This window comes from Kogia breviceps, chromosome 1 (genome assembly GCF_026419965.1).
Source record: "Kogia breviceps isolate mKogBre1 chromosome 1, mKogBre1 haplotype 1, whole genome shotgun sequence".
Classification (NCBI taxonomy): Eukaryota; Metazoa; Chordata; class Mammalia; order Artiodactyla; family Physeteridae; genus Kogia; species Kogia breviceps.
Window position 1 is genome coordinate 157,181,654 of NC_081310.1, and position 72,089 is coordinate 157,253,742.

The 72,089-nt window shown below is 38.6% G+C and overlaps 1 protein-coding gene across 2 annotated transcripts; it reads left to right on the top strand.

The window, feature by feature from the left end:
- The first annotated feature begins 206 nt into the window (after positions 1–206).
- NDC1 (NDC1 transmembrane nucleoporin) lies at positions 207–46,262 on the top strand. Of its 2 annotated transcripts, none has more exons than XM_059063022.2 (18): positions 207–537; positions 2,030–2,150; positions 5,210–5,311; positions 7,772–7,946; positions 9,083–9,221; positions 12,393–12,501; positions 14,441–14,492; positions 16,487–16,622; positions 17,446–17,538; positions 19,071–19,152; positions 21,799–21,957; positions 24,140–24,385; positions 24,477–24,592; positions 27,260–27,310; positions 29,088–29,151; positions 29,921–30,021; positions 40,248–40,408; positions 43,763–46,262. In XM_059063022.2, the coding sequence occupies exons 1-18, from the start codon at positions 388–390 to the stop codon at positions 43,824–43,826; spliced, it is 2,121 nt and encodes a 706-aa protein (XP_058919005.1). In that variant the 5' UTR covers positions 207–387; the 3' UTR covers positions 43,827–46,262. The 2 variants fall into 2 exon arrangements, with proteins under 2 accessions (XP_058919005.1, XP_058919032.1); XM_059063049.2 differs by lacking the exon at positions 207–537 and adding an exon at positions 881–1,148.
- The last annotated feature ends 25,827 nt before the right edge of the window (positions 46,263–72,089 follow it).

The window sequence follows — 72,089 nt, forward strand, 5'->3', positions numbered from 1 at the left end:
TTCTGATAATCAGCACTGACTAGAAGCTGCTTTATAAAAGACTACGATTCCCAGCATGGCACAAGGGACCGCTGGGAAGACTTCGACTCCCAGCATGCTGTACTTCGGAACTCCCAGTCCCAGAACGCAACGCTCCTCCTTACTCAGAGGGCCGTAGAGACTACAGTTCCCAGCATGCAGCGCCGCCCCCAGTTTCTGGCGCCCCGTGGGACCCTGCTTCGGAGAGACGTTTTGGACTCCAGAGGGCGGGCCCTGGAGTCCCAGTCCCCTTTGGCGGACGTGTCTGCCGAGCGGTTCTGGCCCGTTGGGCCCGTCCAGACGGAACCTCGAAGGGACGGGTTGGGGCCTGGGCCGGGCTTCGCCCAGGCAGCGTCTGAGACAGCCCCAATGGGGCCCTCGGGGGGCCTTCCTCCCTTTGAACTGCGGTGGCGGGTGGGCTCACTGTATCCTGCACCTTTCAGAATAGGGGCCGCCATCACCATGGCCACTGCTGCGAGTCGCTTGTGCGCCGGCGGGCCGCGGGACATCTTGTGGCGCGTGAGTGCTGCGCGCACTGTGGCAGGCGCTCGGCAGCTGCGGGGGTCGGGCTGGGCATGCGGGCGCTGGTCGCGCGTGCGCGCTGGGCGGGGGCGGGGCTGGCTCGAGTGTAGTGTGGGGAGCGCGTGGGGAGGGGGCGGCTCGAGCGACTTATTTCAGGGTTGTGGGGGGCGTCCTGAGTGGAAGCTGGTTACAGAGGGGACGGGCGTGCTAGGGAAAGTTGATTACAAGTTGTGTGTGTGCGGGGCGTCCTGAGTGCAAACTCGCTACGGCGTGAGAGAGGGGTCCTGAGTGGAAGCTGGTCATAGTGGGAAGGATGTCTTGCGTGGGAGTTGGCAGAGAATGGGGAAGAGTTGTATGCAACTCTGCTAGGTGCATAATTAATAACTTGTTGATTACTTGGGATAAGAAGCGGGAAGGAATATCCGGAATCGGAAAGAATGTGGTATGACCTTAGCAGAGGCTGGTCTTGGGGACTAGGTGAGCAGGACAGGTATTTTGTCAAATTAGAGGAATGTGTGAACTGTGGGCCCGAGAAGAGGAGGTACTTCCTTGTTGAAGTCCAATCAACAGTTCTGCCTCCATTCTGTGGAGGGCACAGAGATATAGGAGTAAGATCCCTTTTAGGACAGTGCTTCTACCCCAGCGGCACTGCCATCTACTTGGTATCCCAAGTTACTGAGTCTTACCTGTTCTTTACCACCTGTGTTGCCAGTCATCAATGTTCTGTAGATTGTATGTCAGAAACGTGGCTGCAGTTTTGTTTTTTTTTTAACTTTCTCTCTCCCACTGCCTTCCTTCAGACACTGACTATAATCTTTGGCTTGGGCAATTGGGCTGGACTGCCTCCTGTTTGTCTCCTGTCTGTGTCTTGTTCCCTCTGATCCATCTTCATTATAGCCACCTTACAGACACAAGGGTGTTTTACCTTCCAAAATATAAATCTGATCGTCACTTGTGTGCATAAAATGCCTCAGTATCTCTTCTTATATTCAAGTATTCAGCAGTAAATCTTGTGCCTCATATGGTAGGCACTGGTGAGTCAGACATGAATACAATGCAGTAGTTGCCCAGTAAGGAGCTCATGTCTAATAAACGCAATTACAATATACAGTTGGTTCCTGGAAAATGAATACACTTTCAGATATTGACATATCTATCAAACCTAGAGAGACAAGTATAAGTTGCTGTAAAGTACAGTTGTAAACTAATTGAGACCTCCCTCACCCCCCAAAGTGTGATATTTAATGTGACATCTGACTCTGGACTAAAACAAGCATCAGTTCACTGTTATTACAAGTTTCTGGAGTGGTGTGTAGTGTTACTAATAGTAGTAACCATTAGAGTGTATCTATAGCTGCATGGACTGTGATCTGGGTGTAAATATTAGTGATTAACATCCTGTATGAAAAGATAGGATTTGCATAACTGAAATAACTGAAATAGCTTAACTGACTTCATGATTGAGGGATATTTGTTTGTTTAATTATAGGTTTTGGGCTGGAGGATAGTTACAAGTATTGTCTGGTCAGTGCTGCTTCTGCCCATCTGTACCACAGTATTTGTCATCTTCAGCAGCATTGATTTATTTCATCCTATACGGTGGCTGTGTGGTAAGTGATACTCAGTTTGGGGAAAACACATTTACAGGACCCACTTCTCAACATAAAAATTGCCTTATGTTTTAAATAATTTATTTTAATTGCTGTATTGACAATGACAAAACATTCACTTTGAGGTATTCTTAAGGCATTCCCTTCCTAACACTATATAATAAGATTAGTAGAGACATCAGAGACTGTGTAGTATTATCACATGAACAGAAAGATCATTAAAAGACCACATAAATAAAAACCTAATTTTGTTTATTTGTCTCTTCTATTTGACAGCTTTATTGAGGTTGTCTTTTTAAGGAAGTGAACTATTCGTTTTATATATTTAAAAATTGTAGGTAGAAAATATGACATACCTTTTTAAAAAGTCTGTCTAAAATTAAGAATACTTTGGGACTTCCCTGGTGGTGCAGTGGTTAAGAATCTTCCTGCCAGTGCAGGGAACACAGGTTCGATCCCTGGTGCAGGAAGACCCCACATGCCACAGGGCAACTACCCGTGTGCCACAACTACTGAGCTGTGTGCCTAGAGCCCGTGGTCCGCAACAAAGAGAAGCCACCGCAATGAGAAGCCCGCACACCGCTACGAAAGAGTAGCCCCTGCACACTGCAACTAGAGAAAGCCCGTGGGCAGCAGTGAAGACCCAGTGCAGCCAAAAATAAATTAAATTAATTAATTAATTTAAAAAAAAGAATGATATCCTGGAATCTGATGCATGAAATATATTTTAAAATTTCTATATTGTGGCTGATAAGAAAGATGAGAAGAGAGAAAAGGAGGAAAGAATAAGGAACATATAGTTAAACTGAAAGATTGATGAGGAAAAGATTGGAGCAGGCTAATGTTTCTCCAAATCCTTGGAGATAAAATTAATAAATTCATTAAACTAAACTATTTTATGTTAATAATAGCTACTAATTATTGCTGCCTACTGTGCACCAGGCACCATGCTAAGTACCTTAAATATAATACTTCTTATGCTTCCTACGACCTTGTATAATAATGATGTAGTATCCCTACTGAAATGAGGGAACTGAGACTCAGGTTATAAGTCTGTGCAGAGACACAACTAGTGAATAACTGAACTAGGATTTGAATATTGGTCTCTGACTTCAAACCTATGTTTTTCCACTCTGCCACACTAGAATTAAAAAAATAAAAAGAGAGAAATGTTCCCAGAGTAGGTTTTGAAGTCTTTAAAGTCTTGCCTGAGGCCTAGAAGCACAAATACTCTTGAAATTCTTTTTTTCCCTCCCTCTCAGAAACAGTAACAATAAATTTCTTTTTTTTTTTTTGCGGTACGCGGGCCTCTCACTGTTGTGGCCTCTCCCGTTGCGGAGCACAGGCTCCGGACGTGCAGGCTCAGCGGCCATGGCTCACGGGCCCAGCCGCTCTGCGGCATGTGTGATCTTCCCAGACCGGGGCACGAACCCGCGTCCCCTGCCTCAGCAGGCAGACTCTCAACCACTGCGCCACCAGGGAAGCCCAGAATAAATTTCTTTTGCTTTGGAAAGTGGGAAGTATGTTGTTAATTTAATTTTTCTGAAGAAATGCCAATTTTCAAAGAGTTAAAAGCTTTACCTTGTGACTTTTGGAGAGATATTGCTGCTAAAGAATTAAAGTCATTTTAAGTTTTTTGTTGAAACATATCAATCACTTCTTGGGTGAGTCTCACAGGTCAAATGAAATTAAGCCATAAGCCAGCACAAGAATGGCAAGTATTTCTGTAACCACCTTGCTGCGTCTGCATCACTCATGAGCTGGGCTGTCTAGTTGCAACCTCAGAATATTTCAATATTGTAATCTAGAGCCATTACCAGTTGTTCAGTATTGGCACTTGAGATAAGCACTTTCTGCCATTTCATGGCCCAAGGGTATCCTAGTATCACTTTCTCTTCAGATTGGATTTGATTTATGCCATTTTTCTCATCAAATATTACTTATATTCTTCAACTTTTGCTTCACAAAGTCTTTACAGAGAAACTGTAGTCCTTCCTTCCTTATTTCCAGTCACATGAATCAGTTCTTTCACTCTTTTAGCTCAGTATAATGCTTGAGGAGTTTAATTGTAGATATTGAATAAATATTTTTCAATAATTTTGGTCACTGAATTAAAATTTTAAAAATAATTGGTTTCATTATTAAGTCTTAGTTTATTTAACAAACATATATCGTTATATTTATATCTCTTGTTCATGTTTTTAGGCATAATATATACATATTTTATGGGCTTCCCTGGTGGCGCAGTGGTTGAGAATCCGCCTGCCGATGCAGGGGACACGGGTTTGTGCCCCGGTCTGGGAAGATCCCACATGCCGTGGAGCGGCTGGGCCCGTGAGCCATGGCCGCTGAGCCTGCTCGTCTGGAGCCTGTGCTCCGCAATGGGAGAAGCCACAACAGTGAGAGGCCCGCCTAGCACCAAAAAAAAAAAAAAAAAAAAAAAAAAAAAAAAATATATATATATATATATATATATATATATATATATACACGTATTTTAAACTTTACTACATTTTTAAATGGAATATTGATTGTTGAACTACTCTAAAATGTGAATGTATTAGTATTTCACAGGGACATCATGATTTTTTTATAATTTGGCTCATTTGGATGATTTATGGATTATGCTATTTCTAGAAATGTTACTTTTTTCTAGCTGTAGGGACTAATTGCATTTATTAAGAAGAGATCTGAAAAATATTATTTACATTTTTAAAAGAAACTTTGTTGGTATATTACTAAATGTACTTCTCTGTTTCACGTGATAAAATGTTTGCATATGGTATTATTTTGTCTCATGTTAACATCTGGGTCATCTAAAAGAAATTCTAGTGTAATTTTTAAGGACCTGGAACTTGGTCCAAATAACTCGCGCTGTGTGTAGTTCTTGTGTTGATGTCCTATAGGACCCATCAGCAGTATATGAGTAAATTTTTAAATAAAAGATAACTTTTAAAATTCAAATTATTGTTGTGGTTCAAGGCCCTTTTCTATTGCAGTATACTAAACATGACTATATGACTGAATGAAGTTACTAATTCATCTCTCTTGTGTTTTAGATTCTTTCAGTGATCTGTATAGTTCCTATATAATCTTTTACCTTCTGCTGCTGTCAGTGGTAATAGTAATAATAAGTATTTTCAATGTGGAGTTCTACACAGGTGAGTTTTCAAATATTAACCATCTTCAAAAATATCTGAATTTATTTTACTAAGGGCAGACTCAATGCATTTTATATGTGGATGTGTACATCAGAGGCTGTGTTTTATGTCAAAGTTTAAAAAATGTATACAGAATTATTATATATGCTTTGAATGTCTTACCATAAAATTTATTTGACCAATACATTCTCTGTTTTAAAAAAAGTAATTAGAACTCCTAGGACAAATATTGGATGATTCCACTTATATATATGAGGTATCTAGAGTAGTCAAATTCATAGAGACACAAACTAGAATGTTGGTTGCCAGTGGGTGGAGGGAGGAGGGAATAGGCAGTTGTTTAATGGGTATAGAGTTAATGGGTACAGGGGAGGATGGAAAAGTCTGGAGATGGATGGTGGTGATAGTTGCACAACAATGTGAGTGTACTTATGCCAGAAAACTATACACTTAAAAATGGTTAAGGGACTTCCCTGGTGGCCGAGCTTCCAATGCAGGGGGCTTGGGTTCAATTCCTGGTCAAGGAACTAAGATCCCACATGCCACACAGCGTGGCAAAAAGGTTAAAATGGTACTTTTTTAAAATGTGTACTTTATGACACAAAAATTTAGACCTTTTAATAATTCACAGCTGGTGTTAAAGTTGTAATTCAGCAGATAGATTATAAAAATAACTCCTTTATAGAGTGAGAGATCAAGACCAGATGATTTCTAAGGTCCTTTTCACATATTGAAGTCTATAATTCTGTGGTTTTCCAACAAAATTTAAAATATCATATGTTTTGCCTTGGGAGAATCACCTGTTAGATTTCAGAGCTTTTTACCTTTGCTCAGTTTCTCTTCTTGCTCTTCCTGCCCTTTCAGATTCCTTAAATCTATCTTGAGGTAAAATCAGAAGCTTTTTCTGATACTTCTTTTTTTCACTATAACATCATTCTTCTTTTTAGCTCTTTAGTACTTCCTTGTTAGATATGGTATAAAATTTCACATTGTTCTCTGGATTTTATAGTATACCCTTTTCCTTTGCTTTTCTGATCCCTCACTACTGGCTGATGGATCTCTTTTTTCTATTCAAGCCGTCTATAGAACCCCTTGGTTTACAGCATGTGTTCTTTCACACTGTCCCATGTACCTGGGTCATCTAGATTTAGATGCCAGACAAGGACTCTCCAGCTAGTCATTTTTTTTTTTTTTTGGCCTCGCCACGCGGCATGCAGGATCTTAGTTCCCCGACCAGAGATTGAACCCGTGCCCCCTGCATTGGAAGCAAGGAATCTTAACCACTGGATCACCAGGGAAGTCCCCGTCTAGTCATTCTTCAAGCTGACTAGTCACTTTGGCTCATTCCTTCAACATTCCTTATGTATTACTTTATGCCATGCATTGTGTGGGGATAAGAGATGTATGGTCCCAGTTTTCCCCAGGGGATCACAATTAATGCTGAGAAAGACAGTAATACATGGATAGTATGGACGTATATAGAAGCCCCATTTACCCAGCATGGGGAGCTTCCTGGAGGAGGTGATGCTTGAACCAAACCTTAAAGAATGAGCTGTATTAAGTAGACACAGAAGAAAAATGGTGTTTTAGGGAAAAGGTGTATCATATAAAAAGGCTTAATGACGTGAGAAGGTTTGGTATGTTCAGAGTATGAGTCAGAATATGTCAGTTACACAGTCAGTAGGCCTTGTGGGCACTTCTGATGGGAAGGGGAAGGTGATAGCAGCCTCTTCTCCAAATTGTAAAGCACCTAAGTCCTCTCCCTTTATACTTAATTTTGCACCTCCCCACAATCTCTTTACTTGGTATATATCAAAAGAAGAATGTGTACAAAGATAGGCCAGGGAACCCTGTGCCAACTGTTTTCAAAAGTCAGCACTCCTCCCACCTCCCACCCACACTTGCTTCCCCCAGCTCACTTCTGAAAACCTTTTAGGATTATCAGAATGGTATTAGAAATTCCCATGCAAGCATTTATTTTAGTATTCAGTGTTATCATTATTTACCTGGTTTGTGGTTTATTTTTCACAGATGGATTATATATTGACAATTTAAAATGCTGAAATAAGGATAACTTGCTGGAGGGCAAGCACTGTCTTAAAATTATTATTGTTTATTCCTTTATGGCAGTGAGGGGAGTGCCAGGGTAGGCACTCTTTGAGCTATTAGGAATCTTAATTAAAAAGAATTGAAAAATGTTAATCATACTGTACTTAGGTTTCACCTCTCTAGATCCTTTGGTTTTTCTTTTTCTTTGTGCATCTGTTTGTATTCACTCTTTTTCAAATGATTTTAACTAAGAATTTTTAAGTTGGTATTTTTCTGTACTATATTTTACATTGACTCTGGGTTTCTTCCTGCCCTTTTGCGTATTTGTGCAAAGATGAGAGGGAATAGCTTAAGTCCTCTAATTTCGCATGCTGCAGATTATAAAGCCAGAGTCACGTGTTTTGTTTGCAGTTGTGCCTTCCATTCCCTGCTCGAGACTGGCACTGATAGGGAAGATCATTCATCCTCAGCAGCTCATGCACTCCTTTATTCATGCTGCAATGGGAATGATGATGGCTTGGTGTGCTGCGGTGATAACCAAGGGTCAATACAGTTTTCTTGTGGTTCCCTGCACTGCTTCTGAGAGGTAATATTACATATATTTTTTCTAAGGGTGCTTGTTTAGTTACTAAGCCCAAAGTGACCTATATACATTAATAGTTTATGGATGTTCTTTACTTTCCGTACTTCAGTAAAAAGTGCTTTTTTACATACATCGAATGTTTTTGATGTTTTATGTTTGTTGAATTCAAGTTTTTTAAAACCATTTATTTTGTACAAGGTGCTATGCTGAATGCTGTTGGATTTGTTAGAATGACTCATACATGGACTGTAAGCTCCTTGAGAGTTGAGAACAGTAGGGGATTTAAGACCTGCCCGCAAATGGATATAGTAGGAGAGAAATAGGAATGTATGAGAAATAGGATTTAGTAGGAAGAAAGTGAAATATGCAGATAAAACCTCTGGGGGTTCAGAAGGCAGGGAGGGATCCACACATGGCTTCTTGGAGGAGGTGGTATTTCAGTTGGGGTTTGAAGAAAGGACAGTATGAGAAGAATGAAGAAAAAAATTTTTAATAATTAAAAATTCCTTCAATAGAGTACTTTTATAATTTTGAAACTTATACAGTTCTTGAACAGATGGCATTGATGTAAATTTCAAGTTTATATTCTGACTTTAAAAGTCAAAAAAGTAATCTTAAGTTCTCTGTTATCCAGACTTTAAGACGGTATTCATGACTGCTACTGAATACTTGATTTCCTTTTGTCCCCCAGTTACATTATATAAGGCAAGTTTTTTCCTAATGCAATAAATTTTCTTTAGTGAAAAGGGTCCCCGTGAGGGATTGCCTAAGTTATAAGAGCAACAAAGAGAGAAGCCCAAAGTTACAGCATCTCTCTCAGGTTATAGCCTTTATTTAGAATTCTTCAGTCCAGATGCAATTTACCAACTCGTAAGCACCATCGCTTACTGTCACAGGGGACTTTCTTACCCTTACCAGATTTCTGGAGGAGCAGAGCTAGAGCATTAACTAAAGGTCAAGTTCTCATGCATCAGGGAAAAGGGTTTTGTTAATCTTTTGCCCACACTTAACCCCTTTGTTAGAATTTGGGGCATTTCTTAAGTAATTAAGTCAAAGCTTTGCCTTCAGTAAATAATGAGCCTAAAATAGTAATATGCGTCCCTGACTGTTGAATTAATAACCTAACTTTTCCCCTTCAGCTTAGATAGCCCTGCTGCACAAACCTGCTTAAATGAGTATCACCTTTTTTATCTGCTGGCTGGAGCATTTATGGGCTATAGCTATAGCCTCCTGTATTTTATTAACAACATGAACTATCTTCCATTTCCCATCATACAGGTAAGCTATGATTTGAGCATTACGTTATGTCAGAATTTGGCAGAGTTAAAATTGCCTTGGTGTTTGTATATATAACTGGCATCATCTGATTAATTCAAGATTTGATCAGCAAAACTTAGGACTGAGATCCTCAAAATGCCGTTTGGAGAGTAGATCTTTGTCTTCATGAGACTTCAGTGTCTGTTTGAGAGCTGCAGTTGCCCTTCCTGCTGCCACTCTCAGAATACCTCTTTGCTCCACTCTTTCCCTCCCTGCTAGGTAGTGGCAGTTGCTGTGACCTAGCAGGGCTGTGGGAGGATGATGATGACATTCATGCCAAGTACCTCTGTGCAGCTGCCAGCTTCTTTTTGAACCTAAGAAGCTCATAAGCTTGAGAATGTACAACTAAGTATAGAATATGTCAGTTACTGTCTCAGATACTTTTCAGAACAAGGCTTGATGTGCATAAATAAAACAGTTTTGACTGGTTTGAGTGGGATAGGTTTTTAAAATTCTACTAGTTTGGTAGGAGCTGTCTCTTCCTCTGGCAGGAGAGAGAAAGATGGGTTGAGATTTTTCCGGTGCCATCAAGGCTTTCCCCAGCCTGTTGCTGCTATTCTTGACTGTGCTATTATTTGCTTCATTCCTGCTCTAGGGCATGCTGAGTACTGGGCTTTGGAGCAAAACTGTTAGAACCAGCCCCTTCCCACTAGGACCCAGTCCGGTAGGGAGGGAGGGATATGTAAATAAATGATGTTCCACAAGAGTGTAAGTGTGAGAGTGTGACAGATTAGGATTCTCCTGGTTTAACTAAAAATTTCACATGCCCGTTGCATCCCTGAGAACAATCTGATGAAAATACACCTACTGCAAGGAGATAGTGCTCACAGGATCTGGCCCTTATCTCCCTGCAGTCTGTGAGTGTATGAACAGAGAGTCCTATTTACAAATTCTTCACATCTTGTGAAGGTGAATTAAAGCAGAGTGTCAGCTTTGCCACCTCAGAATTTCAAAAGGAAAAAACCCCCCAAAATCCTGTATAGAAATGTCCATGGTGAATCAGCTTTGATCCAAACACAGTTAAGAATATAGGAAATGAAGGGGAAAAAAAAATTAGAGAAAAATGAGATTACCCCCAAATATCTTGCTCCTCCATGGACTTGTGTTGAAAGTAACCACCTATTTAACATCACAGATGTGTAACAGTAAACAAGGGGAGTCCAGGATTGACAGTACTGATAAATTATTGTTTGTACCATGTACTGTCACATTTGTAAAATTTGACTACTAAATTTTTTGTAATAGCTTTTGATAAAATCTTAGATTCATTCTTGTGTATTCTTCCAGACCCTTTACTGTACATTTATGTATATAGTAACTATAATACTACATATTTTCTGGGGTGGGGTTTTCATAAATAGTTTTATATTGTACATATTATTCAGTAACTACTTTTTTCATGTAACAGTATGAAAAATTAGATGTTTTTAAAAATCTAATAATTTTAACCATTTACCATTAGTCCATTAGGTTTTTTTTCTATAAACTTGCCTATGCTACAAAAACCAGTTCTATTGCCCTTATTAAATTCTTAATGACAGACTGATAGGGAAAAGCAGAACATTGGCATGGAGTAGGAGACAAAGAAATGGATTAATGCCAAGACAGGCTTGGCAAGTTATACGCCAATAAGACTATTTGAAAGTATTAAATGAGATAAGATTTATAGAGCCTGGCACATAGTAAATATTTGAATAGGTACAGGGCAGCTCATAGCCAAATCACAGAAGAACCCAACAGGGAATTGAAAAACACTTCAGCTTGGGAGCAAGAAGAGGGTTTATTACCTATTCTCTGCATATCTACTGAAATGTCTACCTGCTTCCTTAGCCTCTCTGGACCCTTGTGGGTGATGATGGAGGTGAGAGCTGCAGTAGGAATAGTTTAGGGACTATGCCCTTTTTATTAAGGGGTTGAGGTGAGATGGTGGTAGCACCCAGTAACTGCATCGAGTAGTGCAATTCATGTCTTGGACTTTGAAAATATCTGAATAAATCAGGATACTTCAAGCTGTATGGTTAGTGATCAAGCATTCATTTCACCTGGGCTGCTTTTTGTAAGATGCTATGGGAATCTGCAGACGTGGTATGAAGACATAACCTCTACCTAAGGACTATAATTCTTTGCTGTCCTTTAGCTTCTGAAATCCTTAGAGAAGGATCAGCCTTAATATAAACACAAAAGAAGACCGGAATTTGGGAAGTCTATCTTTGGTTCTTTGGGTTTCCTTAAATTCTTTCCAATAATTTAAAAAATATTTTTTCCATTGGCATTTTTAGGGCCGACAACCCTTGTTTCACAAGAAGTGTAATTTTTTCAAGAAAAACATTTCATATTTTTTCATATTTGATTCTTTTCTCTTAGATTGTTAGCATTGGAAGGTACCCACTAAGGAACTGTTGAGCTAGTTCAGCCTTCTTATCTCACAGATAATTAGATAGGAGACGAGGCTGACTTAGTGTTATACAGAAAGAGGAAGCACGAGAACTCGGGACTCCCAATTCTTAGTCTCGTGTCTTCTTCACTACCTCCTATTTTTCTGCAAACAGCATGTGAAAAATTTTAGTGTAGAGGCAGCATACATTATCTTTAAGGTCGCAGGCTCTGAAGCTAGCCTGCCTGCATTAAAATTGCAGATTTTTCTTTTGCTAGCTGGTAACACTAGTTAAGTTATTTACCCTCTCTGTGCCTTGGTTTTCTCATCTGTAAGATGGGGATAATAATAGAACCTCCTTCATGGGGTTGTTGTGAGGTTTAAATGGATTAATGCGTTTAAAGTGCTTGGAACACTACCTGGTATGTGGTAAGCATCCAAAGAATGTTAGCTGCTATTGCTGTAATTATTATTATGTTTTTTGTACTTACTCCATCTCTGTTGTCCTTACTATAAGTATAGATTGATATTCTTAATTTTCTCATTTCTGGTCTCATATCAATGAGATGTTGTATAATGTAAATATTAAATACTTTAACATCTGAAATGGATGATTTTTTTACCTCTGCAATAAACTTTGTCTTTTTATGCAGTGATTATGTTTTATGTGTGGACTGTTATAGTTATGTGCTTGCTTTGGAATAAAAAAGAACCTTTGTTTGAATGTCATTTGATTCTGGTTTTCTTTTCTTCCACAGCAATACAAGTTCTTGCGCTTCAGGAGGTCTCTGCTTTTGCTAGTTAAGCATAGCTGTGTGGAATCGCTGTTCCTGCTTAGAAATTTCTGCATTGTGTATTATTTTCTTGGTAAGAATTTCTGCTTTTTGATACAGTATATGTATTAGCTCACAGCTCAGAAAATATCATTCTTGATTGTATTTATGTATTTCCTACAATTGTAGGTATGTGATTAGCCCAGCTGATTGCTTGTTTCGATTAAATGTTTAGATTTAGATTCAAACGTTCAAAGACTAGTTAAGAGAGAATATTGTTACAGAAAATGTGGTATATACATACAATGGAATAATAGTCAACCTTAAAAAGGAAGGAAAGCCTGTCACATGCTACAATATGGATGAACCTTAAGGACATTATACTAAATGAAATAAGCCAGGAGCAAAATGACAAATACTACATGATTCCACTTATACGAGGTATCTAAAATAGTCAAGGGACTTCCCTGGTGGTCCAGTGGGTAAGACTCCAGACTCCCAATGTAGGGGGCCCAGGTTCGATCATAGTTGGGGAACTAGATCCCACATGCATGCCACAACTAGGAGTCTGCATGCCGCAACAGTGAGTCTGCGTGCCGCAACGAAGATCCTGTGTGCCACAACTAAGACCTGGCGCAGCCAAAATAAATAAATAAATATTTAAAAATATATAAATAAATAAAGTAGTCAAACTCTTAGAAAGTAGAATAGTGGTTGCCAGGGGCTAGAAGGAGGGGAGAAGGGGGAGTTGTTCAGTGGACATGGAGTTTCAGTTTTGCAAGGTGAAGGAGTTCTGGAGATCTGTTGTATGACAAGGTGCCATATAGTGTATATACACTTAAAAGTGGTCAAGATGGTAAATTTTATAATGTATTTTTTACCACATAAAAAAATGTATCCTTTAAAAAAAGAGAGAAAGTATTGTATATCATTTAGTCATTACTCTATAAATAACAGATTCCTTTTTATAACTTTTTGTAACTTGCTAACTAATACAACAGAAATACCCTGTTGCTAAGGGGACATTGTAGAATTTATTAACATGAATTTTAAGCACAAAGATGCAGCTTATTTACTATAATGAACAGTACAAGTTGAATGGAAAACCTTAATCTCAACAGCAACACATATTAATATAAACAAAATCCAGCATTCTAAAATACTGTTTTCAGACTATAACATTTTCTGGTCCTACTTTTTTTTCTGTGGAATAATTTTACAAAGTTGTTCTATTTGTGCATAGGCCATTCTGTTGTCTACTTAAAAAAAATTTTAGTTTATATAATTCATTTTTCTACATAGCTTTTATAATTGTCATTTTAATGTCAACACTTTGTTGTTTTTTATTAACCTACTGCAATCAGCCTGGATGTTCCCCTGTTGTTGTATCAATACATTTGGGCTGACGTAGCAGCTGTGTCAACATATCCATGTCAACTATTTCTTCCATAATTCCAGTTAGATTTCATTCAGATTTCATTTCCAGTGTTACCACTTTTCATTTCTTTGTTGCACTTTGGTCTTTTTGGCCAGTTTCCTCTTTCAGTTTTTCATTTTGGTAAAATGTCATGGAGATTTGTCACGGCAGATAAGGAGGCAACACAACTACATGCTTTGCTGTCTGTGCCAGAACTGAATAACAGACGTGAGTGACTAATCACTAACAGACTTTGAAAGAAAGGATGTCCATCTGTTATCTATATACTGATTTGTGTACTACTGAAAAGCTAGAATTGCTATATTCAGTTATGCACAGCTAAGGTCATAGTAACTGAAATTTAAATTGTGTGGTTGCAGGCTGGTGTTATTAAACCACAGTAACTGAAATATGTACATGTTGGACCTGTGCAAAGCAAGGACTGCCTGTATTTAGAAATTACTCTCTTTTCCTGCCCATTCCTAATCAAAGTTTAGCATTTTGACTGAGGTCTTGGTGTCTACTTGGTCATCTCATCCACCTCATGTTCCAAAGCATGATTAAGATTTGTTTCATTAACTTTTTATGATTATAGCATGGTATTTTTTCATTTCAGGCCACATTCCCAAAGCTTGGATTAGCACTGCTATGGACCTTCAGTTAGATGAGTAAGTGATCCTGAAAAGTCCAATTTTAATGCTTTTAATTGTCTCCATCCTTTTAGATGTTTGTACTTTCCAGATGTTTTATTTAGATTTAGCCTTTAAATTTTTTAAAAAATTGCATTCATTTTTGAATACACATAGTTCACATAATTTAAAATTCCAATGGTATATAAAAGGGTATACAGTGAATCTGTTGGCCCCTGTGTCTAGTCACCCAGTTGCTTTCCCCAAAAATAAGCAATGATAATTCCTTTTTTGTTAGATACAGCTTTTATATAAGTGGATTTCTTGAGTTGCATGGACATACCTCTCTTTTGTTTTTCTGCTTAATAATCATTCTTTGCTATGTTGTGGTAGATGAGCACTGTACTGTGGTTTTACTCTAATTTTACCTGTGAGGAAACCAGATTTGAGTCAGGTCACGTGACCAGTTGAAGGTCATAAGTAACAATGGAGTGACAGCACTGGGGTTTATTGTTCTAGTTATTCCCTATGCACTTTGCACATAGGCAAAGCTTTAATCTTTATTTAGCAAATAAATGTAAACTTCTCTATTAGTATTTGTTCTTTTAATTATTGCTTATTCCACTGTGATATCTGTATCATCTTAACTATTACCACTTTTGAGGAGTGGAAATATCGACATTTATGGATGTTTGAGGTATTATGGTTTCTCCAGTGTAGATTTCAAAAAATTCCTAACTTTTAAAAGTTGCTAGGTAAAAATTAGTTTTGTCTTCTGCTTAATCACTATATATGAAACCAAATGTGTGGGTCATTTATTATGTTAGCCCAGGTTTTATACTTGGTCAAATGGAAAGAGAAAAATAATAATGGTATTGATAGAAATTTAATATAATACTTTTTTCCTCCTTTCACTTAAAAAATGTTTTGTTTGTATGACAGTGCCTGATATTCTGGACTTAATGTATGCCAGGCCCTCAGTGATGCTTATTTAAAAGCAGAAAGGGCTTCCCTGGTGGCACAGTGGTTGAGAATCTGCCTGCCAATGCAGGGGACACGGGTTCGTGCCCCGGTCCGGGAAGATCCCACATGCCGCGGAGCAGCTGGGACTGTGAGCCATGGCCACTGAGCCTGTGTGTCCGGAGCCTGTGCTCCGCAACGGGAGAGGCCACAGCAGTGAGAGGACTGCGTACCGCAAAAAAAAAAAAAGAAAAGAAAAGCAGGAAAAAAAAGCAGAAAAAAACCAAAAAACTTTATCATGCCCACTGCCACCCCAACCCCAAGGAATGTCAAGTACTACTCTGGGCACTCCTAACATAAACGTTTTAAATCTCATAAAAGCCCTAAGAGGTAGAATGAAGAGATTATGCCACCATATGGATGAGGAAACTGAGGGTAGGTTAGGTCAAGTGATTAACAAAATCACAACATTTAGAAATAGCAGAGTCAGAGGTTCTAGTCCTGTTTTCACAATTGCTAAGTGTGTGATTGTAGGATTATGATGACTTGGCAAATTGAGCTATTCAAGGTTTTGGTAACATTGCCTGCATTCCCTTTATTTAGCATTCTAACAGTTTCTTCAATGATTTTAAAAGTAAAGTTTGTTATTTTTAGATAGTACTTTGTGTTCTTAACTACTATGAAACTGTTTATACATATACAGATAGAGCTGAAATCTGGTCCAGGAGAGGTGCTAGTCATGCTGAATGGTTTTTAAGTATCAAGCTACAAAGCAACAATAATAAAATTTTACCCAGTCTCTAGGGGAGACTTCTTCCATCATAGAAAGTGACAGTGAAGATTTGGAATGCAAGAAACTGAGAGCTAGTTTAGGTCTACTCTTCCCTTAAAGCTCCCTTGTGTACTTTATAAGAAGGTATTAGTGAAAGAACTGTACAGGGTACAAAAGGAATCTATCATCATTATTATTTAGAAATAGGATTTGTTTGTTTCTCAGTGTGGGGCCTCAGGTCTCTTAAATGCTTAGATTGTATTTTTCCTACAGGATTAAATAGTAATTTCTGCTTTCACAGGCAGTTTCATAGGCCTCTTGACACTGTGAGTGGCCTCTTGAATCTCTCATTACTCTACCATGTCTGGCTCTGTGGTGTCTTTGTCCTGATGACTTGGTACATCTCGTGGATCCTCTTCAAAATCTATGCCACAGAGGTTAGTATTGAGTTGTTTGTCAGTACTTTTCTGTTTTGGAGTGCAGAGGTTTATTTTTAGTAGAGCACTGATCAGCGTTATTGTGCCCAAGGCCATTTTGAGAAGTTGGGTTTTGGTTTTTCTTCTGAGATTTCATAAGGCATATATCTTTTATAACCATCATTTATTTGTATTTTTTTCTGAGGAACAGTGTTAGTGTTCTTAATGTTTGAAAACTAAACTGAATGAACTGTTAGTGGTACTTACTATGTTTTATCTATAGTGTAATTCTCTTCTGAAAGTTTCCATTTCTCTATTGAGCATATATACTAGATCGGCCTGAATTTTTAGTTAATGTTACATGCTATTGATATAGATACTATTGATCAGTATTAAAATATTTAAATATAAGGAAGGCAATAAAATACTTGTGCTTTGAAGGAACTTTTTAAAATTTATATTGAAGAAATGATTTTAAATGAGTAGGAATTGCATTGTCTTCATCATCCAAATGTTTGTCTTAGAAAACGAGTGTTTCTGTTTTATTTTACCGTCTCTGTAGGTTTGTACCCTTCAGTGACTTGAGAGAATTTTTGTTTCTTAAATTTGTTTCTATTATTGGAAGCCAGAGATCTAGTAAAATTGGGAAAGTAACATGTTAGGAGGTAGTGTATTTGGGTATATGTAATTTTAATGCAATCTATTTTTGCAAGGGACACTAAAGATGTTAGTTTGGTTGTATTGTCTCCTTTATAATAAATTTCAAATAGTGCTAATTTACTGAATGTAATTAAGTCATGAAAATAATCATTCCATAGTCTTTTTATTTGATTATATTTGATAGGCTCATCTGTTCCCTGTTCAGCCACCATTTTCAGAAGAGTCAGATGAATGCCTCCCGAAAGTTTTAAACAGCAATCCTCCCCTCATCATAAAGGTAGCGGAACTATGCATTTTGTGTCTTTACACAGTCATCTCTAACTTATCTTATGGAATAGACTTAATATTCGCATAATTAAGTATTTCGATATATTTTTTGAGGGCCTAGAATATTCTAATACTGTAAAAAGTATTGTAAAAATCACCTACATGCTACATTAAATGCTGTTTACTTTTTCAGTTTTCATTCCAAGTGACTAAGATGCAAGTATATATTGCAACGTATGTGTATAAGCTAGACTAATTCTATATTTAGGAGAGATATAAAAATATTTCAAGCATGAAATATAATGATATACAACCATATACATTAGCTTTTCACAAATTCCTCATGGTAGCAGAACAAAACACTGATTTTTTTTTTTTAATCATTGGTTTAAGATATATTTTCACTCATATAGAATTGTTGGCTGTTATGATCAAAGGAAGTACTTGATAGTGTGTACATATTCAATGAACTCTCTTAAAATTTGAATAATGATAATAATCCTAAAACAAATTTTAATCAAAAGAGTCTAAAGAAGTTGCAGTAAGTTTATAAATCAACCTAAGTGAGAATAAACTTTTGATTTAAATTTCATTTTGAAATTTTAAAAGTAGAACTACAATATATGTGATCTTGTTAAGAGGTCATAGTACTTAAAGAAGAAAATAGAACCTAGAGTTTGGATTACTCTAGAAAAGTTGTAAACTAATAAGAAAATGACCCACTAAGGTTCTGATTACCTTTAAATATCAATTATGACTAATTTATTAAATAAACAAAAATATCAGTTACTCATTTGGTTATTTAAAAGATCTTCATTTACTGGGCAGATGTTAGTCACTGCTAGTTGTTTAGGGTATAATGATGAATAAGACAAAGCACAGCCTAATGGAAAAGGCAGATACACAAAATAATGAAAATTTACTGTGGTAAGTGCAGTGGGAACCACTTACTCTGCTTGGGACCAAAGCAAGAAACCTTCGCAGAAGGGATGGTGTCTTGAATGATGAGTGAAGTGGTTTGCCAGGGAACAAAATGAAGATTTTGAGTGAAAAAGTACAGCGTATGTTGTGTATATACTGTGTGCTGGGCACTGCTTTTGGATGTGGCAGTGAGCAAGACGTTGTCCCTGCCTCACAGTTTAGCGGGTGGAACCACGTGAGACAAGTAAGCAGGCAGTTACAATAAATTATGGTAAGTACCACGGTTGAGAGCTGTGTGAGTATATGTTTTTGCCGGGGAGGCCAGGGAAGTTCCAGGAGGAAGTGGTGTTTTAAGTTTCCCACTATAAAGTGGGAAGGAACACAGAGCGTTCCGTAGTTCCTAGGTAGCTGGAGCCCACAGTGTCCAGGGTAGCCTACAGAGGGTAGAGGCAAGAAAGTTCTGGAAGTCTAGAAAGGAAGGTTATGGTTCTGAAAAGTACTTCCTTCATGAAAAATTTCAGCTGATTTCCCCTTAGATATGTAGTATTGATCCCCATTCATAAATAAGATTTTATAGAGAGGTTAAAAAAATTAAATAGTGTGTATTTTTTTCCCTTTCAGTATTTGGCCTTACAGGACCTGATGTTGCTTTCTCAATATTCTCCTTCACGAAGACAAGAAGTTTTTAGCCTTAGCCAGCCAGGTATTGCTAAAAATAATAGACCTAATAGGAACTGAGTATGTGTGTACAGAAAGTGTTCCACTTGAAGTTTTTGGTGAGCTAGATGTATTTATTAAAATATCACACATCATTAAATATCATACATATTTAATAATACTTCCATTAAATGAAGTGTTGATTTAAACATTATACAACTGTTTGCATTGCTGTGGTTAGAAATTATATTTCCAGGAAAAGTATTTTTAAATTTTTATATTATTTCCTTCCGCCCCCTCATTCCCTTCACCTGAAGAAATTATGAGGTAGGTTGACAGTTTTAGAGCAGAAAAGTACAGTTTAAGAATCCCAGAAGTTTTAATGCTATAAGGGGTCTTAAAAATCAGATGGTTTAATCCTTATGGAGGACCTAAGTCTCAGAGAGATTAAAGTGGCTTAATAAAGTTAATGTCAGAGTTGGAATAAGAAATTCTGTCATTTGACTCTTAAGTGCAGAGCTCCCCCTTCCTGCCTTGCAACTTTGCCTTCCTTTTTAAAAAAAAAAGTGAAAAGAAACTGTCAATAGACTTGATGTTGATAGGCCCAAGGACACTCTTGGCAACTCTGAAACACTTCTTCATTGTTACTTGCCGAGCTCCTCCAGACTGCAGCTGGGCCAGTAGTGCTGTGCCTTGTTCCTAGAGGGAGGGAAGGCCTTCCAGCCCAGCACCAGTGGGGACAGAACCTGGGTAGCTTTACATCTCTCTAATAAGCTCTTCATTATTTTGCCAAACTCGCCAATTCCCACATTATAAAATAAACCTATAGTTACATGTTACATGGAAATAAAATCCAGTTATATAAAAAAGTTATATAAAAAAGCCACTCTCCTTTTGGTAGTATGAAAATCCATTGCTGATGCTGTGGAAAATTAACTGTAGCAATACTTTTCTAGCAGACTGAGGTTTACTTAAGAATTCTCTATACACTAAATGTTTTCACAAGATATTCAAGTAAACCGTACCAGGGTGGCATGTTCTCTGCCAGAGAACATATTATTAAAATGTAACTGGTCATAGAAATAGAGATGAGATTTGTGGTTACCAGAGGCAAGGGGTGGGGGAAGGGGAACTAGATGAGGGCAGTCAAAAGGTACAAACTCCCAGTTATAAGATAAGTAAGTACTAAGGATGTAATGTACAACATGATAAATATAATTAACACTGCTGTATGTTATATATGAAAATTGTTAAGAGAGTAAATCCTAAGGGTTCTCATCACAGGGAAAAATTTTTTTTTCTATTTCTTTTATTTTGTATTTTTAAGAGTTGATGGATGTTCACTAAACTTACTGTGATAACCATTTTATGATGTATGTAAGTCAGATCATTATGCTGTATACCTTAAACCTAATATAGTGCTGTATGTCAATTATATCTGAAAACTGGAAGAAAAAAAATGTAACTGGACCATTATATAGTTCCTTACTGGTCCTGCGATACAGTGGTAAAAAACGTCCTGGGGGGCTTTCCTGGTGGCTCAGTGGTTAAGAACCCGCCTGCCAATGCAGGGGACACAGGTTCGAGCCCTGGTCCAGGAAGATCCCACATGCCGTGGACAGCTAAGCCCATGTGCCACAACTACTGAGCCTGCACTCTGGAACCCGCGAGCCACAACTACTCAAGCTGCGTGTCTAGAGCCCGTGTTCTGCAACAAGAGAAGCCACTGCAATGAGAAGCCCGCGCACCTCAACGAAGAGTAGCCCCTGCTCACTGCAACTAGAGAAAGCCCATGTGCAGCAACAAAGACCCAATGCAGCCAAAAATAAAGAAAGAAATTAAAAAAAAATAATTTAGGAAAAAAAAATGTCCTGGGGCCTATTGATGGAGTATTTTGTTTGTTTTCAGGTTAAGTGGTATTCCTCTTAAGTTGTAAATGGGAAGAAAGATTTAAGGAGGGACCTAAGTGAAGAGAGAATGATTGTTTAATGCCCAGGATGGAGAAACCAGTTTTCAGTGGACTCCTCTGCTATTCTCAACGCACAGTTGATTTTTGCATGACCGCTATTGGAGATAAAGGTTTTAGAAAATCAAAAGATAATGAGAATTAAGGGAATTTTTAAGAGTGTGGATCACAGTAGTTTAAGTTACATAATAAGATAGCAGATACGTAAACAGTCAGTATAAAGTATGATCACTGTCAAATAGTGTGTCACTTCTATAGATGTAATAGCAAATAGGGGCTCTTTGCAAATGAAAATGTAAGGAAGCACAGTGGGTGAGCCACAGCAATTTAGAGGTCACTGGGGGCCATGGGATGCCTCTCATTAGACATGTTCATTGTCTTAAGTCTTCAGTCTGTTCAGTACTGCTAGTGAAGTAACCTGGGTCTTTTTCACTCAAACTGTGCAACAGTGTTTGGCTTTATTTTAGCAACCAATTTGAGAGTGGTTTTTTTTAATGGTAAAATAGCAAATTTTTGCTTGTAGACTTTTAGGAAAATTATTTCATCCAAATATTTATTGAACTCCTGCTGTGTATTAGATGGCACGAGTATAAATGGTAGTTTGACTGAGAAAAGTGGGCCCTGATGCGAAGTGTAATATAGCATTTCTTGTTGATTTTTCTCCCCACTTTGAGAGGAGACTATAAGATTATCTACATTTTAAAAGCTGGTATTTGGACCTCCTAGGTGGACATCCCCACAGTTGGACAGCCATTTCAAGAGAGTGTTTGAATCTTTTAAATGATATGACTCAGAAACTTGTACTCTACCAAGAAGCTGCTGCTACAAATGGGAGAGTGATGTCTTCATCCTACCCAGTGGAACCTAAGAAATTGAATTCTCCAGGTAACTCCTTATACTATTAAGAGAGGGGAAAGCAGTTACATTTTATTTCCTAAGGAAGGTAACAGTAGTTAATCTAAGGATATGTATGTAAGTGTGAAGTATATATTTTTAGGAAAAATTGATCCAATATATGGGATATTGTACTGAATCAAGAAAAAGGCCTGGGAACCATTGTAGATTGAAAAATTAAGTCCAGTGTGGTGGTGGTGGTGGTGTTTAAAAGGCTAGCAAAATGTTGATCATCAAATAGCGGACTTCAGTTTATCCTAGTAGAGAGCCAGGTGAATCTTTACAGGTAATACTGGATGCTGCTGTGATTGCAGTATCCCAGGGATAAAAAGTTCCTGGGCAGTGCCCAGAGAGGAGCAACTGCAATGACTCAGTGATTTGGGAATGGGGGCATCACATTCATTGTTTTAAGATAGCTTGATATAATGTTTGAAAGATGAAAGCTGAGAGGAAAAAGTACAGGTGGAGGAACCTATGCTGTTTCACAAAACACCTTAAGTAGACAATACCTAGGAATGTAAGACTGATAAAAAGACTTAATGTTTGCAGTGCCTTTTGGAGCCAGGCATTTAATGAAAATGGGCAGAACCGGCTGGGTGAGGACTGTGGTAAACTTGAGAGCACAGTCTTCATCTGAAATGGGAAGCTGTGGGTTAGCTTCAGTCCATTGTTCCCATGTGGGAATTTGGACCCAGTATCTGAACTTCTGGGCTTTTTTTTCTTTTAAAGAGAAGCCTGAAGAAGTTTTGGGGAAAGTCTACCACTTTTAAACATTGGCACCTAATCTTGATATTTTAAAAAATCACTGTATGGGCCAAAGCAGACCCGTCTCTGTCTTTGACTTCGTTACTCTGCTGGGGTCATAGACCAAAAATAAAGAGATTACAAAAGGTAAGTGAGTTAGATAAGTTCATGGATGTCAGATTTTAGAAGATTCTAGAGTGTTTCAGATGTTCTTAGCATTCAGATTAGCATTTATTTATTCAACAAGTATTTATTGAATGCCTACCATGTACCAAGCACTGTGCTAGAAGCCAAAGAGTTGAAGATGAAAAAACATCTTGGAACTGACCTTTTAGTGAGAGGCACACAAATAATGACAAGACAATGTAACTGATAAAAGGAAGTCTGTCAAAAAGGAGTCTGAATGGGTAGGATGATGTTTGATAATGAAAGGAGGAGTTTACATTTTATCCTTTAGATGTGGCACTGTTAGAGAATTTTGAGTAGCTATAGTTACATCAAATTAGCATGTTAGAAAGATCATTGTAATTCTGAGTTGGGGGAGATCCTGGGCCAGACCAAATATGGAGTATTCATTATTTTAAATTGTTGTCATATCCCATCACTCAGTCAAAATTTGCCTCTAATTTTGAGGAATGACTGCAAAACTTAAAAACCCCAATCTTAATTTGTAAATTGATTCTCCAAATATTTGTTATTGCCATTAACCCTTAAAGAGTCATGTCATGAAAATTTGGTACTTTAAATGTTTGATGTCTTATGCCAGTTTTATTAAAAAGATAGAATGCTAGTATAATTTATTTGTCTTTGTGCCTTGTACTGGAGTGGCAGAAAGATGTTCTTCTATTTTTGTATAAGAGACTATAAATTGGTACAGTTATGAGATAATTTTTGAAGAAGCTGTTTACAGATCAGATTTGTAGGCAGATTAGTCTGTGGTGTGACTTCTGTTAACTTGAAAGAACTCTGGGGAAAATGGTATAAGGTTAGCACTCCCTCCTTCTGTACATTTTCACACTGTAGATTTGATTCAGCCAAGTAATAGTTACAGTAAGAACATGCAGTAACTCTAGGCATATTCTAATGCAATAAGGTTGATGCCATTTGAAAAAAAAGTATAAGTTGATAGGTTCACTCAAAGCAGCTTAGAGTTAGAAAAATTGACCTTGAAGATGAAGATACCTGTTTAGAGAAAAAAAACAGGGGCTGTACCAACCTGACAGAAAAAGATGTATAAAGCTCCTTGAGTGGTCACCAAGTTGCAGTAGTAAAATCTGGATGTTGAGAATGTAAACCTAAATGGAAACAATCTACTGAGCCTTGGTTAAATGAGTTAAACAAAGAATTGAGATGTGTAAAATTTGAGAACCTCCACGGTGGCCTGCTTTGATCAGGTTGCCTCTTCAGCACTGGATCTGTTCTTTTACAGAAGAAACTACTTTTCAAACCCCCAAATCTAGCCAGATGCCTCAGCCTTCAGTGCCATCATTAATTAAGACATCACTGTTCTCCTCAAAATTGTCTGCACCTGATGTTGCAAGTCCCCTGGCGACCCCATTTGGCTCTAGTGTAGTGAATCGGATGGCTGGGATTTTTGATGTAAACACGTGCTATGGGTCACCTCAAAGTCCTCAGCTTACAAGAAGAGGGCCAAGATTATGGACTTCAGCTTCTGGTGAGGACTATTTATTTTCTAAAATTTGAAATGTCATAGTTGCAGAGAATCAGGCTAAATTTTCACCTTCTTGGTTTTTTTTTTTTTGTAGGTCAGCAAATGACTGAATATTCTAATCCTTCTCCATCTACCTCTGTTAGTGCTGAGGGTAAGACAGTGAGACAGCCCAATATGATTTATTCATGGATTCAGAATAAACGTGAACAGGTAGGATGATATGGGTATAGGATTTATAGTTACATGTAACTTTGAGAGAATCAAGGATCTCACTTAAGTAAGCCATTAGGAATAAATAGGACTTTGAGGATGCTTAATGTATTAAGTTGACCCATATAAAATTTCCAGTATTTGACTGGTTTTGAGTTATAGAAATTGCAATTTCATTTGGCTTAACCTAATACAGTGCCTTTGATCTGTGAATTCTTTCATTTAAGAGATATTTATTGAGTTCTTCGTATATACAGGGTGTGGTTTTAGGTATTGGGAAAACAGCAAACAAAAGTCCCTGACCATATGTTTACATTCTAGTGAGGGGAAAGAGGTGAGCAAGCAAGTGTATTATATTTCTTTGAATAGAAAAAATACAGTTTGTGCTTGAACAACTCGGGTTTGAACTGTGTGTCCACTTATATGTGGATTTTTTTTCAGTAGTAAATATTACAATACTAGTCGATTGCAGTTGGTTGAATCCACTGATGTGGAACTGTGGATACAGAGGACGGACTGTAAGTTATAGGTGGTTTTCAACTGCAAGAGGGTCAGTGTCCCTAACAACCGAGTTTTTCCAAGGGTCAACTGTACTATTAATTATAAGACTTACTTTACGTATTATTAAGAAGAAAAAGTTGCCAGTTAAACTGTGACATGCTATTGACTATAAGATGCATCCTGATATGTGCAAAATATGAAAAATATATGTCTTAAAAGGGAAGAAATTTGATGTCTTACGTGCTATATAGAAAAGTAGAGCAGGTAAAGGAGACCAGTACCTAGGGGAAGAGAGAATTATTTTATGTGAGCTGATCAGGGGACATTTCATCGATAGGGTGACTCTTGATCAGAGGCCTGAAGGGAGGGCAGGGAACAGCAAAATGCAAAGGCCCTCAGGTGGGAGTAGGATTGGCTTGCATGAGGAACGGTATGGACACTAGTGTGTCCAGAGCAGAGTGAGGGGAGAGTAGTAGGTGGGTGGTGAGATAAGACAGGTAGCAGGCACCCAGAGCTCGTCAGACCCATTAGCCGTTATAAAGACTGACATTTTCTCTGAATGTGGTGGATAGCCACTGCATGGTTTTACCCACAAGAATGACATGATATAACTTTACATTTTGAAAAGTGCTGCTGTATTGAGACTAGATCCTCAGAGGGCAGGAGTGGAAGCAGAGGGACAGTAGTAAAGCTGTTAAAGTAGTCTAGGGGGAGGTAATGGTATCTGTGACCAGAGTGGATGTGGTGGAGACTAAAATGTGATCAAGGTCTGGATATATTTTGAAGGTAGATATAATAGGAATTGCTTATGGTTTGGTTGTGGTGTGAAAGAGTCAGTGTTGAGTCTAAAGTTTTTGGCCTGAGGATCTGAAATAATGTAGTTCCAGTTTATTGAGTTGCAATTTACTGATGTTTCTGGAAGAAGAAATTTGATAGAGGTAAGGTAGGGAAATCATGAGTTTGATTTTAGACATGTCAATTTTGAGATACTTACTAGACAAGCAAGTGAAAATACTGAATAAGATATTAGACATGCATCTGGAGTCTAGGGGAAAGTCCAGGTTAGAAATGAAATTTTGGAAGTCATCAGAATGTAAAAGCCATGAGACTCTGTGAAAATTCTTGGGGAATATAGATATAGAAGAAGAGAAATGCAAGAACTGGGACCCTCTAATGACGAGGTTTGGGAGATGAGAAGGAATAGCAAAGGAGCACCGTTGAGGTGAGAAAGAACCAAGAAGAAGGTGTTTCAGACAGAATGGGTGTCAGATAGGTAGCATGATAGGTAGCATGGGACTCAAACTAAGAATGAACTGTTGTGCTAGAAATGTGGAGGTCATTGAGTACTTGACAAGAGCTACTGGGTGGAGTAGAGGGGATGAACACCTGATTGGCGTGGGTTCAGGAGAGACTGGGAGAGGGATTGGAAACCACAAGAAAAGCTAGATCTTTCTAGCTTTAGGAGTTTTGTTATAAGGGGAACAGAGAAATGGGGTAGTAGCTGGGAGGAGTTGAGGGGTCAAAGAAGGGCTTTATTTTTTAGGATGGGAGAAATAATATCATGTTCATTGAAAGAATGATCAATTAATAGAGAGGGCAGAACTGAAGGCATTTTACAAAACTTCAGGATCCCATATGGCTCTATATGCCGTAAGTACTGCTATGTCATGAATTTACTTTCAAGTTAGTTGGGGTTTGTAGCTTTTAGCTTAATATTAAGAAAATTGTTTTCCCTGTAAATGTCAACTAGTAGAAAACCGCTTCATGTCTTAAGATCTTTTTTTTTTTGGTAGGGGAAACATGCGCTTTTTTGGTATTAAGAGGTAATGGGTAAGACAGTTGTAGAGACTCGAGAAAGAATATGGTCTTAGAAAATATCACCAGAACCACTTAGAGTTCCTTTTTTATTATGACAGGGCTTTAATTTGAGGGCTAAACATGTGTACATGGGAATGCAATTTAGGTTAGATGGCCTATCTTGGTTATCCAGTTTATAGTACAGAGGTATTTACTTAACGTGGTTTACCTTAAATACTGTTCTTTCTTTGTAAGATGTAAAGTGTTTCACTTAAGTTAGTGTCAGGAAGAACCTGGAAATGGGTAATATTATATTTGAGTAGAATTGCAAAATGTGCATATGTTAATTCTTCCCTTTTTCCAACTCAGATTAAGAATTTCTTATCAAAACGAGTGCTGATAATGTATTTTTTCAGCAAGGTAAGAATATGTAGTTATAGCATTGGGAATGGGGGGAGAGGAAACAAAATAAGAATGAAGTAGCAGGTGGGATTTGACTTCTAAATATTTAGCTTGATCCTAGCACGCCAAACAGCTTTGCATCATGCTTCATTAAACCTCCCTTTTAACAGTAGCTGCCCTAGACACATATCTCACCTTAGTGGCTTCCTGAGGCTTGGCTCTAGTTGGCCTTCTGAGTTTCTTGGCTGCAGGCAGCTTTGTGCTGATAAGTGCCCCTTGCTGCAAAATGAGTAAATCCATGGTGATGCTTCATGGCTCATTGTCCTGCTAACATCTTTATGGCCAATTTGGTGTTCAGAAGAGAGATGACTGGGTTAGATTGCAGATGTTAAACTTGGGTTGGATAAAAGTTGTAATTCAGACCACAAACTAAATGACTTTCCAACTTGTCTGTCAGCTGCCCCAGCTGCTGTAGGGGAGTAAATCTCAATGGTAGAAGCTAAAAATTCATTCCTATTTTCACTGCTACAGCTGTTGTGTGTCAGTTAATCCTTTGATGAGGAAAACCTTGCCCATTTGTAGGGGAAAGAATTTTTGTTTTAATTATTTTAATCTAGCTTCTCTCTTTCTGCAGATATTGTAGTATTAACTAATAGTGCACTCAATTAATGCCTTCAAGTGAAAGTCTGCATTGGCGTACATTCCTCATTTTTATTCTTTGGGAGTCATACTCTGGTGGGGAGAGAGAACTCAGTAACTCTGATAGAATATAGATACACATAGCAAAGAATCCTTTCAAGTTCTTGAAACTCTTTTTTCACTGGTGGCAGGGAGGATCCACCCAACTAGCAATAAGGCTATCCATTAGAGCCCTGGTTACACTATCAGACCCCTGAGGAAGGTGTCTCATCTTCCACCAAGAGGAAGAGGAGTTGTCTGACGTTTTACTTCAGAGCTTTGTTTCAGAGGGATGGGAAGAAAACTTACCCTTTTGTCTTCTGTACCCCATGCTCTTTTCACTTAAGTTCCCTCATTTAATTCTAACAGCGGTCCTGTGAGTTGTCTTTTTGTCCTCATTTTACAGATAAGGAAACCTGAGGCTCAGAGGGGTCAAGTAGCTAGTCTAAGGGCACATAGCCAGTAAGTGGCAGAGCAGAGACTGAACAAGATAAGATCTCCTTTTTCCTTGGAAGTGAACGGTTGCTTTTGATTCTAATTTTGCAAGTGGATCTATTGTATCATAAGGAGTTGTAGACACTGCTACTTAATGTTGGGACATGTAACATGCTGTTGTACTTAGTAGGCTTCATTGGGTGCATTATGAAATCCACCATTTACACGGGCCAATTATTGTTCCATACCACAATACCTTGCTGTATTAAAGAAGGTTGGGTGGTTTTTCTTTGCAGTGGGATTGAGGGCAGACAATTTAAGAGAGCTAATATGTATTTAGGCAGTTCTTTTGTTTAAAAAAAAAAGAGCATTCTTAACCCTTCTCTTAAGTGATCTTTATGCTAATCCCCTGAGGTGGGTTGAGTTGAATATATTTATTATTTATTCAACTCCTATTGTAAATGAGAAACTGAGGCCCATAGAGATTTAGAGACTTGGCAAGGGTCACACAATGAGTTGGTAGCAGAATGCTTTATTGCAGTTAAATCATACTGTGTAAGAATTTCAGGTTTTAATTCTTCAGAGGCAGCTGTGAAATATTTATTGTTATAGTCTACATAATTGATTAGATGAAATTATCATTTCAGAGGAACTTACTTAAATGTCTTTATTGTATTTGTAGCACCCAGAGGCCTCCATTCAGGCTGTTTTTTCAGATGCCCAAATGCATATTTGGGCATTAGAAGGTAAGCAATCTCAGTGAACTGCAACTGTGATTTATTTATTAGTTAAATATTGAAGTATAATCCATGAAAGATCAGTTCTGGACTTTGATCTCAATCTTTGAATATTCAGATACATTGTTATTTCTTTGTTTTATATAGATCATTTTTCTTAGATATTTAGGTGTATTTTAATTTAGGCAGAAATTTTCCTTGTATATAAGTGGATAAACTGAGCCTGGGGTTCTTGCCTCTCTTTCTCTATTTCAAAAAAACTGCAATTAATAGATTGTTTTTTAACCGTCAACTTACGTTGACATAACATGTTTAAGCATATTTAGCTTAGGTTAAATATGAAAATCTAGTTCCTAAAGAACTATTTCTTTTCATCTTACAGATACTGCCTTCTCAATGCTTAAATGATGCTTCCTCAGAGAGGCCTTTCCTGACCACCCTTTGAAAAGTATCCTCACAGCTGTCACCCTTATCAGGCTTTGTTTTCTTAGCACTTATCACTACCAAACACAATATTATTTTAAAAAATTCTTTTTCCTACTAGAACGTAAGGCAGAGACTGTCATCTTATTCAAGACTGTTGCAGTTGAGCACTTTTTCCATGACTTTTCCAATCTTTTGCCTATTTTTCTATTGTATTACTCCCTCTTTTTTATTTAGAAGTTTTTTATGCATTCAGAATATTAATTAATATTAATTAATATTAATCCTTTCTCAAATAGATGTACTGCAACTAGATTTGCCTAATTTTTAACTTATTTCTTCTTTTCCACTTGAGGTCTGTCTCACTTAGTAGCAGCATCATTTACAGAAGATAGATTTGGAGTTGTCCAGACTACACTACCAGCTATTCTTAATACTTTGTTGACGCTACAAGAGGTAGGCAATATGTGGGTTGGATGGAGGTAGAGGTCCTGTTCCCTCCCCCTGCCCAGCTTTTTCAGTTTGTTTCTTACATATCACATTGAGCAACAAACATATGTTGGAAGTCAAAATAATGGTACTATTCTCACCCTCAGGCACTTACAATCTAAGAGAAACTAGGAAGATAAACTTTTCATTCATTTATAAATAATAATTTTATTGTAACAGAGAAAGAAAGTATTCTAAACCTGTAGGATATACCTCTGATATTAATCAGATTATTTAGGATATTGGAATTCTGTTCAGTGCTATAAGATTGCATCCTTACATAATTTGTAGCTACTGAAAGTGACTTGTAGTTAAATTACCCTGCAGATAAGAAGTTACCTATTGGCCAGAGGCTTAAGAAGATAGAGCTGGGTCCAGTGGATTCCTGTTATCAGGCTGGGTGCATAGTTTTAAACTACCAGGTCTTTTTAGTCCTAGACTTAAAAGAAGAAAAATAAAACGTATGCTTCTTGTTTTCCATTAGGCTGCCTTTCCTAACTTCATGTTGGATATGTTTTATACCGCCTTATAATATTAGTTGTATGTCAGATGAGGAATAAAAACACTGAGGGCTAGGGGCATTTAGAGGTAGGGGCTTGGGTGTTGTATAGGTTTTCTGGAGGAGTGTTACTGAACTAGGCTTGAAGGATAATACACTGGTGCATCTTTGGGTCTTGGGAAGCAATTTAAGATATGAAGAGAAAACAGGCTTCACTGTTCCTTTCTTCAAATCTCAATTCATTTTACCTCTTAGAAAGTCTTACACATCAAAACCAGTGATTTTTTTTTTTTTTCTTCACTTTGAGTCCTCTTTGTGTCCTCCTTCTCATGTACGTTATTTGAGACATGGGTAACTACATGGGTAGTTTTATTATTTGGGTTCTTTTCCCAGCTGCCTTTCTCTAAAGAAAGAATTTCCTACTATTTCTCCATGACTTCTAATATTTGGCATGTCTAACCACACAATAAGGTAACCATGATTTGGGCATATCTTTGGTACATAGCATAGTTTTTTTTTTTAATCACTCTTGCTATGTAGTTTAAAATAAAACTACAGTACAGTGTTCCGTAGTCTACAGAGTGATTTCATGTCATTATTTTTTTTGAACCTCAGCTCTATCTTGCGAAGTGAGACGGAGGTGCTTTGGCCCTGTCTTGCACATGAGAGGGGCTCGGTAGTGCAGTGACTTACCTCAGGTCTCACACACAAGTCTTGTTAGTGGCAGAGCTGGGACTTGAATGTGAGCTGATTGCAGGGCATTAGCAGTGTAGTAGACCCCAGGGAAAGCTGCAGATCCACATCCCTTATTCTCTCTGAACTTGTCTATCATCTTCTCCCGGGCTTTTATTTTTACATAAGGTTCTCTTTAGAGAGGATGGCTCTACCCTTAGAACCATGGCTTTCAAACTCTTTAGACCATGATCTAGTACATTTACATTAGACTCAGAATATGGACTGTGTGGGTGTAACAAGAAACAAAAGATTCTTAGAAGAGTGCTTACCTTTTATTATGTGCTCTGCATTCTAATGCTTTCCATTCTATTTCATTTAACAAAATGCTGGTTGAAACGGAATTGATTTCACAAGGATCACACTGCCCTCAAGGTATTCTGTGCCAAAGTTACTTTCTTTTCACCTCCCCACCATCAGAATTCCTAGTTCTTCATAGTTGGTTATGGGTAGGTATGACAAGGAAAGCAATTTGTTTATTTGGTTATAGTCATTCCTACCTTTGATTGGGAAGGTAAGAATTATAGATTTGTCGAAGGGTCAGGCCCTATTTACTTTGAAACAGAGGAGTCGAATGGAGTCTACTGTTGAGGGGCAGAGTAGAAAGAGGCAGAGGCATGTTTTTGAGAGTTGAGAAGAGGTAAATGGAACAAAGAACAGGACCAGTGATTTGATACTTTGCTTCTGAGTATAAAAACCCTTCCTAGTGTGAGGCTTGTGGCATCTGTTCTCCCCTAGGCCACATCACAGTCGGCCTTTTGCTCATGCTCTGCAGGCATCAGATTTTGCAAACTGCCTTGCAGTCTTTCCCACCCCATATCCTGAGGTTGACTGTAGTGAGTGATTCAGTGTCCACGTGGATATTTGTCCCACACTTGGACCTCCTCGCCAGTCTTTTACATACCCATCAGTGTCAGCCTTTGACCGTCATCCAGGCCTCATCATCCCCTGAATTCTCCACCTCCAAAGCTTAAAATTCCAGGATTCTACCCTCTAAGTCAGAGTCCTTAAATGTTCTGGTGCCAAAGGTCCCTTTAGCAGTCTGATGAAGCCCATGGACTTTTTCTCAGAATAATGTTCTTAAATACATAAAATAAAGTCCTTAGGATTGGAAAGGAAATCAATTATATTAGAATACAATTATGAAAGTATTAAATTTGTGATACAGTAATTTGTGCTTTTTAATTAATGCATTAAATAACAAGATCTATCAGTGAGTCTAATAACTCATCACTCTGAAGTAGTGATATGATGAATGATATTTCAGAAAATTGCAATAGTAATATGATATGAAGATATTGATGATATCTGTTGGTGGCAGAGTCACAGGAATTGCTAATGCTATTGTGATTTACTGTTTCATAATTGAAAGAAATGCTAAATTTTAATTAGAGCTTAGTAAAGATAAACATGTAATTTTTATCCCAAAGTTCATGCCCCCTGAATTCTATCCATAGATCTGTGGGCCCATGTAAGAGGCCCCCCAAGCACAGCCTCTCATGCCCTTGCTTCTTCTGTACACTTTGTCTTTGCCAATATTTTCACTTCCTTTGTTTTTCGGTTCCCTCCTAGCTATGTCTTTCCCTATCCAGCTTAGATCTTATAGTCTATCACTTCAACCATTTTGTTATCATTTCTTTTTTTTTTTTAACATCTTTATTAGAGTATAATTGCTTTACAATGGTGTGTCAGTTTCTGCTTTATAACAAAGTGAATCAGCTATACATATACATATGTCCCCATATCTCTTCCCTCTTGCATCTCCCTCCACCCCACTCTCCCTATCCTACCCCTCTAGGTGGTCACAAAGCACCAAGCTGATCTCCCTGTGCTATGCGGCTGCTTCCCACCAGCTATCTGTTTTACATTTGGTAGTGTATATATGTCCATGCCACTCTCTCACTTTGTCCCAGCTTACCCTTCCCCTCCCCGTAACCTCAAGTCCATTCTTTAGTAGGTCTGTGTCTTTATTCCCGTCCTGCCCCTATGTTCTTCAGAACCTTTTTTTTTTTTAGATTCCATAGATACGTGTTAGCATACAGTATTTGTTTTTCTCTTTCTGACTTACTTCACTCTGTATGACAGTCTCTAGGTCCATCCACCTAACTACAAATAACTCAGTTTCGTTCCTTTATATGGCTGAGTAATATTCCATTGTGTATATGTGCCACATCTTCTTTATCCATTCATCTGTTGATGGACACTTAGGTTGCTTCCATGTCCTGGCTATTGTAAATAGAGCTGCAATGAACATTTTAGTACATGACTCTTTTTGAATTATGGTTTTCTCAGGGTATATGCCCAGTAAGTGGGATTGCTGAGTCGTATGGTAGTTCTATTTGTAGTTTTTTAAGGAACCTCCATACTGTTCTCCATAGTGTCTGTATCAATTTACATTCCCACCAGCAGTGCAGGAGGGTTCCCTTTTCTCCACACCCTCTCCAGCATTTATTGTTTGTAGATTTTTTTTTTTTTTTTTTTTTTTTGGCTGTGTTGGGTCTTCATTTCTGTGTGAGGGCTTTCTCTAGTTGTGGCAAGCGGGGGCCTCTCTTCATCGCAGTGCGTGGGCCTCTCATTATCGTGGCGGAGCACAGGCTCCAGACGTGCAGGCTCAGTAGTTGTGGCTCATGGGCCTAATTGCTCCTTGGCATGTGGGATCTTCCCAGACCAGGGCTCGAACCCCTGTCCCCTGCATTGGCAGGCAGATTCTCAACCACTACGTCACCAGGGAAGCCCTGTTTGTAGATTTTTTTTTTTTTTTTTGTTTTTGTGGTACGCGGGCCTCTCACTGTTGTGACCTCTCCCGTTGCGGAGCACAGGCTCCGGACACACAGGCTCAGCGGCCATGGCTCACATGCTGCTCTGCAGCATGTGGGATCTTCCCGGACCGGGGCACGAACCCGTGTCCCCTGCATCGGCAGGTGGACTCACAGCCACTGCGCCACCAGGGAAGCGCTGTAGATTTTTTGATGATGGCCATTCTGACCAGTGTGAGATGATATCTCATTGTAGTTTTGATTTGCATTTCTCTAATGATTAATGATGTTGAGCATTCTTTCATGTGTTTGTTGGCAATCTGCATATCTTCTATGGAGAAATGTCTATTTAGGTCTTCTGCCCATTTTTGGCTTGGGTTGTTTGTGTTTTTGATATTGAGCTGCATGAGTTGCTTGTATGTTTTGGAGATTAATCCTTTGTCAGTTGCTTCATTTGCAAATATTTTCTCCCATTCTAAGGGTTGTCTTTTCATCTTGTTTATGGTTTCCTTTGCTGTGCAAAAGCTTTTAAGTTTCATTAGGTCCTTGTTACTACCAGTTCTTCAACTCCTTGTTGCCATGTCCTTCAGTTGCACCCATGTGGCAAAACTCTAAGGGATCAATCCCATATCGACCACCCACCCTTTCTCTTGCCCATCCCTCCTGCTTCAGCCTCACTTCAGCCCTTGGCATTTCTGACCTGAATTATTACTATGGCCTTTTGCTCCTCTTATTAACAGGGATCCTTCATTCTGACTTTAGTCACTATCCTGTTCTTCCTATAAGCCCTCTACTCTAATAACCACCATGGACTATTCCGTTTTCCCCCCAAATATATTTTATTTTCTTAACCAGACTCTAACTGTATATATGATGCTTCTTCTTTCCTTCTTTGCCTAGAACATATTTTTCTTTTCTCTGGCTCTGCCCTGTAATCCCCATTTCATCACTTTATTATACTGCATTTTAATTGTCTGTTTACTTTTATTGTCTCTAGTCAGAGCAGAGGCAGGGACCTTGTCTTATTTCTGTATTCCTAGCATCTGACCTGGTACCTAGCAAATGACAGGCACTTATTAAATGCTTGTTGGATGACTGCTGGATAGCTTCATGGTTGGTTTGGTGGGCAAAAGCTTCTGTTATGGGGCCTGATTTGAGTGATAGTTCTGATGTAATGGGTTAATTATAATAGTCCCAAGCCCCTTCATTTTGAGAGGCAGGGATGTCATGTGACTCATAAGAGCCCTGTTACATGTTTTTGGTTTTATATTCTGTGATGTAGGAGGGATACTTGCTCTTAATAATGAGAGTAAGTTCTAAGTATCTCTGTAATTTAAGGCAAGTTATAAAATACAGGCTTCTGGATGTTATTAAGGAAAATTGTATGTAACTGTTCTGTTCTTTTGTTTTATTTTTCACCATCAATAAAAAAGCCATATCACTGTGAATCATTAAAGAGAAAATATGAAAGGAAAGGGGAAGCCTTTCATTCTTCAAACCATTCAGAGGGCAAGCAGTGGAGGGATGGATATCCTAGGACAGTTGTTCCTAATAGTGGGCCAGGCCCTCCTGGGAGATTCCAAGTATCACAACACGTTCATGAATCCACACATACATTGCTGTCATCTGAGTAATTAACGTTTGTCTGACGTATTTATAGCTATTTTTCAGAGGTTTTTACATGCTGTTTTGGTTAATTAAAATAGAAGTTCATTTAAAAGCATTATTTCCTACATTAATGGATGGAGAACAACTACTATCCTGTGGAATTCCACTACATATACATATATATGTGTATATATCTACATATATATATAGTCTTTAAAAAGGGCCCTTATAAAGGTTGGGGACCAAAATGGTAGAGTGGTTTTTTAATCAAAAAATTTTTTCTGGGCTTCCCTGGTGGCGCAGTGGTTGAGAATCCGCCTGCCGATGCAGGGGACACGGGTTCGTGCCCCGGTCTGGGAAGATCCCACATGCCGCGGAGCGGCTGGGCCCGTGAGCCATGGCCGCTGAGCCTGAGCGTCCGGAGCCTGTGCTCCACAACGGGAGAGGCCACAACAGTGAGGCCCGCATACCACAAAAAAAAAAAAAAAAAAAAAAAATTTTTCTTAAATTGTGTTAAAATACACATAACGTAACATTTACCATTTTAACTATCTTTTAGTGTACATTTCTGTGTCGTTAAGTACAGTCACATTGTTGTTTAACCGTCAACCACCCTCTAGCTCCAGAACTTTTTCATCTTTAAAAGTACGTTTTAAAGTTTTCAGAAAGCCTTCAAGTCTTGGAAAAGTCATTGTCACCTTGATGGTAGGATATCAGCTCTGTCTATTATATTTTTTGCCTTATCATCTGAAGGTCAAATTTTGATATACTTGGAATATTGAAGTTTACCTTTATGCTATTCACATATCCATTCATCCAATAAATGTTAATTATCAAATGGTTTACCATGTGTTAGGATATAGAATGAGAAAAGGCAGACATGGTTCCTGCCCTCCAGGAGCTTACAGACTATAAGATGGAAAATCATACAAATAAGTAACTACAATTGTAATAAGTGCCACAATATGCAAAAATGCAGGATGATCAGAGAACATAAAACAGGTGAGTCTAAGCTAGTCTTGTGAATAGGAGATTGAAAGGAAGTGTGAAGTCATTAAAGGCCTCCCCGAGGAAGTGATAACAGAAGTTAGAAGGAAGAATGGGGAAAAGGAAAGGAATGTTCTTGAGGGCCAGAACTATGGGTTTGAAGGCCCAGAGACCCTTGACCAATTTTCTTCTACAAGTCACAGTCCATTCTTTGTTTCTCTAGAATCCTATGCTACTTTACCTAATATTTGTGTAGTACTCCAAAAGAAATGCTCTTTCTTTAATTTTTGTAACAATCCCATAAAGTTAGAATAAGGCTTACTTTGCATGATTTAGTCTCTCTCAAAAAGACTATATCTGTTGGTATGACTTAATCAAGATCATGCCAATAAATGGTCGACTAAATTTGAAAACCAGGCTTTTAGACCTGAAGTCCTTTGCTTCCTGCCATATCAAATTACCTCTGTGAGGGCTTGGCAGGAACATGCATTTCTTAACCTCCTATCTTTTATTTATTTATTTACTTACTTACTTATTTATGGCTGCATCAGGTCTTCATTGCAGCACGCAGGCTCTTCATTGTGGTGCGCAGGCTTCTCTCTAGTTGTGGAGCGTGGGCTCAGTAGTTGTGGCACACAGGCTTAGTTGCCCCGCGGCATGTGGGATCTTAGTTCCCTGACCAGGGATTGAATCCGTGTCCCCTGTATTGGAAGGCGGATTCCTTTTTTGTTTTGTTTTGTTTTGAATTTTATTTTATTTTTATTATACAGCAGGTTCTTATTATCTATTTTATACATATTAGTGTATATATGTCAATCCCAATCTCCTAATTCATCCCACCAACACCACCCCCCGACCCCCGCTTTCCCCCCTTGGTGTCCATATGTTTGTTCTCTACATCTCTGTCTCTGTTTCTGCCTTGCAAACCGGTTCACCTGAGCCTGTGCTCTAGAACCTGCAAGCCACAACTGCTGAAGCCCATGTGCCTAGAGCCCATGCTCCACAACAAGAGAAGCCACCCCAATGAGAAGCCCCTGTACTGCAACAAAAAGTAGCCCCTACTCACTGCAACTAGAGAAAGCCCACGTGCAGCAACAAAGACCTAACACAGCCAAAAATAAATAAAAACAGATTAAAAAAAAAAAAAGTCCACTGGATCCAGGTGTAAATGATGATGATAATTTTGGTGGTATACTGAGTGTTAATTAGAAGGTTTACAAGAAAATTGAAAAGGAAGTAACTTTTCCATTATGATTCAGTGTTATTTAATGTTGCTTAAATATGTCATTGAATACCATCTCCCATACTGCCTAAAATTATCTCAAGTTTGTCCCAGTCTTGGGAATCCCTCTTATAAGTTACTGTTGAGAGAATAAATGTTTAGACTTGCAGTTATCATGGCAGACTGAACACACGCATCAGGTCTTATTCCTTCCCCCTAAACTCTGCTAAGCTACAGTAAAAGGACTTTTTAAAAAGACATAAATCCAGGGTCTTCCCTGGTGGCGCAGTGGTTAATAATCCGCCTGCCAGTGCAAGGGACACGGGTTCAAGCCCTGATCTGGGAAGATCCCACATGCCATGGAGCAACTCAGCCCATGCACCACAGCTACTGAGCCTGTGCTGTAGAGCCCACAAGCCATAACTACTGAGCCCACGTGCCACAACTACTGAAGCTCGCATGCCTAGAGCCCATGCTCCGCAACAAGAGAAGCCACCGCAATGAGAAGCCCTCACACTGCAACAAAGAGTAGCTCCCGCTCGCTACAACTAGAGAGAGCCTGCGCACAGCAACAAAGACCCGATGCAGCCAAAAATAAATAACTAAATTTATTTTTTTTAAAAACCCGTAAATCCATAAATAGGAGAGGAGACAACAGCAACAAAGTCTTCAAAGCTGGACAGCAGATGGTTGAGATAACTAACTTAGCAGATTCCAGAGGCAAATCTGAAGTTGGTAGTGGGGCAAGCACCAAGACCCTCTAGAACCAAGGGTGAAGGGACAGGTACCAGAACAGGGAGGTTTGGGTGAGAGCTGTTTGAAAACCAGTTAGATCCCTAGATTTTCCTAGGTGGTGCTTCTCCCTCATTCCAGGAGAAGTCTAGATTCATCCTCAGAGAGAGTAGAGCACTGGGTCTCTGGACTGGGAGAGTTCACAGTTGCGGGTACTCTACTAAAAGCATAGAGGTGTGCTCCATAGCTCTGTTCACCACTTGGCTTCCCTGAGCACTGGGGACCAAGCCCCCCAGACAGGGTACTGGAAGACTTTTCTTTGGGAACTCTGATCAAACCAAGAAGAAAGACCTAAAGTTACTGAGTTGAGCACTTACCCCCCAAAAAGTCCACGCAGATCACCTATTGTGAAGCCGTCAGTAATCTCCAGTTGTGTACTCAAAGCTGTGGTCAGTAATCTCCAGTACTCAGAGCTTTCGGTCAGCTCTTTAGGAGGTCCCACTCTCAGTCATGAGCCAAGGATCACTAGATTTTGAAGAAAGTATCCAATACAGAAGATAGAGACCAAAAGAAGCAAAGAGAAGAAAAGTAGCTTGGAAGAAACTATAAAACAAACAAAAAACCAAGAATATAACAAAAATCACCAAAATCCTAAGAAATAAAAGCGGTATTGCAGCCTTGAAACAAAAATAGGATGCTGAAGTAAAAAGGATCACTCAAATGACATGAAAGAGCTTTTTAAAATTTTTATTTATTTTTTACACAGCAGCTTCTTATTAGTTATCTACTTAATACATAATAGTGTATATATGTCAGTCCCAATCTCCCAATTCATCCCACCACCACCCCCGCCCCTGCTTTCCCCTCTTAAGAGCTCTTGAAATTAAAAACATGGTGGCAGAAATCCTTTTAACTATAGTTTTAAGTACTTTTTTGGTGCTTACATCTGTAACTATAAATAATAGACTTACATTATTACTTCTTGTCACTTAGACATTATCTTTGCTGTAGTAGATTGACATACTTATACTTCTCAGTCTTCTCCCTTCTCTTAATATAGTTTATAGCATTTAAAAATTATAATATTTACCTTTGGCTTTTAAAAACTTATACTTAAATCTCTTATACTATCAAATATAAATAAAATCAGTTTCACTTGTGAGTTCTCTTCCCACCTATTCTTGCTCATAGGTACTTTATCAGTTAGAATTGAAAAGGAAGATAAACTAGTATAGTAAATAACCTTACCCTTGTAAAGTATAAAGTTTGGTCTTTTTGGGGGCTGATATTTATAATAAAGGTCCTCTTACCCGTCTGTCATGCATCATAAGCAGAGTAGGATATCTGTGTTTCACTTCCCAATTTTGCATTTTCAAGGCTGTTGAAGTATAACTGCTTTTTAGAGGACAGATGTGGACTTTTCCCTGGTAACTGCTGAAGTGGCTGAACCTCTACTCCCTGTTTTTCAAATCGTTTTGACTGTGATCCAAAATAAATATTTTATTATATGTGTGTGTGTGTGTGTGTGTGTGTGTGTGTGTGTGTGTGTATCTCTGTATCTGTCTATCTTTCCGAAATGAAATCTCTTTAATCCTTTGGACTAAATTGGCTTTCTTGATAGTCTGAACTAACGTGTTTTCTTTCTTTCTTGATGTAGGCAGTTGACAAGTACTTCAAGCTTCCTCATGCTTCCAGTAAACCACCTCGGATTTCAGGAAGCCTAGTGGACACTTCTTATAAAACATTAAGATTTGCCTTTAGAGCATCACTAAAAACTGCCATCTATAGAATAACTACTACATTTGGTGAACATCTGAAGTAAGTTTACCTGTTTTTGTTTACCTATTTTAATTCACTTTCAGGAGTTCACCTGAGAAACAGGTATGAGAATTATAAAGGCTCATAAGTTGAAAATATTCTTTTGGGACCTTCGTGATTCCTACTGGGAACTAACAGCTTGAATTTAGATTTAATATTTACATTTTAAAATTTGGCCTATCATATATAAGCTTTGGGGCCTTCTTTCAAATGGGTAAAAGAGAGGATAGAAAGTTATAAAAGCAGCAAATGTAATTATATATATATTTTTAAAATTACTAAAATATCCTTAAGGGAGAAAAAAGGCAAAATGATATTTTCTTCTCCAGAAAAGCATATTAAAAATAATTCTGTTATTACGTCTTGGTCAGCAAACTAAGACTTGGGGTGAGGAGAGTATTCCATAAATGAGTCCTTGGAGCTTTGTGAATCGTGCTGGAAAAGCAATGATAGATCATACCACCTTCAAAAACGGAACCAGAAAGAAAACCACAAATGCCAAACCTGTGTATATTTAGTTTCTTTGATGTTTACCGCTTTCTTTTCATGAAATAATCTACCTAGGCAGTGTAAGGGATATAAGTTTATTAGCTAAATTATGTCTGTCATAATTATAAATAAACTTTAAAAGATGTAAGAGATTGCTCTGTTTTTTCTGTATGCAATCAATAAGTAGTTTAGAACTTCCCCAAACCACTTGCTTTTAGAAGCAGTAGTGTATTTCCTTTTACTTCCATGAGGCACATACATAAAGCATATGACATACATGTCAACACATACATAAGGTAGCAGCAGCACTAAGTTTTTATGGAACACTTTGGTTCTGTGTGGGAATACAGAAGAGCTGTAGGTAATCTGCTCTCCTTAAGAGGTTTATTCATTTGTTTAAAAACAAACCAAAAGGGCTTCCCTGGTGACGCAGTGGTGGAGAGTCCACCTGCTGATGCAGGGGACACGGGTTCGTGCCCTGGTCCGGGAAGATCCCACGTGCCGCGGAGCGGCTGGGCCCGTGAGCCATGGCCAAGAGCCTGCGCATCCGGAGCCTGTGCTCCACAACGGGAGAGGCCACAACAGTGAGAGGCCCGTGTACCGCAAAAAAAAAAAAAAAAAATCTATTTATTGAGTGCTTCTAGATCTGCACTCTCCAATATGGTAGCCACATATTGCTATTTAAATTTAAATTAATTAAAGTTAAATAAAATTGAAAATCCAGTTTGTCACTTACATTGGCCACATTTCAGGTCCTCAATAACTGCACATAGCCAGTGGCTACCATATTGGACAGCTTAGGTATAAAACATTTCCATCATTGCAGAAAGTTCCGTTGCACAGTGCTGTTCTAGACAATACACTTCACATTTTCATTTACTCTTCTCAAAGAGCCTTTGAGGTGTAGAGATTATCGTATTGTATAGATATGGAAACTGAGACTTGGAGGGATTAAGAACTTGCCTAATAGCGTAGTCTAGTCAGTGTTAGAACATGAACCTGAAATCAGGTCTTTCTTGCTCTTAAAATTCCACCTTCTTACCCTATACAACACTAGACTCCCTTTAAGATGTAAACTGCCATGTAGGGTACTCTCAGAAAACGTTCAATGAATTTAGGTAATGAAATAGATATGATGTATATTGATGTTACAGCAAAACAGGAAGAAAAGGGGAAAATAAATTTCTTAGATAAGAAAGGGAGATAGATGACTTAAAAAATTATGAGAATGAAACTCTGCCTTAGTTTCTTTCCTCTGAGAAGAGCCATATTTTATACATGTACCAAAATTGATGAGGTCAGTAGAGACTATTTTGTACAAATATAGGACAGAATGGTATAGTAGAAGTTAGATTTGGAATTAAAACATTTGGATATATGCCTGGTTACATTATTGACTCTCTGTAGTTGTGGGCAAGTTACCTATTGATTTAAGTAACTTGCCTGAGATTATGCAAGTAGTAAGTTGCAGAACCAGCATTTAGACTCAAATCTTTCTGACCCTAGAATTCTATCTACAAACCTCTGGAAACCATTCTGCTACTGTTTACCCTCCCTTGAAAAGGGTATGTTATCCATTCCAGTTTGTTTCATTTGCTGTTAAGAGAGATAAAATGGGATCCTACATATGTAAAGCCCACACTATATTATATATTGTTGTGACAATAACTATTATTACTGTATCATACCTGGTTTATTCATTCCCAAAAACTTCACCTCTGAGAACCAGGTATAAATGAAGTAAACGTTTGAGGTGTGAAAATTAATGCAGATCAGTTACGCATTGGAGAAATTCATTTAATACCTATTTACTCTTAATTTAGGCAAATTTGATTTGCTAGTTTTCCGGCCTATAACATATTAAAATATGAGAGGAAGACTGCTGTTAGAGTCAAAAATACTAACAATAGTAAGAGATAGTACAGTGCCTGCTAGCAGAGGGGACTCATGAGAAAAGCTGTAGACTTGGTGTTTGAAAAAGTTTGGATCCATTTAGTGAGAGATGACAGCCTCACTGACACCTAGAGGGAGTCCGAACAGTAAAATACACTTGAGATGTTGCAGTTAGTCGGAGAGATGTAAATGTATAAGGTGCTTTAGCATGATTTGTAGCAAAATTATTATAATAAGACTTGACACTTTTAAAAGTGGCGACCTTCAGTTACCTGGAATTTTATCATTCAATAATGGTATATTACTATCAACAACTAGAAAACCAGAATCTTTCAGTATATTCAATTTTTGCCCAAAAGTTTAAAAGGAAGTTTTATACTAGTTTCAATATATATATTTGCCCCGCTTTTGTCCAGGTAATGTATTTTTGTGGTGGCAAGGGTGGGGAGAGAACTCAGTTTCCCCCTCTAAGACATAACTTAACGTTCAAAGGGAAAAGTAAATCTAAACCACCAAGCTATTACCTTTGAAAACGATTAGTGGAGTCTATTGTGTTTTAACCAAACATTTTAGTTTAAAGGATTTTATATTAAAGGCAATTCAAATACTCCACAACTCAAAGATAATGTTGGAATCTGGTTTAAATAAAATAATAAAATCCAGAAAATCTACTTCAAGGCCTGGAACTGCACAGCAGGTTCCACAGCAGAGCAGGTTAAAATTGATGCCTTCACTTGTCAGTCTTAATTTGCTTTGGTCTTTTAGAAGGTAGAAGCATGCTGTTACTGAATGCGAGCCCTCCTCCTCATTAGATTAAGGAGGGTTTTCATCCAGCTTTTTCAGAAGTACTAAATATGTGAAGATTTCTATTCGTTTTTAATTGTTTTGAAAATATTGACTCTGGGCTCTGTGGTTCACTTAATATGCTTAATGTAAAATAAAGCTTATGCTTTGAATTTATGTTTCATTTAGTGCTGTGCAAGCATCTGCAGAACATCAGAAAAGACTTCAACAGTTCTTGGAGTTCAAAGAATAGTTAAGTAATATAAACTGTGTTCATTACACTGCTGATACAACTACAGATGGGACAGTAAATGTTCAGCATTCTTGGATCAGAAGAAAATGGACTAATTAGATGCTTCCTTTGTCGTGGTGGTTGCTTTGAAAACTATACTTTAATGGGAGAAATCGTGGAAAGAAATTCTCAACAAAATAACCGAAAACTGCCTTTTCTGTACCGATTACTTTTTGTGTGTGTGGTATAATAAAATCTTTATTCAATTTTACAGAAGCATCTATGGCAATAGAAATGTTTGTAGCTTATATAGCTTAATAATAATAACTAGAAAATTTTTGGAGTTTACTTTTGAGAGGAGTAGAGTCAGCTCAGAAGGTACTGATAAAATAGGCTGACTTGATCTAGTCTTCCTTCCTAATTGTCCTGAGAGTTTAGCTCTCTGTAAATTCAAAATACATAAACTTTTTGGGAGTAGTTTCTGTTTGCTAAAGGATAAAAAGGGTAACAGTGGAGAAAAATTCACAGAAAATATTGTCTGAAGGACATATTTTGTTAATCTGTTAGGTTGTGTTTTTGTTTTCAGAGACAAATTAAATTTGCATGATTGTCCAAAAAAGTCTCAATTTACAGATGCTAACTCTATATAAAGGAATGTGGAAAAATTCAGTTCTTAAGTTACAAGATTAAACATTCACATTTGGTTTTCGAAAGACAATTGACCAACATCTATGAATTTATTTTGTATCATGCTAGTAAACAATAAGCATATGGGTATTTTCTCAACTAGTTTTGCTTTCTTTTTCTGGAACAAAACATTAAGTGATTGCCGAGTTCTTCAAGTGAGAGAAAAAGTTTTGCACGAAACACCAGGAAACTTTCCCTCTTTTTTCCTTCTCTCATCTTCATTAGATCAAATTATTTTGTAAAGCTTAATTGGCCTCACAGAGGGAGCAACCTTTGCTTTGTTAACTGGCTAATTAAAATATATTAGGAAAATCTTTACAGCCAGAAACAACTTAGTCATCAATCAGCAAGTGAAACCAAAATGTCAGAGGGATTACTGTACTTAGGAGTATGTTGTATGTCCCCAAAGTGAGTAGGTAACTTTATAATTTATTAGATCAACTTTGGAGGTGAAAGATTGGAAATCCTACTGGTAGATATTCACTGGACTAGCTTCGGACTGAAATGCTCCCTTGGAATTCTTTTCCCATTTTTTTCCTCTAGTGTCCCCCATTTTTTTCTTTTAAGTCAGCACAGAATTGTATATGAATCTTTAATGTGGTATATATGTCTACCATTTGTCTGATTACTTGATGTATTATATCTTGATTTATTTGTTGCCCCTTCAACCAGCACATGCCAAATTATAAATGAATCCTGCTGGCCTTTAAAGTATCTTTATGAGACAGTTTCCCAGTTGTCAAGTGTTTGGAGAATTGAGGCAGTTGCCTTTTTTTTTTTTTTTTTGCATCTGAAGTGGAGCTGATCTCTTTTTTGAATGTAAAGGTTGAATTTTGAATGTGGAAGTTACTTACAGATGACCAGAAAATTGTGACTAGGTTGACTGAGAACTGTTGAGTTCCATGTTTTAAAGCCATTGAACTTTTATATTCCATTCTCTGTGCTTTCCCTGGCTGAGGCATTTGGGGAGAAAAGAACTCTTAACCTTATGCTTCCATAAAGAAGAATTTAAACTCTGACTTACTTAGATAAAATGTCTGGCTTTGTTTAGGTTTTTATCATTTCCCATATACTTTGGGCAAATGTATATTTGATGAGCAATGTGAAAATTTCTGATGTGTTCATCCCTATTTTTTCTCAAGAGGATGTGCTGTGTACACAGGGTAGTTCACTTTATGTCTGGCTGGTGGAAATTTGGAAACTGCTTCCCAAAATCTGGATTGTATTTAGTAGATAAGGAAGTCAGTTCCTTTTCCTCATTGTGTTGTTAATCTACACACCATCTGTTGGAGTAGGGTATGGCTCAATCACCTGTTATGAAAGAGAGCTCCTTTGCCTGTGTACAGGGAGGAGGATCTTAGGAAGGCCAGCAAGAGGAGAGAACCATTTCCTTTGATGAAGTCACATCCTGCATATGAACCCACTGATACTATACATTGGCCTGAAAATTAGAAGGTGTTCTTTAAAAGCCTTTCTCTGTCAGTACAAAACGTGATTGTATCAGCTCTTGTAATGTTTTCTTGACCCTTATGGAAGGTATAAATCCATGTAACTTCTTTCCTAGAGAACTAGGACACTGTGCTAGAATTTTAAAAAACTTGTATAGTTGAGTGGACGTGGATAAGCAACAATTTGTTACTTTGCTGGGTTTATTCCTTGGTAATTGTTCTGTGTGTCTTCCTATAAATATGGTAATCTGTTTATATCCTTCTGTATATCACTGATACTGAATTGAGTAGAAAAATAAATTGACAGTTTTTAAAAATGGGACTATTAATTAAAATATGTATATCTGTGAGGTCAGTTATTTAATTTCTGGGGTGTGTGTGTGTGTGTGTTTCCTTAGCCATTTTAATTCAGTCTCAGAGTTGTTGCTTGTAAAACCTGAAACACTTCCTGAGAAATGAGCTTTTGCCCCTGGTTGGACTAATCTGGTAGGTGATCTGTGTTTCATGGTATCTCTCAGGAGCCTGAATTCTAAAAGCCTCTTTCTTTGTTGTCTTGGCTGCCTTCGTTGTCTTGGCTGCCTTTTTTTCTGAAACTAAACTAAACAAAGGATGCAGGTGCTGAAAGCCATTTCTTAATAGAGGTTTCTTTTCTTGCCAGAATACTGTTTCTAAATGGATCATATTCCACCAGACTAAAAGTTTTGTCTGTCAGCTTTACTTAAATTAGTCTGAACTTCACCTCAAGGTAGTTGAGGTACTATATATTAAGGCCCTCAACTTTCTTGTTTGCTGTCCCAATCCATAGTTATGTTTCCTTAGAACCAAATAGCTTAAAACAAAGATGACTTGACTTCATCAGTTAATAATCCAGCTACTCTTAACAAGCTGCTGACCACCATTTTAAAATAAGCAAAATCGTTATCGTTTTGAGGGGTAAGAAGGGGGGATAGACAGCACGCACCCCCTTAGAGTTCTCAGTCGTGGTCCTAAGCAGCCTTGACAGTTGCTGTAGCGATAGGCACATTGATGTGGAGCTAGCTAATCATCCAAAAATACTCACTGAATGTCTATTATGGCCCAGCTATTAGAAACAAATTGACCTGTGAACAAGGGAGGCCTTGTCCTCCAGGAGTGTATAATCTGATGCAGTGGCATTTGAAACTTGGAATCAGAAGCATCAGACTCACAGGGAGCATTTATTAAGGTGCAGAGTCCGGGCTCCACTTCAGTACAGATTCTGCTTCAGGAGGTCTGGACTGGTTCCCAAGAGATGTAGTTTGTAACCAATTCCAAGCAGTGGTCTGAGAATTACATTATGAGAAGGGTTTATCTTAGATCAGGAGATCTGATGCATTTAGCATGCATCAGAATCAGTTGGAAAGCTTGTTAAAACACATTACCGGGCCCCCTCTCCAGAGTTTTAGGTTCAGTAAGTCTGAGGTGGGGCCCAAGAATTTGTATTTCTAACAAGTGTCCAGATACTGCGGATGCTGCTAGTCTGGAGACCATACTTTAAGAACTACTGTGCTAGTGGATTTTCTCATATGTGTTGTTCTCTCAGATGAGTGTCTAAAGCATATGAACTATGATTTTCTATAAGGTAGAGTTCTTACATCTGATTCATTTGTTGGAAAGCTTGAAGAATGTGGTTAGATCCCATAGGTAATGCAGGAAAGCTGAGAAATATTCAGGTGTTTGGTTGATTCTCTTGAAACTGCAGCAGGGATCTGACGCGAATTGCTCTCGCACTTTTATGTTCTCGCGCTCATATTGTTCCCTTTGCCTGAATTTCTGTCTTGGCACACTTCCCATTTTTCACAGCGAGCTTAGCTTTCCCTCATGCTCCTGGATAGATTTCAATGTGTTTCTTCAATGCTTTGTCATTCTTTCTTTTTTGGACCTTATCACATTGAATTGTAACTTACCTGATTACAAGTCCGCTTCCCCTTGTAGATTATGAGCTGTCTCTCCTTCCAGGATTCCTGTTACACTTTCTCAATGTATCACTTTAATATTTTTGACTTTCCATGCTTTATTTTGGATAGTTTCTTCTGACCTGTCTTACAAGTCATTTTCCTCACCTGTGTCTAATCAGTAAACTTATCACACTAACAATAGTTTCCTGATAAATAAGGGAAAATTAGCAGTCCTTTTTTAGGATTAATTTTAGTTTTCATCTTTAGCAGGCCTTGTCTACAATTCTGAAATCCAGAGGTTTTTTTATTGGTAAGTTTGGTGACAAAACATATTTGGCAGCTAAACCTGACCTTAACTGATATGAGGTTATTTGTAGACTTAATTTATTCCATGTAGTATGACTACGTTTACATTCACTGTAGTGTGATTATAAGGTGCTGTTCCAGACCCCGCTATAGTGCTATGTAATATACATCTTTATTACCTTTCTGAAGTCTGAAAAATTCTTTATTCGAAACATCTGGCCTCAGGAGTTTAAGACGGTATTGTAGACCTGTTTTTGTAAAATGCTGTTAATTCTTCCATTTACTCATGCAGCATTTACTAACTGCCTGCTGTATACCAGGCCCTGGTAGTACAAACTTACCCCCTTAGAGTTCTTCCTTGTGTGGAAGAAGTAAGTGGAGGTAACCCTTGTTTGCAAAGACCTTTTTTCTACTTATTTACAGAATTGATGTGTCTTGCTGTGTGCTGTCTCATTGTTGATTGAGCATCTATTCTGTTCCTAGCCTACCCAGAATGCAGCATCTCTTTAGGTGTCCTGGTGCTCTCCCACTTTGTCTCCTGCATTATTTTTCAGGAGCTGTGTGGCTCTACCTTGTCTTTAATTGCTCATGTTCTCCCTGCACACACATATCTCTTACCAGATACTGTTGAGTGTGCCTTGCAAGTGATTCTGTTGGTAAAGTAGTCCTGATGGTAGTTCTGGAAGACCTATGGGATGTCTCTGGCAGAGAAACATTGGAAGATGACCTCTGAATCACATGCTTTTACTTGATAGTCTTGAAGATATGTTGACTCTTGATTGATTTATCCTTTTTAATCTCTCAACTTACTAGTAAAGCGGTCTACAGTCTTGAAAAAATTTTGAACACAAGTCCCTCCCTTGCTATATTATGATTCTTTGTTGCAAGGACACAATCCCCAACTTAGCTTAAGCATAAGAAGGGGAGTTGATCCTAAGGGCACAGGAAAGTCTTGTTGAGCACAAGTATAGATTTACTTCTGGGCCCCATGAAGAACCTGGAAAGCTCTCAGGACCTCTAAATGGTTCTTCTCTGCTTCTTTGTGCATCAGAGATTTATTCTGTCTCTCTGCCTAGTGGCTTTCTGCTACTCACTCCATCTGCCCTCTAACTCCTGAGTTTACATATAATAGATGTAGACTGACCATCTGCTTCTGAATGCCAACCAAATTCCTGTTTGAAAGAAATTAGCCTAAATGGATCAAGTGTCCAAGGGTCTAATTAGGCTTCAGGGACAAGGTCATGTAGTGCCAACATGGCTTCTGAGAACTTACCTTTGTTGATCAGGATAAAGTGTCAGGGGCAGTTTCCAGAGTTTTCCAACATAGGGGACAGAATTTGGGATTCAGGGCCTGCAAAGAGGGGCTGGTTAGTCCCCTTGCTTTGGGTTGGAACCCCATAGGGCTGCAACCTAGAAGGAAGGGTGAAGAGCAAGTCGATTGCATGAGCCATAGTTGAGTTAGAATCCTAATTAAATTGAATTGCAGTAATCTCTATTTGCCAGTGTTTCTAGCTCCTGGGAGAAGCTATCATAAATCATCTCTGGAGGAAAGCAATATCCTGCGTCTCAATTATTTCTACAAATGATTTTTCAGATACAATGTCTGCAGACAATTGAAAATAACCAGGCATAAGAAGAGACAACATGAATGAGAATAACAAAAGCAATAGACAATAGAATAGACCCATAGGGACTCCAGGCATTAGAGTTATCAGACAAAGATTTTAAAAGAATTATGATTACTGTGTTCAATAAGATTAAAAAATGAAATTTTAATTCATTAGAGAACTGGAAACTACATATATATATAGTAGAAACTATACACACATACACACACACAGATAATTTGAAAAAGTACCACAGAGAAATTCTACAACAGAAAAATGGAATAAAATTAAGTCAATGGATAGGTTTACCTGCAGATAGACATAGCTGAAAAAGATTGACTTAGAAGATCAGTCAGAAGAAAATATTCAGAATAAAGCATGGAAAGTAAAAAATATCAAAGTACAGATGACAGATTAAGACAGAGGTAATATAATGAGAGGGTGTAAATGTAATTGGAGTCCTGGAAAGAGATGGTGATCTGATGGAACAGAAACGATTTTGAAAATAGCAAAGAACTTTCTAAAATTGATAAAACGTCAAGGCACAGATTGAGAAACATCTATGACTCCTAAACAGATAAGTAAAAAGAGTGCACACTGAGGTACATAAGTGCTAAAAACCAAAGTGTTCAAAGTAGCCAGAAGTGAAAAAAAGACCATGTTTAAATGAGCAACAACTAGACAGCTAACATTTCAACGAAAACAATTGAAGAGAATGGAATGGAAATTTTAAAGTGCTGGAAGAGATTTACTAAACTAGAACTCCATATCCAGCATTAATCTACAAAAATAGTGGGGAAATTAAAAACATTTTCAGACAAAAGCTGAGAAATTTCATCAACAGGTCACACTAAAAGGAACTTAATTTGTAAGTGTAGGGTTTTTTTGTTTTTTCAGGGATAAGAAAGGATAGAGAAGCAGGAAGAAATTAAGAACAACAAGAAGGATAAATATTAATATTGACTTATGAGACATAGTAATGTCTGATGGGGATTTAAATATAGAGAGAATTAAAGTACACAACATAATGACATATACATAAGTATTTGGGATGTAAAATATCTTAAGGTCTTTATGTTGTCTGGGAATAGAGAGAAAGTGCCAATAGAGTAAAAGTAGGCTTTAATATATTAAAGGTATACATTGTAACTTAAGGAAAACCTCTAAAAGAATAGTAAAAGTTTCAAATGAAGACAGGGAAAGAATGAAATACCAAAAAAATGAATGAAAGGAGGAGGAAAATAGAAATCTGAAATAGGCAGGACAAAGAAAATGCACATAATAAGTTGTAGATATAAACCCAAGATATCAGGACTTCCCTGGCGGTCCAGTGGTTAAGACTGCATGCTCCCAATGCAGGGGGCCTGTGTTCGAGCCCTGGTCAGGGAACTAAGATTCCATATGCTGTGCAGCCACCAAAATATAAATAAATAAACCCAACATCTCTGTAATTACGTTAATATAAATGAACTAATATTCCACTCCAAAAGCAAAGATCATCAAACAAAAAACCAAATTTGAACTGTTAGCTGTCAACAAGAGCCACAGTTAAAGAAAGATATATTGAAAATAAAAAAATAGGAAAGAAACATGCAGACACTAAAAGAAAGCCAATATACTTGCATTAATTTTTGATAATGTATAAGGCAATAACCCTCACTAGAGATAAAGAGGGGCATTTCAAAATAAAAGATTCAATTCATGAGAAAGATAACAGTTCTAAATGTTAATGCCCCTAATAACATAGCCTTAAAGTATATTAAAAGATATGAGCAAAAGATTAACAGGCACTTCAAAAATGAGGATATTGAAATGGCTTATAAGAGAACATAGGTATTCAGCACCATCAGTTACTAGGGAAATACAAAATTAGACTATACTGAGATACCACTCAACAAAAATAAGTGTGTGTGCACGCCAAAAGTCATGTTTACAAGGATGCTTACAGCAGGCTTTTTCACAATAACCCCAAATTGGAGACAATTGTCTGTCAATAGTAGAATGGATGAATAAATTATGCTACACTTTTACAGTGCAATTTTACATAGCAAGCCAAAGAATGGACTACTGCTATGTATAACAACATGAATGACGCTCATAGACATGGTATTAAGCAAAAGAAGCCAGGCACAAAGGAATATATACTGTACGATTACATTTTTATGCATTTCAAGAACAGGTAAAACTTCATGTTATCACCCTCAGTCAGAATAGTAATGGAGAGAGGGGCAGCATATTGACTTAGAATGGCATGAGGAAACCTGAGCTGCTGGAGATGTTCCATATCTTGATTTGAATTATGTGGGTCTATACAGAAAAGACTTGTTGAACTGGATATGTAAGATTTATGTGCTTTATGTATTGGTATGTTATACCTTAATAAAAAATACACAAAACAAAAACTGACAGAACCACTTACAAGGAGAAATAGATAAATCCGCAATTACAACAAGATTCTTTACACACCTCTCTCAGTAACTGATAGAACAAGTAGATTTTAGCAATCAGTAAGGATGTAGAATATTTGAATGACACAAGCAGCAAGCTTGACCTAATGGACACATATGAAACACTGCACCTGACAACTAAAAAACAGGCGTTCTCTTCAAGCTCACAGTGAACATTTACAAATCTGGCCATATGTTGATCCATAAAGCAAGTTTCAACAAATTTAAAAGGATTAAAATGATTTAGAGTATTTTTGTAAGGCAGTTAAGGTAGAAATCCATTAAAAATGATAATTAGAATATTCCATATGTTTGGAAATTAAGAAATACACTTCAAAATCTCCCACAGAAAATGACACAGGTGGGAATTAGAAAAATGATTCTAAAAGAGTGATAATAAGAATACATGTTGAAACTTGTGAGATATAGCTAATGCCATGCTTAGAGGGAAATTTATACCCTTATAATGCATTTATTAGGGTACTTCCCTGGTGGCGAAGTGGTTAAGAATCCGCCTGCTGATGCAGGAGACACGGGTTCAAGCCCTGGTCTGTGAAGATCCCACATGCCGCGGAGAAACTAAGCCCATGCGCCACAACTACTGAGCCTGCGCTCTAGAGCCCGTGAGCCACAACTACTGAGCCTGCAATGCCACAATTACTGCAACCCGTGTGTCTAGAGCCTGTGCTCCGCATAAAGAGAAGCCACTGCAATAAGAAGCCCGCACATCATAACAAAGAGTAGCCCCTGCTTGCCGCAACTAGAGAAAGCCTGCACACAGCAATGAAGACCCAGTGCAGCCAATAAATAAATAAATAAATATTTTAAAAATGCATCTATTAGGAAAGAAGAAAGGCTGAACATCAGTGGGCTGAGCAGCATCTCAAAAAGCTAGAAAGTGAATTTTATCACTTTTGTCTTTGCCACCTCTATATCTTTTCAATGAACATGTCATAGTGTATTATAATTAACCAGTTTACTTGGTCTTACTGGAAATGGTGATATATGAGTTCTTTGGGTTCAAGGATCATGTCTTTTTATAAACCCAGTGCTTGTTGAAGTACCTTGCACATGGTTGATAATTGTTTTAACTGAATTCAGTTCATCCTCAGTGCCTTAGGTTGGTCAGAAACCCAGAGTCTCGGGACTTCCCTGGTGGTGCAATGGTTAATACTCCACACTCCCAATGCAGCGGGCCAGGGTTCAATCCCTGGTCAAGGAACTAGATCCCATGTGCATGCCTCATGCCACAACTAAGGAGCCCGCCTGGCACAACTAAGGAGTCCATGTGCTGCAACTAAGGAGCCCGCCCGCTGCAACTAAGACCTGGTGCAACCAAATAAATATTAAAAAAATAAAAAGAAAAAGAAACCCCGGGGTCTCAATCTCGAGCTTACAAAAGCCAAACAGGTGATGTCATGAGTAAGGCTGTCAGGATGGGGAATGCAGCAAACCGGAGAGCACGTGCCCCATCTAAAGGAGCAACTGCTGAGTACTATTCCATTGTGTATATGTACCACGTCTTCTTTATCCATTCCTCTGTCGATGGACATTTAGGTTGCTTCCATGTCCTGGCCATTGTAAAGAGTGCTGCATTGGAGTGCATGCATCCTTTCGAATCATGGTTTTCTCCGGATATACGCCCAGGAGTGAGATTATACTCAGCCATAAGAAGGAAGTAAATAATGCCATTTGCAGCGACATGGATGGACCTAGAGACTGTTATACAGAGTGAAGTAAGGGACTTTCCTGGTGGTCCAGTGGTTAAGACTCTGCGCTTCTACTGCATGGGGCATAGGTTTGATCCCTGGTTGGGAACTAAGATCCTGCATGCCATGTGGCGTGGCCAAAAACAAATAAACAAACAAGAGTGAAGAAAGTCAGAAAGAGAAAGTCAAATACCGTGTAATATTGCTTATATGTGGAATCTAGAAAAATGGTACAGATGAACTTATCTGCAAAGCAGAAATAGAGTCACAGATGTAGAAAACAAACTTATGGTTACCAAGGGGGGAAGAGGGGGTGGGATGAATTGGGAGATTGGGATTGACATATACACTACTATATATAAAATAGATAACTAGGGCTTCCCTGGTGGCACAGTGGTTGAGAATCTGCCTGCTAATGCAGGGGACACGGGTTCGAGCCCTGGTCTGGGAGGATCCCACATGCCGCGGAGCAACTGGGCCGATGAGCCACAACTACTGAGCCTGCGTGTCTGGAGCCTGTGCTCTGCAACAAGAGAGGCCACGACAGTGAGAGGCCTGCGCACCGCGATGAAGAGAGGCCCCCGCTTGCCACAACTAGAGAAAGCCCTCGCACAGAAACAAAGACCCAACACAGCAAAAAAATAAATAAAAAATAAATTAATAAACTCCTACCCCCAACATCTTAAAAAAAAATAACTAATAAGAACCTACTCTATAGCACAGGGAACTCTACTCAATGCTCTGTGGTGACCTAAATGGGAAGGAAATCTAAAAAAGAGTGGATATATGTATATGTATAGCTGATTCACTTTGCTGTCAGCAGAAACTAACACAGCATTGTAAATCAACTATACTTCAATAAAAATTAATTTAAAAATAAAATAAGATAAAGGAACAACTGCTGTTTGGCCCTGGTTCATTGTTGCTATGGGAGAGTGCTTGCCTGGTATGTCTAGATCCCCCCATTTGTTTTTAAAAAGGCAGAAATTCAGATTTTTGTGAAATCTCCATTTTTAAAATGTTGGAAACTAATTAATTTTAAAAAGATACAGTAAGTGCCAAATCAAACCACACAGCCCTGTGGTTGCCAGTTTGCAACCTCTGTTTTATTTCATATCTTAAGAGGTGGGAATGTGTTTCATGTCTAAATATCTCAGCCAATAGACTCTTGGGCAGCCTATTCCATCAAGCTTATTTCTGCCCGAAGAAAAGGGTCGTGACTGCTTCCTAACTGGATTTCTGGGTCATATCTGTAAGAGGTTTGTAGGGTTTTTTAAAGCCTTCTTTGTAGTTGGCTGTTTACCCCAGCTGAATCATACATGTGTTCCCAAAGATTTTTTTCCTCCTTTTGTTGTAATAGTCTTAATGATGCCTTCTGACTTTTTCACTCTGTTTTCTACACATTTGTCACCACTTCTGCTTTTGGATCATCATGTTGGAAAATCTGAGGCTTACATGGAAGATTGATTTTTAATGCCCCTTGCATTGTTTTTCGACTGTAACATTTGCATGTAATTATGACATTTTAAAAATAGGAGACCATGGAGTTTGAAAAAAAGAATCTTCTGGGCGGATAAGCAAATGGAAAGGCCAGTCTTTAATTTTGTTAACATCCCAATTACATTGTGGTAACCCTTGTGATGATTTCTGTCCCTTGTAATGCAACACCTGGTTTTTGTTTCTGGGACACGGACCAAGCCTGGCTGACTCAACCCTTGCTCGAGTCGTGAGAGTTGATTGGAAAGCTCATGTTTTCCACTGGCCAGCAGAGGTCACTATTTCAAAGTTGTCAGAGGAAAAATGATAGTCCACACCACTTCTCTTTTGTTAGGGGGAGGTTTTATTCATAGAGTACTGGTGGGAGGTTTTCTATTCATACTTTTCTGTATTTTCCAAATGTTTTAAAAGAATCAATTTTGTAATATATTACGTTTAAAAGTGCTGATGGCTTGCGTGGACTTCTGTGACAGTTGTTTATGTAGTGATAACATTTATTGAGCACCTACTAGGTACCGGACCCTGTGCTCCACACTATCCACTCTCTTATCTTTCATAGCCATCTATCTTCTGGAGTGGTTGTGATGCTTACCCTCAGTTTTCCAGAAGGGGAGCCTGAGGCGAGGAGAGGTCCAAGGGCACACAGCTAATGGAGATGGGATTCAGATGCAGGGAGTTCTGTCTTCCAAGCTCAGCTCTTCATTTTCTTGGGAGCTATACTTTTTCTTCAAAGAAGGAATATTTTAGCAGTCATCTGAAGCAAAGCCTCAGAAATAGCTTGTTGTTTTTCCTTGCAAATGTTCTTGAAGAAGCTAAACTTGGCTTCTTGGTCCTCTTTGAAGATGGGAACTGTGATGTTCTGTCAGCCTTTGCTCCTTCTCCACAGGAAGACAAATGTTAGTAATACATTGTCTCCACAAATGTCTCAAGCTTAAGACCTATTTGGTGAGTAGTTTACTAAAAAGATTTCTAATTTCAGTTTATAAATCCAACGGGAAAACTTCCTTTGACAAGAAATAAGCTGTTTGTGAATGAAAAGATAAATCTGTTTTAGTGGACTTTTATTTATTCATGCTTTAAAAAACATTAATAAATTATCAGGATTTTCCATAAAGCTGGAGAGTTATGATAAGACGGCTGTGTTCATCACCAAATAACGAGTGGTCAGTTTGACCCCGCCCTGTTCTCGCTGAAGAGGTCATATGAGAACAGTAAGAAAAAGCTTTGTATCTCTTGGGCTGCTATAAAAGGACATTTGGTTCTGGAGTCAGTCTTAGAAATTGGTCTGACGTACTGCTGTCCATCATTCGTATTTCAAAATTTTTAATGTTTTGTGGTTGCTGTTAACTGTAATAATAATACTTATTATTATTAGAACAAAAAACCATATAACCCTTATAGATCTCCTTAACTAACTAATAAGATGGAGCCGGCTTATTTTTGTTGCGAGCAAATATTTAACAAGTTTCCATGTGGATGGCAAGTTGCTCAGAGTAGCAACACTAAGGCTGTAGTGGGGGAGAGAGACAATGAATATAAACAAACATCATGTGGTGGCGAGTACACAGGGGGACAATTAGACAGTAGATAGTGGGGGTGGGGTTCTATTTTAGATAGGGTGGTCAGGGAACGCCCTCCAGATAAAGTGATGTTTGGCCAGAGGCCTGAATGTGGTAAGAGTGGTGATATGTGGGTATCTGGGGGAAGAGTTCCTAAAAGCAGTGGACCTGGAGACCAGAGCATGCCTGATAAGTTCAAGGGATAGCAAAGAGGGAAGGGTGGCGGGGTTCAGCGGGTGAGGGGAAGAGGCGGTAGCTGTGGTCAGAGACTGAGGAGGGGACCAGATCATGTCAGGCCTGGTAGACAACAACAAGGACTTTGCTCTTACTCTGAGTCAGGGGCAGCCACTGGAAAGTTCTGAGCGAAGGAGTAACGTGGACCAACTTATGTTTAAAAAAATTAAATCTGGCTGTTCTATGGAAAACAGGTAAGAATGAAAGCAGGGAGATTGGGACTTCCCTGTCAGTCCAGTGGTTAAGACTTCGCCTTCCGATGCAGGGGGTGCGGGTTTGATCCCTTGTCGGGGAACAAAGATCCTACATGCCTTGCAGCCAAAAAACCAAAACATAAAACAGAAGCACTATTGTAACAAATTCAATAAAGACTTTAAAAATGGTCTACATCAAAAAAATCTTTAAAAAAAGAAAGAAAGCAGGGAGGCTAGTTAGGAGGCTACTGCTGTAAAGCAGGTGAGAGAAGATGCAGTTAACCCTTGAAAAATGGGTTCAAACTTTTGGGTCCTCTTTTTTTTACTCTTTTCAAAAATTTATTTTATTGAAGTAGAGTTGATTTACAATGTGTTAATTTCTGCTGTACAGCAAAATGACTCAGTTATACATATATATATTCTTTTTCATATTCTAACTTTGGAATTCTTAATGATGATCCTCTAGATGATGGTGACAGCTCTGGGGATATGGATGGATGACCTTGACTTTGCGAATATGTAGAGCCGGAGAGGGAAGAAGATCTAAGCCAGCATTTAAGGCTGAATAGAAGATGAAGAAAGAAGAAGGGGCAGGAGTCGCCAGAGAATCAAGAGAAGAACCAAGGGAGTGTGTGGCTCCTCTTACACGCAGCTATTTTTCACTAAATCAGTACTACAGTACTACACAATCAGTGGTTGGATGAATCCATGCAGGTGGAATATGCATATCCGCGGATATGGAGGGCTGACTATAAAGTACTATGCAGATTTCCCTACTGCACAGAGGGTTGGTGCCCCTGAGCCCTATGTTGTTCAAGGGTCACCTGCAGTGACTGGGACCAGAGTGATAGTGAAAGCAATGAGAAACAGGCAGGTCTGGGTCTATTACGAAGAAAGAGTTGATAAGAATTGCTGGTGGAATTGTTGTGGGGTATGAAAGAAAATGAGTCAGTAATATGGACTCTGAGGTTTTTGGCCTGAGCAGTTGGTAGACTGAAATTGCCATTTGCTGAGATGGGAGAGAAATGGGTTTACGGTGGGGTAAGTATGATGGGTTAATTAAGTTTGGCTGCCTACAACTGAAAAACTCAAAATAATGGTGGCTTAAGTAACATAGAAATTTATTCTTTTTTTTTTTTCACATAAAAGGAGATCTAGAAATAGGCTGTCTCAGGATTGCTTCCTGAAGTTATCAGGGATTCAGGCTCATTCTAGCTCTCTACTTAGCTAGCCCCAAGGTGTGCTCCTCATCCTCATGGTCCCAAATGGCTGCTAGAACTACAGCCATTATATCTGTATTCCAGGAAACAAGAAGGAAGAAGAGAAGAGAGAATGGTGAATCCCCTCCCTTTCAAGGAGACTTCCTAAAAGTCCACACACTTACCCTTGCATCTTATTGGCTGAAGCATAGTCATGAGGCCATATCTGGCTGTAGGGGAGCCTGGGAAATGTCTTTTAGAGGTTGAATGTAACTCCTAAATAAATTGGGATTCTATTACTGGGGCTCTAAATGAATATTAACATAGGCTGTGAGCAGTCTCTTCTCCAGAGTTTGAAGTTTGATTTTGGAAGAAGTAAGTTCTAGTCTGGCATCATCTAGCTGTGTGACTTTAAGCTAAGATTTCATCACTAACCTCTATTTCAGCTGCAAAATATAATAATTGGACTGAATGATTTTTAAGTTCCCTTCTAACTAATTTTGCATGAGTCTGTCACATAGTAAGGTAAGTATAGTTTTCACAAAAGAGATAAAAAGTCTTAGAAGAAAATATTATGGTAAGATGATGTCTATCAAATGTCTTGAAATTGATTTTTGTAATTGAAAGATTCATTTAAAACGTATTCATGGGGCTTCCCTGGTGGCGCAGTGGTTGGGAGTCCGCCTGCCGATGCAGGGGACACGGGTTCGTGCCCCGGTCCAGGAGGAACCCACATGCCGCGGAGCGGCCGGGCCCGTGAGCCATGGCCGCTGAGCCTGCGTGTCCGGAGCCTGTGCTCCACAACGGGAGAGGCCCCAACAGTGAGAGGCCCGCGTACCGCAAAAAAAAAATCTAACTTATTCACGAATACCATTCCATGCTTCTATTTTTCAAAATGCTTTCTGCCTATAGGTATCGATGATTTTAATACTCAAAAAGAAGCATATGAATTACATAATACTAGTGTATACCAGATGAACTTGATATTTACTTTAACAAATTAAAATATTAATTAATAAAAATGTGAATAATCAACTATCTCATTCCTTACTCCATATATACATTTGTCGTAGCCTTATTTGCCAACTTTTTGACCTCTTCAAATAATTTAGTACATATGTTCAAATCCACACACCACTGATTATCTCTCATGCACATAGAAAGTCTGTGCCTTCAAGGGGTCTATAGTTTATAATCGGGTATGTAATAAGGCAGAAACTAAATGCTCTGAGAGGGGCTTTGTGTGCTAGTGTTTGGTTGGGAGGGGAAGCAGGTTATGTGGAGAAGGGGCCATTTGAGGTGAACCTTGAAGATCTGAATGGGTCCAGGTAGGAATGGTCAGCCACAAAGGCACTCTGGATGAAAGGAAAAGAAAGGTCAGGTGACAGAGGATGTTCCAGTTCAGCTGGAGATGAGGTACAGTGGCATAACAGAAAGACCATGGTATTTAGGGTCAAGCAGACCTAGGGCTGAACCCTGAATCTGCCACTTGCTAGTTGAAACCTTGGGCAAGTCACTTAACTTATTTATTTGGGTCTCATTTTCCTCATCTATAATAGGAACAATACCACTCTCTTCATAGGTTGTTGTCTGTATTAAATGTATATATGTAGTGTCATCTGCAGTAATTTACATAAAAGAACCTGTCACAGGGCATGGTACTCTGTGCTTCCATAAATAACAGGCCCCTTCTAAACAGACAACCCAAACTGTCCCTCACAACTTTTCAAGCTGTCAATTCTTATTGTCTTCATTAGCAGCATTTGATACACATTTCATATTAAGTCTGATTCTGTTTCCCTACAAATACAGTGATGTGCTGGAAACCAGCTAAAGTTTTTATGGAAAAGCAGTTGCATAATAATGAGAGTGAGGAAGGGTTATAACTTAATGGCCTGTTAATTGGGACACTTTGCTTCTAGAAAATCACCCTTAAGGATGAAGAATGCCTTGGGCCACCCAGGGGAGGTTCCAAACTCTAAAACTACTCTTCTTCCAGATACTCAGCTTCTCCTTTCTCTTCACTCCCATCACAAGGCTTGTCAAGTTTCCTTCCTTAACGAAGCTGCATTCCAGCCACCTCTCCACATCTCCACCAACCCCTGGCTCCTCAGCATTTCTCTCTGGGATTACTTCCTCACTAGTCTTCCATCATCCACATTTGCTGCTTTCTCAATCCATTTTCCACACAACAGCTAGAATGATATTTTCAGAACAGATCTGATCATGTCAGTCTCCAACCCAAAGTCCTTCACTGATTTTGCACCCAGCCCTTTCCCCTTCCCAGTCTCACCTGATGCCTTCCCTCCTCTCACTCTGTGGCTCCAATCACACTGCCTCTCTTTTGCTGCCTGGAAGGAATATTATTCCTCTCATTGCAAAACATTTGCACCTTTTGCACGTACTCCTCCATCTTCCGGAAAGCTTTTCCTCAACTCTACGACAAGTAACTTCTTATCCTCTTAGATTCTAGTTTAATCATCACCTCTCAGGGAAGACTTCCGTGACCCTTTAGACTCCGTCAAGCCTCCGAACCCCCCCGCCCCACCACTTCACATCCTCTCATAGCATGGGGCATTTCTCCTTGTTTGTAAGTATACATTCATTTGTATGATTAGTTGAATACTTTTTTTTTTTTTTGGCGGTACGCGGGCCTCTCACTGTTGTGGCCTCTCCCGTTGCGGAGCACAGGCTCCCAACGCACAGGCTCAGCGGCCATGGCTCACGGGCCCAGCCGCTCTGCGGCATGTGGGATCTTCCCAGACCGGGGCACGAACCCGTGTCCCCTGCATCGGCAGGCGGACTCTCAACCACTGTGCCACCAGGGAAGCCCAGTTGAATACTTTTTTAAAAATTTATTTTATTTATTGATTTTTGGCTGCATTGGGTCTTCGTCGCTGCGCGCGGGCTTTCTCTCTAGTCGCGGCGAGCAGGGGCTACTCTTCGTTGTGGTGCGTGGGCTTCTCATTGTGGTGGCTTCTCTTGTTGCGGAGCACGGGCTCTAGGCGCGGGAGCTTCAGTAGTTGTGGCGCATGGACTTAGTTGCTCCGCAGCATGTGGGATCTTCCCGGACCAGGGCTTGAACCCATGTCCCCTGCATTGGCAGGCGGATTCTTAACCACTGCACCACCAGGGAAGTCCTAGTTGATTACTTTTTGTCTTCCACCAGTCGGAACCTCCAGGAATCTCTGGCACCTAGGACAGTGCCTGGGACATGGTAGGTACTCAATCAATATTGTTGGACAAGGAAAGAGATTGGGATACAAACGGTGTTTGTATCCTTGCACCCTTAGCCATTGTCTTCTGACTTCTCTGAATGAGTTTCTTGAGGGCCTGCACATCCTTTAATAACTCCTTCATTAACTTATGCATTTATTCAACCATCATTCACTGAGTGTGCATGGATGGTAGGCCCTGTGCTTCATACTAGAGCTACAGAGGCAAATGAAACAATTCCTGCCCCCAAAGAGCCAGGGGCACTCAGAAGGCTTTAAGCTAGGAGAGCAACATGGTTGGATCAGTGAGTTAGAAAGACGACTCTGGTTGCAGGGAGGAGGATGGATTGGAAGGGCCAAGCTGGAAGCAGGGGGACCCAGATGAGAAGCTGGTCCAGTGGTTCAGGCTAGAGATGATGAGGCTTGCAAGGGCCACACATGTGGAGATGGAGAGAGGAGAACTTACAGAAGGTACATTGGAGGTAGGAATCAGAGGCCTTGGAGTCTGAACGTAGGTGAAGAGAGAGAAAGGAGCCTAGGATAACTCCCAGGGTCCCAGCTTGGTGGTGTCATCATTCACATAAGAGAAAACACAGGATGAGGAGGGGAGAAAGGAGAGCAAGACAGGAAGAAAATGAGTTTAGTAGAACTTGGCTTCTCAAGCCGTTTAACAATTTCTATTTCTAGAGAGAGTCTGATTAAACTGAAGCATCATTCAGAAGAGATTACTTTTAGGAATAATCAACTTGACTCTTTTGTTTTAAATTTCCATACAGTAAAATTCAATGTACGTATCTACAAGTTTTGACAAAAGCATAGAATCATGTAAACGCCAAGATACAGAACAATTCTCTCACTGACACTTCCTCCCTCAAATTTCCTTATTCCTTTGCAGTCAAATTTACCTCAATTCTTAATTCCTAGCAACCATTGATCTGTTCTCTGTAATTTTGCCTTTTCCAGAATGTCACAGAAATGGAATCCATACAGTCTGTAGTCTTTTGAGCCTGGCTTCTTTTACTTAGCATAATGCATTTGAGATTCATCCACATTCTTATGAATACCAATAGTTAATTCCATATTATTGCTGAGTAAATCCACAGAATGGATTTACCAGTTTGTTCTTTCTGCAGTTGAGGACATTTGGTTTCCCATTTTTGAGGATTACAAATAAAGCTGCTAAAAATCTTCATGTACAGGTTTTCATGTAAACATAGGTTTTCATTTCACTTGGGTAAATATTGGGAATGGAACTGCTGGATTATCTGAGTTATATGATAAGTGTTAAGTTTAACTTTATAAGAAAATATCAAACTGTTTTCCAGAGTGGTTGTGTCTTTTGCATTTCTACCAGCAAGGTATGAGAGTTCCAGTTGTTCCGTACCCTTGCCAGCATTTGATATTGTTAGTTTTTTGTTTTATTTTTAAATTTTAATCATTCTGAAGGTATGTAGTGGTATCTCAATATGCTTATACTTTGCATTCGCTAATGTTGAGCATCTTTTCATCTTTCCATCTTCATATTTTTTTGGTGAAATGTTTGTTTAAATCTTTTGCACATTTAGAAAATCTGTTTGTTTTCTTTTTATTAAGTTGTAAGAGGTCTTTATATGTTCTGAATACAAGTCATTTGTTCGATGAATGATTTACAAATATTTTCTCCCAGTCTGCGGCTTGTCTTTTCATTCTCTTAACAGCCAGTGTCTTTTACAGAGCAAAAATTTTAGATTTTTGATGAAGTCCCATTTAATAATTTTTTATTTTCTAGATTGTGCTTTTGGCATCATTATCTAACTACTTTTTAACCTAACCTGAGATCTCAAAGATTTTCTCTATGTTTTCTTCTAGAAGTGATAGCTTTGCATTTTGGTCCATTTGGAGTTAATTTTTGCATAATATGTGAAGTATAGGTTGAGGTTCGTTTTTTTACATATGTATGTGCAGCCTTTCCAGCACTGTTTGTTAAAGGACTATTATTTCTCCACTGAATTGCTTTTGTATCTTTGACAAAAGCATATGGCCATATGTGGGTTCCATAGAATAGGAGTATTCTGTTCCATTGATCTATGTGTATAGTTTGTTTTTTGCCACTATCATAGTCTTGATTACTGTAGCCTTATAGTGAGTTTTAGAATTAAATAGTGAGTCCTCCGATTTTGTTCTTCTTTTTCAAAATTGTTTTGGCTATTCTAGCTCCTTTCCAAATAAATTTTAGAATTAGATTGTTGATTTCTATTTAAAAAATCCAGCTAGGATCTTGGTTGAAGTTATGTTGAATCTACAGATTAATTTGGGGAGAGTTGACATCTTAACAATATTGAATCTTTCAAACCATGAACACAATATACCTCTTCATTCATTTACATATTTTCTGTGATTTCTTTCATCAGTTTCATGGTTTTCAGCATACAGATTTTGCATGTTTTGTTAGATTAATATCTAAGTATATAATTTTCAGTGCTATTATAAATGGTATTTTAAAAATTTCATTTCTAATTGTTTATTGCTAGTATATGTAAATACAATGGATTTTTGTATATTAATCTTATATCCTGAAACCTCAATAAACTCATTTATTAGTTCTAGGAGGAACCTGTTTTTGTAGATCCCATGGAATTTTCTACATAGATGAGCAGGTTGCCTGCCAACAGTTTTATTTTTTCTTTTCCAACCTGTATGCCTTCTTTTTTGTAAAAAACATCTTTACTGGAGTATAATTGCTTTAAAATGTTGTGTTAGTTTCTGCTGTATAACAAAGTGAATCAGCATATGTACACATATATCCCCATATCCCCTCCCTCTTGCGTCTCCTTCCCACCCTCCATATCCCACCCCTCTAAGTGGTCACAAAGCACCAAGCAGATCTCCTATGCTATGCGGCTGCTTCTCCCAAGCTATCTATTTTACATTTGGTAGTGTATATATGTCCACGCCACTCTCTCACTTCGTCCCAGCTTACCCTTCCCCCTCCCCATGTCCTCAAGTCCATTCTCTACATCTGCATCTTTATTCCTGTCCTGCCCCTAGGTTCTTCAGAACCTTTTTTTTTTTAGATTCCATATATATGTGTTAGCATACAGTATTTGTCTTTCTCTTTCTGACTTACTTCACTCTATATGACAGACTGTAGGACCATCCACCTCACTACAAATCACTCAATTTTGTTTCTTTTTATGGCTGAGTAATATTGCATTGTATATATGTGCCACATCTTCTTTATCCATTCATCTGTTGATGGACACTTAGGTTGCTTCCATGTCCTGGCTATTGTAAATAGTGCTGCAATGAACATTGTGGTACATGACTCTTTTTGAGTTATGGTTTTCTCAGGGTATATGCCCAGTAGTGGGATTGCTGGGTCATATGGTAGTTCTATTTTTAGTTTTATAAGGAACTTCCGTACTGTTCTGCATAGTGGCTGTATTAATTTACATTCCCACCAACAGTGCAAGAGGGTTCCCTTTTCTACACACCCTCTTCAGCATTTATTGTTTGTAGATTTTCTATGATGGCCATTCTGACAGGAGTGAGGTGATACCTCATTGTAGTTTTTAAAAATAAATCAATTTATTTATGGCCACGTTGGGTTTTCTCTAGTTACGGCAAGCGGGGGCTACTCTTTGTTGCGGTGTGTGGGCTTCTCATTGCGGTGGCTTGGCTTGTTGTGGAGCACAGGCTCAACTATGTGGGCTTCAGTAGCTGTGACACACAGTCTCAGTAGTTGTGGCACTCAGGCTTAGTTGCTCTGTGGCATGTGGGATCTTCCCGGACCAGAGCTCAAACCCATGTTCCCTGCATTGGCAAGTGGACTTTCAACCACTGTGCCACCAGGGAAGTCCCCTCATTGTAATTTTGATTTGCATTTCTCTAATGATTACTGATGTTGAGCATCCATTCATGTGTTTGTTGACAATCTATATATCTTCTTTGGAGAAACGTCTATTTAGGTCTTCTGCCCATTTTTGGATTGGGTTGTTTGTTTTTATGATATTGAGCTGCATGAGCTGCTTGTATATTTTGGAGATTAATCCTTTGTCAGTTATTTTGTTTGCAAATATTTTCTCCCATTCTGAAGGTTGTCTTTTTGTCTTGTTTATGGTTTCCTTTGCTGTACAAAAACTTTTAAGTTTCATTAGGTTCCATTTGTTTATTTTTATTTTTATTTCCCTTACTCTAGGAGGTGCATCAAAGAGGATCTCGCTGTGATTTATGTCATAGAGTGTTCTGCTTATGTCTTCCTCTAAGAGTTTTATAGTGTCTGGCCTTATATTTGGGTCTTTAAGCCATTTTGAGTTTATTTTTGTGCATGGTGTTAGAGAGTGTTCTAATTTCATTCTTTTACCTGTAGCTGTCCAGTTTTCCCAGCACCACTTATTGAAGGGACTGTCTTTTCTCCATTGTATATTCTTGCCGCCTTTATCAAAGATAAGGTGACCATATGTGCGTGGGTTTATCTCTGGGCTTTCTATCTTGTTCCATTGATCTATATTTCTGTTTTTGTGCCAGTACCATGCTGTCTTGATTACTGTAGCTTTGTAGTATAGTCTGAAGTACAGGAGCCTGATTCCTCCAGCTCTGTTTTTCTTTCTCAAGATTGCTTTGGCTATTCAGGGTCTTTTGTGTTTCCATACAAAGTGTGAAATTTCTTGTTCTAGTTCTGTGAAAAATGCCATTGGTAGTTTGAGAGGGATTGCATTGAATCTGTAGATTGCTTTGGGTAGTATAGTCATTTTCACAATGTTGATTCTTCCAGTCCAAGAGCATGGTATATCTCTCCATTTGAATTGTATCATCTTTAATTTCTTTCATCAGTGTCTTATAGTTTTCTGCTGTATGCTTTTTTATTTAATTATTTTCTTGCCTTACTGCACTTGTTAGGACTTCCAGTATGATGTTGAATAGGAATAGCGAAGGTAGATATCCTTACCATGTTCTGGATCTTAGGTGGAAAGCATTCAGTCTCTACCACTAAGTGTAGTGTAAGTGTGTGATGTTAGATGTAGGTTTTGTTTTGTTTTTGTTTTTGTTGCTGTCCTTATCTAGTTAAGAAAGTTTCTTTCTATTCCTAAATTGGTTCTTATTCTCTAATCATATATGAGTTTACATATAAAACATCATATTTGGCCTCTTGTGACTGTGTTCCATATTGGGATTCTCCAGGTTTTTGTTTGTTTGACTGATTTGGTTTTTATTTATTTTATTTTTTAAATAAAAAAATTAAAAAAATTTTTTTGGCTGCATTGGGTCTTCATTGCCATGCGTGGGCTTCTCATTGCAGTGGTTTCTCTTGCTGTGGAGCACAGGCTCCTGGCACGCAGGCTTCAGTAGTCGCAGCATGTGGGCTCAGTAGTCGTGGCACTCAGGCTCGGTAGTTGTGGCTCGTGGACTCTAGAGCTCAGGCTCTGCAGTTGTTACACACAGGTTTAGTGGCTCCATGGCAGATGGAATCTTCCTGGACCAGGGATTGAACCTGTGTGCCCTGCACCAACAGGCAGGTTCTCAACTGCTGCACCACCAGGGAAGTCACAGATTTGTTTTTGGGTTTTTTTTTTTTTTTTTTTTTTTTTTGTGGTACGTGGGCCTCTCACTGCTGTGGCCTTTCCCGTTGCAGAGCACAGGCTCCGGGTGCACAGGCCCAGCAGTCATGGCTCACAGGCCCAGCCGCTCTGTGACACGTGGGATTCTCATGGACTGGGGCACAAACCTGCGCCCCCTGCATCGGCAGGCAGACTCTCAACCACTGCGCCACCAGGGAAGCCCTGATTTGTTTTTTAAAAGAACATCTTCAAGTTATAAGATGAATTCTAGAAATGGTAGGAGAAGTAAGTTGGGTATTTCATTAATCATCATCATTACCTCTCATTTTCCAATTGATTTTACCTTTTTCCACCTTCTCACTGAGTCTCTACAGAAGCCTGGTGGGTCAGGTACTATCACCTTTATTTGACAGGTGTAGTATCGAGGAATCAGGGATGGTGACTTGCTTGTGTCCCTCAGCTTGATAGCACCAGAGCCACAACCATTATAGAAGCTCTTCTATGGACTGCCCCCAGTGAGAGCCCTGAAATGCAGTGAAAAGTCCAGGCTTTGGACTCAGGTAGATAATCTTTTAAATTTTAATTAAATTAAAATTTTTTATTGCAGTGAAATTCATAAAAGTAGCCATTTAAAAGTGAACAATTCAGTGTCATTTAGTACATTCACAATGTTGTGTAACAACCACCTCTACCTAGTGCCAGAATTTTTTCATTACCTCAAAAGGAAACTTATACCCATCAAGCAGATATTTCCCATTTCTCCCTCCCCCAAGTCCCTGTCAACCACTAATCTGCTTTCTATCTCCTATGAATTTACGTATTCTGGATATTTCATATAAGTGGACTCATACAATACATGGCCTTTTGTGTCTGGCTTCTTTCACTTAGCATAATGTTTTTGAGGTTTGTCCATGTTGTAGCATGTGTCAATACTTTATTCCTTTACATATATTTTTTCACAATTTGTTTATCCATTCATCCATTCATTCTTTGATGAACATTTGGATTGTTTTCACAACAATGTTCTTTTGGGCATATACCTAGACATAGAATTGCTGGTTCATATGGTAATTCCATGTTTACTTTTTGAGATATTGTCAAGCTGTTTTCTAGTTGAGGCTAAACCATTTTACATTCCCACCAGCAATGTATGATGGCTCAACTTTCTCCACATCCTTGCCAATATTTGTTATTTTCTGTTCTTTCGATTTTTAAAAAATAAATAAATACATAAATTTATTTATGTATTTATTTATTTTTGGTTGTGCTGGGTCTTCGTTGCTGCATGCGGACTTTCTCTAGTTGCGCAAGCGGGGGCTACTCTTCATTGTGGTGCACGGGCTTCTTATTGCAGTGGCTTCTCTTGTTGCGGAGCACGGTCTCTAGGAGCATGGGCTTCAGTAGTTGTGGCACGTGGGCTCAGTAGTTGTGGTTCCTGGGCTCTAGAGTGTAGGCTCAGTAGTTGTGGCACATGGGCTTTGTTGCCCTGCTGCATGTGGGATCTTCCCTGACCAGGGCTCGAACCTGTGTCCCCTACATTGGCAGGTGGATTCTTAACCACTGCGCCATCAGGGAAGTACCTGTTCTTTTGATTTTTAATTTTTAAAATTAAAGCCATCCTAATAGGTGTGAAGTGATATCTCATTGTGGTTTTGATTTGCATTTCCTTAATTACTAATAATGTTGAACATCTTTTCATGTACATACTTGTTGGCCATTTGTGTATCTTCTTTGGAGAGATGTCTATTCAAGTGTGTTAGTTTCTGCTGTATGACAAAGTGAATCAGCTATATGTATACATATATTCCCATATCCCCTCCCTCTTGCGCCTCCCTCCCACCCTCCCTATCCCACCCCTCTAGGTGGTCACAAAGCACCGAGCTGACATCCCTGTGCTGTGCAGCTGCTTCCCACTAGCTATCTATTTTACATTTGGTAGTGTATATATGTCAGTGCTACTCTCTCACTTCATCACATCTTACCCTTCCCCCTCCCCATATCCTCAAGTCCATGCTCTAGTAGGTCTGTGTTTTATTCCCGTCCTATCACTAATCTCTTCATGACATTTTTTTTTCTTAGATTCCACATATATGTGTTAGCGTACGGTATTTGTTTTTCTCTTTCTGACTTACTTCACTCTGTATGACAGACTCCAGGTCCATCCACCTCATTACAAATAACTAAGTTTCATTTCTTTTTATGGTTGAGTAATATTGCATTGTATATATGTGCCACATCTTCTTTATCCATTCATCTGTTGATGGACACTTAGGTTGCTTCCATGTCCTGGCTATCGTAAATAGAGCTGCAATGAACATTTTGATACATGACTGGTTTTGAATTATGGTTTTCTCAGGGTATATGCCCAGTAGTGGGATTGCAGGGTCGTATGGTAGTTCTATTTTTAGTTTTATAAGGAACTTCCGTACTGTTCTGCATAGTGGCTGTATTAATTTACATTCCCACCAGCAGTGCAAGAGTGTTCCCTTTTCTCCACACCCTCTCCAGCATTTATTGTTTCTAGAGTTTTTGATGATGGCCAATCTGACCGGTGTGAGATGATATCTCATTGTAGTTTTGATTTGCATTTCTCTAATGATTAATGATGTTGAGCATTCTTTCATGTGTTTGTTGGCAATCTGTATATCTTCTTTGGAGAAATGTCTATTTAGGTCTTCTGCCCATTTTTGGATTGGGTTGTTTGTTTTTTTGTTATTGAGCTTCCTGAGTTGCTTATAAATTTTGGATATTAATCCTTTGTCAGTTGCTTCATTTGCAACTATTTTCTCCCATTCTGAGGGTTGTCTTTTGGTCTTGTTTATGGTATCCTTTGCTGTGCAAAAGCTTTTAAGCTTCATTAGGTCCCATTTGTTTATTTTTGTGTTTATTTCCATTTCTCTAGGAGGTGGGTCAAAAAGGATCTTGCTGTGATTTATGTCATAGAGTGTTCTGCCTATGTTTTCCTCTAAGAGTTTGATAGTGTCTGGCCTTACATTTAGGTCTTTAACACATTTTGAGTTTATTTTTGTGTGTGGTGTTAGGGAGTGTTCTAATTTCATACTTTTACATGTAGCTGTCCAGTTTTCCCAGCACCACTTATTGAAGAGGCTGTCTTTTCTCCACTGTATATCCTTCCCACCTTTATCAAAGATAAGGTGACCATATGTGTGTGGGTTTACCTCTGGGCTTTCTATCCATTTCCATTGATCTATATTTCTGTTTTTGTGCCAGTACCATACTGTCTTGATTACTGTAGCCTTGTGGTATAGTCAGAAGTCAGGGAGCCTGATTCCTCCAGCTCCATTTTTCGTTCTCAAGATTGCTTTGGCTATTCGGGGTCTTTTGTGTTTCCATACAAATTGTGCAACTTTTTGTTCTAGTTCTGTAAAAAATGCCAGTAGTAATTTGAGAGGGATTGCATTGAATCTGTAGATTGCTTTGGGTAGTAGAGTCATTTTCACAATGTTGATTCTTCCAATCCAAGAACATGGTATATTTCTCCACCTATTTGCATTATCTTTAATTTCTTTCATCAGTGTCTTGTAGTTTTCTGCATACACGTCTTTTGTCTCCTTAGATAGGTTTATTCCTAGATATTTTATTCTTTTTGTTGCAATGGTAAATGGGAATGTTTTCTTAATTTCACTCTCAGATTTTTCATCATTAGTGTATAAGAATGCCAGAGATTTCTGTGCATTAATTTTGTATCCTGCAACTTTACCAAATTCATTGATTAGCTCTAGTAGTTTTCTGGTAGCATCCTTAGGATTCTCTATGTATAGTATCATGTCATCTGCAAACAGTGACAGCTTTACTGCTTCTTTTCCTATTTGGATTCCTTTTATTTCTTTTTTTTCTCTGATTGCTGTGGCTAGAACTTCCAAAACTAGGTTGAATAAGAGTGGTGAGAGTGGGCAACCTTGTCTTGTTCTTGATCTTAGTGGAAATGGTTTCAGTTTTTCACTATTGAGAATAATGCTGGCTGTGGGTTTGTCATATATGGCCTTTATTATGTTGAGGAAAGTTCCCTCTATGCCTACTTTCTGCAGGGTTTTTATCATAAATGGGTGTTGAATTTGTCAAAAGCTTTCTCTGCATCTATTGAGATGATCATATGGTTTTTCTCCTTCAGTTTGTTGATATGGTGTATCACGTTGATTGATTTGAGTATATTGAAGAGTCCTTGCATTCCTGGAATAAACCCCACTTGATCATGGTGTATGAGCTTTTTAATGTGCTGTTGGATTCTGTTTGCTAGTATTTTGTTGAGGATTTTTGCATCTATGTTCATCAGTGATATTGGCCTATAGTTTTCTTTCTTTGTGACGTCTTTGTCTGGTTTTGGTATCAGGGTGATGGTGGCCTCATAGAATGAGTTTGGGAGTGTTCCTCCCTCTGCTATCTTTTGGAAGAGTTTGAGAAGGATAGGTGTTAGCTCTTCTCTAAATGTTTGATAGAATTCGCCTGTGAAGCCATCTGGTCCTGGGCTTTTGTTTGTTGGAAGATTTTTAATCATAGTTTCAATTTCAGTGTTTGTGATTGGTCTGTTCATATTTTCTATTTGTTCCTGGTTGAGTCTCGGCAGCTTGTGCATTTCTAAGAATTTGTCCATTTCTTCCAAGTTGTCCATTTTATTGGCATACAGTTGCTTGTAGTAATCTCTAATAATCTTTAGTATTTCTGCAGTGTCAGTTGTTACATCTCCTTTTTCATTTCTAATTTTATTGAT

What these genes read in the sequence shown, in the direction of transcription:
- NDC1 (XM_059063049.2), top strand. Translation starts at nt 978, where the DNA reads ATGTGGTATGACCTTAGCAGAGGCTGGTCTTGGGGACTAGGTGAGCAG. An exon ending in GAGGGCACAGAGATATAGGA is followed by an intron (nt 1,149 to 2,029) that starts GTAAGATCCCTT and finishes GTTTAATTATAG; the next exon opens with GTTTTGGGCTGGAGGATAGT. An exon ending in ACATTTGGTGAACATCTGAA is followed by an intron (nt 40,409 to 43,762) that starts GTAAGTTTACCT and finishes TGTTTCATTTAG; the next exon opens with TGCTGTGCAAGCATCTGCAG.